Source organism: Mustela nigripes, chromosome 13, assembly GCF_022355385.1.
Source record: "Mustela nigripes isolate SB6536 chromosome 13, MUSNIG.SB6536, whole genome shotgun sequence".
Lineage (NCBI taxonomy): Eukaryota > Metazoa > Chordata > Mammalia > Carnivora > Mustelidae > Mustela > Mustela nigripes.
In genome coordinates this window covers 135463796-135533606 of record NC_081569.1, presented here as the reverse complement: position 1 = coordinate 135533606, position 69811 = coordinate 135463796, and the positions used below count along the sequence as shown (strand labels likewise).

The 69811-nt window shown below is 48.0% G+C and overlaps 4 protein-coding genes and 1 pseudogene across 4 annotated transcripts in view; 4 read left to right on the top strand and 1 right to left on the bottom strand.

The window, feature by feature from the left end:
• SERPINA12 (serpin family A member 12) overlaps positions 1–8677 on the top strand; it is a 13222-nt gene extending 4545 nt beyond the window's left edge. Inside the window, exons 2-5 of the mRNA XM_059371346.1 lie at positions 1065–1715; positions 3363–3633; positions 6538–6685; positions 8169–8677. Of these exons, the coding sequence (XP_059227329.1) occupies positions 1082–1715; positions 3363–3633; positions 6538–6685; positions 8169–8360 (1245 nt within the window). The 5' untranslated portion in view covers positions 1065–1081 and the 3' untranslated portion in view covers positions 8361–8677. The remainder of the gene's footprint in view (positions 1–1064; positions 1716–3362; positions 3634–6537; positions 6686–8168) is intronic.
• Positions 8678–21682: 13005 nt separating this feature from the next.
• Positions 21683–31259, top strand: LOC131999462 (serpin A9-like). The gene is made up of 4 exons (XM_059372161.1): positions 21683–22152; positions 27383–27656; positions 29537–29684; positions 31056–31259. The coding sequence occupies exons 1-4, from the start codon at positions 21765–21767 to the stop codon at positions 31257–31259; spliced, it is 1014 nt and encodes a 337-aa protein (XP_059228144.1). The 5' UTR covers positions 21683–21764.
• Positions 31260–39697: 8438 nt separating this feature from the next.
• On the top strand, positions 39698–47708 carry LOC132000229 (uteroferrin-associated basic protein 2-like). Its single transcript, XM_059373891.1, has 5 exons — positions 39698–39736; positions 41878–42549; positions 43419–43686; positions 45183–45330; positions 47457–47708. The coding sequence occupies exons 2-5, from the start codon at positions 41904–41906 to the stop codon at positions 47652–47654; spliced, it is 1260 nt and encodes a 419-aa protein (XP_059229874.1). The 5' UTR covers positions 39698–39736; positions 41878–41903; the 3' UTR covers positions 47655–47708.
• A 2358-nt stretch (positions 47709–50066) lies between these two features.
• SERPINA11 (serpin family A member 11) lies at positions 50067–67651 on the top strand. Its single transcript, XM_059373890.1, has 5 exons — positions 50067–50349; positions 53467–54115; positions 61240–61513; positions 65074–65221; positions 67303–67651. Exons 2-5 carry the CDS (start codon positions 53470–53472, stop codon positions 67504–67506), a joined length of 1272 nt encoding a protein of 423 aa, XP_059229873.1. The 5' UTR covers positions 50067–50349; positions 53467–53469; the 3' UTR covers positions 67507–67651.
• On the bottom strand, positions 59181–59756 carry LOC132029204 (ubiquitin-ribosomal protein eL40 fusion protein-like; annotated as a pseudogene).
• Positions 67652–69811: the final 2160 nt, after the last annotated feature.

Here is a 69811-nt window from a genome sequence, read left to right as displayed (position 1 = left end):
GAAATTGGTGTAAAAATCATTGACTGTGCCATGTCCAACTAGAGAAATGAACAGGTTTTTTAGAATATCATAATTTTGGCAGCTCTCTATACCCTTAGGGCTAGAAATGAAGGGAAAACAAAAAATGAAACTTTTGTCTCTTCCCCCCCCCCCCAAAAAAAACTCAGTCTTGTTGGGAGAGGCTGAGCTGAGAAGTGGCGAAAGGAGCAGCAATCCTAGAGCCAGAAGATTTGGCTTTTCCTCTCTATAACACTGCCTCTCTTTCTTGGAAAATGTGTAGGGAAAGAGGTTTATTAGAGACCTGGTTTCTCTCTGTACAAAGGGCTTTATTTCTACAAATTAGTCAGGATTCTTTTAGTTGTAAGGAAATAATCCAACTCAAACCAGCCAACCCCAAAAGGCAAATGTATTGATTCTTATGACTTGGAGAAACAGAAATGTGTGAGCTTCAGGTAAAGTTTGATCCAGGAATTCCAAAGAAGTCACTAAGTTTGTCTCCCTGTTTCTCTCTTTCTATCTTTCTCTCTCTTCTGTCCTTCTGTATATGGGAGCCATAACCACATTTGGTTCTAGGACTATATCATTAAGCCATACACTCCAGAGTTAAGAGTCCTGTGCATTCGCAGGGAAAGACTCTGATCTGATTCTGGTCATTCTCATTCCTTAACCAATCAGTGTGGCAGTGGATGGAGTATTCTGGTGGCCTAGCTCCAGTCACATGCCCATGCTATGGGGTATTCTTACTATGATCCAATGGGGTGGAGGGAGCAGTTGGTCAAAGGAATTGAGATGCTATTACCATAAGCCAGGGGAGAAGAGTACAAAATCAAGAGCTATCTTCTACACTCAGCCCTCTCGATAAAAGGGGGACAGCCATTTCTAATTGCCATGGTGACTACAAAGCATAAATGCTAAGATGGGTGCCAAAGAATCTAGAAATTGCTATGTATATCACATGCTTGTCACTGTATTGCTGCCTTCATCTGGTCTTCCTTGTAGGTAATATGGGGCAGTGGGGTTGTTTTGTTCTTTTCTTTGCTCACCTCAAGTCTACTACTCAACAGGACAATCTCTAAGGAAAATGAACCCCATGCTGGGCCCGGGCCTACTTTTGGCTGGCCTTCTCACTGTGGAAGGTCTTCTGAATTCTGACTTCACTCCTAAGTATCGTGGACCTGCAAGCCAGATCCAGTCATGGAAGGGAAGGAGGGCAGCCCAGGAGCTCACAAAGCGAAACACAGACTTCAGTTGCAACCTTTATAGGAAGCTGGCCTCCAATAGCCCCAACAAGAACATCTTCTTCTCCCCCTTGAGCATCTCTGCAGCCTTTTCCATGCTGTCTTTGGGTGCCCAGGACTCCACCCTGGATGAGATCAAGAGGGGCTTCAGCTTCAGGAATATGCCAGAGAGAGAACTTCATGAGGGCTTTCATTACCTCATCCACAGGATGAACCAGGGGAGCAAGGACCTCGAACTGGACCTTAAAAACACCTTGTTCATTGACCAGAAGCTGCAGCCACAGAAGCAGTTTTTGACAGAGGTCAAGAACCTGTACAATGCAGACACTGTCCCCACCAACTTCCAGAACTTGGGAGACACTCGGAAGCAGATCAATGATTATGTCAGTCAGAAAACCCAGGGGAAAATCAATAACCTGATCAAGAATATAGCCCCTGGCACTGTGATGCTTCTTACAAATTGTATTTTCTTTCGAGGTAAGGCTTGGGGCATATTGGTATGGAAAGGGAAGAATTTCTAGTAGACTTGGATTAAAGATCTGGTTGGCCATAGGCTTGTTCTGTGACCTTGAATTCATATGTAATCAATCTTTCAGAACCCTACCTGTCCCATGTAAAATGAGTGCCTTTATATATAACTCATAGGACAGTTGTTGGTAATCAAAGTAAAAATGCATGAGAAAGGAATTTGGGGAAGTCTCCATTATTCTTCATATGTGCATTTTCATATTACTGATTATCCTAACACAGCACTGGTTGTAGAGGTTGGAGTGACATTCTTTTCCCATTTCTTAAATGAGGAAATTGTAACATGGAGAGACTTAGAGTAACAAAACCAGGACTAGAACTCGCTTCTCTTGACCCATAGGCTGTGCACTTTATGTTACTCCAAGTAGATACTTAGGATGGTGATGGTGTAGATGATGATGATGTTGTTCACTTTGGTAGATGCATTGGTCTTGTCACATTCCATAGATTCCCCAAGTCTGAGGGTGTGAGACTAAAAAAGGAAATGGAAAAATATTCCCAAATCCAAGCTTTATCCCTCCCCCCACCCCCTTGCCCGACCACACACACCCACTCTCCTGCCCCATGCACACAAAAAGGTTGGCCAGCATGGGTTAGAATCAGAGGCCAACAGCCCTCAGGTCAGGCAAGATCACTGCTGGGCTGTCAGGGACATGGTCCTGAATATGGAAGTCGAGTTTTCCCCCAATCCAGCGAGACTGATGACATAGAGGAAAAGAGCAGAGGGAGGAGAACCTGGAAATTTCCAAAGTCACTGCATCACCTAGATTGTAAAAGCAATGGCAACAGTGGTGCTGTTGATGACTGGCATCCACTCAACACTCACTGTACAAGATCACTGAGCTGTGCTGCCTTTCCCACTCAGCCACAAAGCATATGAAGTACCCATCAAAATCTTCTTTCTTCAGACAAGGGCACTGAAGACCAGAGAGGTTAAGACACCCATCTAAAGTCATCCTTCTAGAACAGTGAAACCAGAGTTGAGTTCAGGGACTTGGCTCTCAAGTCCCCCTACTGGGGTCTCTGAGGTTGGCAGGTGTGAAAAGACCCAGGTCAGAGTTTATGTCCAATGGCATCATAGAGTTCTCAGGGTCAAAAAAGAAGAGTCTAAACACCCAGCTTTGAGTGTTTGCTGTTCTTTAGCAGGTTCCCAAGGGCAGCCTATTCCTTTGGTTTTCTCATTCTTACACGAGAGCAGCTACTCCAGGACTAACTTTAGAATAGAGTGTTTTTCACTCACACCAGAACCAAATAAATCCCACTAAGTATTACCCAGCCCCTTCTGCTGGAACCCAGTCCACAGGCTCACTCAGCCTCAGGAGCAGCTGGGCTTCAGGCAGTCCACGGGTCCCCTCTCAGTTTAGCAATCTTGGTTGTGTGTTCTTTGGGAGCTGACAACCAAACCCATGGCCATCTTACCAGGAGTTTCCAGGGCACGGTACAAAGAGCAAGGATTCCTGGAGACCTGCCCTCACATTCCAGAGTATCCAAATGCCCTCCTTGAATCCATGTGGACAGAGACCAGTGGTTAGCTGGACCCAGTCAGCTCTTCCCTTTCAGGACACTTATGCCACTTTGTCCTTCTTCACTCCTAAGCCAGGTGGCAGCAGGAATTTGATCCAAAAGCAACTAAAGAGGAAGACTTCATTCTGGATGGAAATGAGCGAGTGAAAGTGCCCATGATGTTTCATGGGGGCATGTATGAGACAGGCTACGATAGACAGCTGTCCTGCACCATCCTGGAAATGCCCTACCAGGGCACCATCACTGCCACCTTCATCCTTCCTGATGAGGGCAAAATGAAGAATGTGGAGGCGGCCTTGAAGAGGGACACTCTTGACAGATGGAAGAAATTAGTCACACGGAGGTACGAGGGTGTCTGGCATAGGCAACTTCTTCCTTCTTCCTGCCTTCCCTTATACTCTTTGCTTCTTCTGGCCCGGATTTATTGAGCTCTGACCCCATCACCATGTCCTATTCTGGGCTCCGTAATGAACTTGCATTTTGGTAGGAGGTAGACCAGAAAACAAGTCACAGGCATATAGTGAAGCCTTTGTTGTTAGAGGGAGACACGTGTGTCACGAAAGTGGAGTGGACAGACCAGAACCACGGAGCTCAGTGGTGGTGGCAGAGGGAGCTCCAGGAGCAGGTGGCATCAGAGCTCAGTCTTCAGGGTTGAACAGTGGTGTGTGTTGATGGAAGAGGAGTGATGGGATCCCAGACAGAGAGGAACCACAAGGATAAACACGGGCTGTCAGAGGGAGTTGTTTATTGTACACAGAATCATGTTTCAACTCTAATGTCAAAACAAAACCAGCAAAGCGTGTCCCAAATAAGTTATACAAATAATAGTTGAAGAACGAAAGTGAATCAATATTTTAAGTGAAACAGATTTAAGATGAGCCAACAAAATTCTTTTCAGGCACTTGCTTACCAGTCGATTGTCTTGAGAAGGGTCAGGGCTGGGGACTTGGCAGTGTCAGCTTGGGTAGGAGCAGTGTCAGGGTGACCTCCTCCCTCCTCTGCACTCTCTCTCTTCCACCTCGCCCTCACCCTTGTTCTCCACCCAACAAGTCTTTACTGAGAGCCTCCACCCTGGCTGACACACTGTCGGGAGCCGGGAGGGTTATAGGGGAGGTAGATCGGATGCTAGGATGGAACTGGCTGCCATGGGTACTCTGCCGTACAAAACACACCCTCAGAGGAACAGCAGAACACATCTCGGATATCTCAACTGACCCAAAAGCTCCATAAAAGAGAAATTCCATTTCTGAATGCTTCAGATAAAGTTGCTGTGCTGGGGGAATGGGGAGAAGCAGCAGGCTAAGTGGGAGGTCATCATCCCCTGATGCTCCCCGCTACAAACCCAGTCTGGTAGCTCGGCCCCGAGGGCTGCAGAGGGGCGTGGCACAGGCAACGTGAAGCCCCACTTGCTAGTCCCAGAGCTGCACCCCATGGGAAATTGGCAAGAATAACTTGGACATGAGGATGCTGAGTCCCCCGATCCAACTCTAGGACCTCAAGTCATCATAATTTGAATATTAAAGGAAATATGGCCTTATGGAGCCCACATGACATGAAGCCAGGACTTCTGGGTAAACTGGGAGTGGAGGCTCTTCCTTCACCTCCCATAACCCTCATTCCCCAAGATATTTCTGTGAACTCGGAAACTGTAGGGCAAAGGCTGGAAACCGCCAGTCTCCTTGGCAGTTCGTTTCACGGAGAAGAAATGACCCAGCTTGCCTGATGCCTTTGCCTCCTTCAGAGCTTATCAAATCTTCCCTGTGCTCCAGCATTGCTGATTCCCAAAGCTGATCTGTGCTTTCCGCCACTGGTCGCACTGCCTGCTTATACACAGATGCCCAGTTTATGCACCAATGATTATGGGATGCTTTTCATCGTACAGACCTTCTTGTCTGTCTTCCCTGCTAGAGCACGCACCCAAGGGCACAGGTTTCGCCTCTTCTGTTCACACATGCATCTAAGCATCTGATTTGTACAGAGGAGGCACTTAATTTGTTGAACGAATGAATGAGTGGAAAGGTAAGTCTGGGAGTCATTGGGCCCATGGCCGGTATTTAAAGCGACGACACTGCACGAGTTTCCTCTGGTGGGAGGAAAGACAGAAGAGAAGAGGACAGAAGGGTGAGGCTTGGACCATCACAGACAGTACAGGTACACGAGGAGATGGTTCTGAAAAGGGCGAGCAAAGGCATGGCCGGTGAAGGAGGGGAGGCCGGACTTGGGTTGGAATGCTTCAAGGTGGAAAAAGGGGGATCCTTTCTCTGAGAGCTGTCTCTTGGGTCAAGTGAGCAGAGCTCAGCCGTGACCCTGGAAAGTGGAAGGTTGAGGGCAAAGACCCAAGTGGGGTGGGCTTTGGCAGGCGTGGGAGGAAGTGGAGATCGCTGGCAGAGACAACTCCTTTCTGCTATGAAAGGAAGAAGAGGAATGGGCTGGAAGCTGGAGAGTGGGCTCGGGGCCTGCGGAGATGTGTTTGCTCCTGTTTTGTAGGGCATCAGTTAACAGAGAACCTGGTCTGTTCCTGAAAGTGATCAGGCAGACACCGTTTGTGATGGATGGTGCCGAACAGAAAGGAATGCAGGCAGGGGCGAGGTCCTGGGTAGGCAAGAAGAAACAGGGCTCAGGGCTGGGGGACAGGAACGTAGGGCCCACAGGTGTCCCAGGACTGCTGATCCCAGCCCCCAGGCAGGGAGGCCCATCGGGTCTCAACCACAGAAGATACGGAGCCACTAACTCAAGGATGGAAGGAGCAACACCTGCTGGTCAGGGACTCCTGAGTGCCCAAGTGGTTGGGGGAGATGAGATCTTTTGCTCCAGGTCACAGAGTTCATGAGAGTCAGAATGAATTTGAGCTCAGTTTTCTTGGCTTCAGCTCCCAGGCCCTTGGTGTCTCCAGCATCCAGCCTGCCGGGTCAGGGCAGGCTCAGGGCTCAGCCAAGGCCAGGACTGTCGAGGGATGACATCTCCATGTCTGCAGCCACAGGGGCCCCGAAACAGTGGGGACTTGAGAGCATTTCTGTGGGTGATGTCTTTGGGACGCGGATGCTAGGAAGAAGGGACACAGTTCAGAGAGCATAGGTGCTCTCAAGCCAGAGTTTCAGGGACAGAGTCCCTCCTTGTTGTGGGGACAAAGAGAGGGTCTGAGACCTCCAGGGCTGGGAAGACCAATGTCCCATTTATCACCTCCCCTGCAGCCTGACTGGGAGACCAAGGAGGCCCGGCCTCTCACCTGTCCTTCCCATTTCCCCAGGGTTGTAGACGTGTCCCTGCCCAGGTTCTCCATCACGGGTAACTATGACCTGAAGAGGACGCTCTCCCACCTGGGTATCACCAAAATCTTTGAGGAGCATGGGGAGCTCACCCGGATCGCCCCTCATCGGAGCCTGAAAGTGGGTGAGGTAAGCCTGCCCGGCCTGGATGCCCCCCCTCCCGACACACACACACGGAGCCTTTGCACAAGCCTGGGCCGGAGCCACTGTCCCAGCAGCTGAACCAGCCGGGTCTCGTACCCCCAGTCAGGCCAGGCACTGATCCAGCTCTGTCCCTAACCAACCTTGTCATCCTGGGACAATCATGTTGCTTCCCCAAGCCTCGTGTTTCCAGTCTTTAAAGTTGGAAATATCAAGTTCCTAGTTCTATTTTAGAGGTCAGTTCTGGGCAACAAACCAGTAATCAAGGCCTGGCACATTTTTCAGGCCAAGAGCCGGTGTAGGTCTGACCCAGGGCCTCCAAAAGGCCTCACGGCCTGGTTGGGAGTAAGCTGAAAACATGTGCATGGCCAAGAGATGAACAAGCCATGGGCCCTGTGGTTCCAAGCAAGGCAGAGCACCTGCCTGCTACAGGCAGAGAGGACCGTGGGGGGTAGGGTAGGGTCCCCAGTCTGAGCAGATATAATACAAGACACCCCGTTAACTTCACATTTCAGGTAAGTGACCAATTTCTTTAGTCCAAAATATTGCCTCGAAGAGACTTACACTGAAGATACTCATCGTTTATCTGAAACTGAAATTTGACGGTCCATCCCCACTTCATCTGGCAGCCCTACTTGTAGGTTAAAAGGGCATTGCCGGTGGGGAGATTGCAAGGAGCAGAGACAGGTGTGGGGAGTATCTTCCAGCCGGGCGAGCAGCACAGCCGGAGGGAAGAGGCAAGAGGAAGAAAGACAGAATTTTCCTCCTTTTCACTTAGACCTTCCCTAGGTCGCCAGAGCCAACTCCCCCTTTCCCGCGGGCCTTGGCTCAGTCCCATGGCTCATCTCGTTTCCGCAGTTAGGTGAGCGCATGGCTGTGATTCCGTGTGTTGACGGCGGCTGGCTGCCCACTAGTAAAATTGCTAGGATTTTGTAGAATGGAATGAAATGTGTCAGGATGAGCAGAAAAGCAGGGTGGATCTCCACGTCCCAGATGTGGGTGCCCTGAGGTGGATCTGGGGTCTCAGTCATCCCTGATGCCTACCGCCTCCCGCAACCTTGGTCCCTTCCTTGTCATCCCCCAGGAAGCTAAGAGGACTGTGCGCAGGACTGGGGGCTTCCTGGTGGGGACATCACCCTGTCCCTTCCATCTAGCTAACTTTCTGTAGACCCTTTCTGCCATTATACCTCTCAGCACTTCCCTGTCATTCACAGAAGGATAGCGGCCCCCACTCCATCCCCCCTGCTGCAGACGAGGCTCCCCCAGCCTCATGGCTCCCCTCACCCTGCCTCTGCTTGTCCTGCATCCTTCCGGCAATGCAGCAGAAGATCCAGGAGCCTGGGACGGCCAGCACCAGCCGGGTTACCACTCTGCTGGACCACCCTGGCTGAGGCCTCTCCCTCTCGGGGTCTCTCACTGTGCGTGGCCCAGAGTGGCTTGGCAACCCTGACCTCGATCCTGATTTCCGCAGGCGGTGCACAAGGCGGTGTTGAAGATGGACGAGAAGGGCACAGAGGGGGCGGCCGGCTCTGGAGCCCAGACGCTGCCCATGGAGACGCCGGTCTCCATCAAGATGAACAGGCCCTTTCTGGTGTGTATTAGGGATAGCGTCGTGTCCACCATCATCTTCTTGGGAAAGATTGTTAACCCCACTGGGCAATAAGGGGGTGTTTCAGCTGGCTGCAGGCCCCAGAGGCAGCCTGGGGCTGAAAATGTTTCATCTGCCTGAAATCGGGATCCCAGGACCTCCTAATCTCACCCCACACCTTCATGAACTCCCAAGACCACCATCTGAACAGGCAGTGCTCCTGGTTCTTTGGGTTCCTGTGCGCCCCAGCCCCACCCCTGTCCTCCCTCAGCCCCCTCCCTGCCTGGTCCAGTTTCGATGGGCTTAGATGCCCCAGCCCCACCCACTTGGCTGGCTGTGATCTTCTCTCCCCGGGGAGGAGGAAAGGGGATTTTGTGATTTAATAAACACTCCCTCAGTTCTGCTGGCTGTTGGTGGATAATTTGGGGAAGCTGTGAGACAGGGCAAGTACCTGGGCTTTAGAGTGAGAGAGACCTAGGTTCAAATCTTAGTAACAAAGTGTCTTTGGGAAAGACACGGAGCTCCTCCGAGCCTGTTTCCTGTCATGAGGACAGGGATACTCCCCCTCTGGGGCTCTGCAAAATCGAACACTGCTAGTTCCGCTTGGTGAGCCCTTAGCCTTGGGTCTTTAGTATGTGAGCTACAAAGTCATGTCCCCCACAGGGTCCCCTGGGAGTTCAGGGTTCAGCGAGGCATCCAGTTGGAGGGCAAAGCAGCGGTGGGGCTGGACTGCCATTAGAGGGATGGAGCCTGGAGTAGCAGCAGCTAGGATCATTGCCTGAATCCAGAGCCTCCCCAGGACGAATCTGGGGTTCGGACCTCTTAGCAAGTTCAGCTGAAGAGTGAACCGGGTCCCTTGCCCCTGCCCTGGAAAGCGAGTCCCTGCAGGGTCCACCCATGACCACTAGGGGGCACCTAGATAATGACGGCGGGAGCCCTCGTTTCCAGAGGTGGAATCCTTTGCTTCCCGCTGTGAATTCCTGCTGTCCCCGTGTTTGAGAGGAGGGGTCCTGACTGGCGTGGCACTACTAAGCCTGAGTCAGCACCAGCTGTCACCCTGGGTGTGCCTAGTAACTCACAGCTCACTGTGCCTTTTGTGCTCCGGTCACAGCTTCCCGGTGTGTGGCCAGAATGGACATCCATATGACCGATCTACACGCAGGGCGATGAGGTGACTGTCCTAGGGCCTCACAGTTAGACACACGCTGCAAACACTCCTCTGCTGGGTTCAGGCAGGGAAGGTTCCACATGGACTCGGAGGCCCAGCTGGTCCTTCTGAGCTCCTCTCCCAGAGACGAGAGGCCCCCCAGGCCCTTTTGGCATGTGTGTCTTGGGCATATGGCTGGTCCTGGAGACCCAGCCCCCCACGGAGGCTGGCAGAGAAGGCTAGCTACAGTGCGATAAAGACTCAGAAGGGGGAGCACAAGAGTAAGCACCCCTCTTTGAGGGGGGGGGGGTGGGACACTGCACCAGCCTTGGGGAGCCGGGATGGGGGTGGGCAGACACCTGACACACAGAAATGTTCAGTGGTCAGCTCAGGTGTGTAGCATTATCCATGGGTGACATGGGACAGTCCAGTCAGCCACCGAGTAGCTGGGGGACTTGGACATGTCATTCGACTCCTCTGAACCACATTTATTGAAAGGGGGTAGTCATACCTACGTCATGGGGCTAAGGAACCTAAGGGCTCCACAGTGTTGCATAGATGCCACGCCTGGCATGCAGCAGGCGATCCACGGAGAGCTGCTGCTACGGTCTTCTGCCATCCTCACTCACATCTCGAAGATGACCAGCTCTTTTCTAAAAGACGGTGATCCGGGCACTTGCCTGTGCTGTCCGCCCGACTGGGGATGCCCTCATCCTGCCTGATGAGCTCCTGCTCATCCTTTAATGCCCCATCAACTATGACATCTTTGTGAGATCTCCCCTACCTTTCCGGCATCTTCCAAGCGGCCCTTTAATAAAGCACTCACCTCCATGGTTCCTGGGTCTGAATTTCCCTCCCACCCCCAAGTCGGCTGCAATCGATTCTGCGTTAAACAATCATTTATGGGGCAGCAATCGTGCACTGGTTGCTGTTTCAAACAGACCTTGCTTCTGCCTTCATGACATTCAAATCTTTAATATCTAGTGGGAGAAATAGCTCTGAGTCACATCGGCACTCACAGCTGTTTCTCCCACTAGATATTAAAGATTTTAATGTCTATGAAGGCAGAAGCGAGGTCTGTTTGGATCAATCTGGCATTTCTGTTCACAAGCTCCAGGGAGCATGATGAGAGATAGCCCTGGGGGCCTTTGAGGGTACGGAATGGGGGTCTGACCCATGCTGGGGGCTTCAGTAAGGCTGAGAGAGTTCTGACTGCTGGGAGCTTATATGCTCTTGAACTGGCACTACGAATTAAACCTGCACGCCGGTATGTTTGTCCCAGCATATCTCACAATCTAAAACATGCTGGCTGGTCTTTCACAAGCTCTAGTGCTTGACTGATCTTCCCTTTAACTGACTTTATTCTAAAAATGACCACTGCACAATTTTAAATATTTTGTATGTGATTTCCTACCTTTACAGCCATATATTCATTCTGCACTTCAGAAATAAATTCTAGCCTAGGAGAGGAAAAAAAACAAAAGAGGGGAAGAACTTGGAGTAGTAGCAGAGAGAGACTCCAACATGTGCAAAGGTCCTGGGGTGGGAAATTGGCAGGGATGAGAAACTAAAATGAGATCAATGTGAACAGCAGAACAAAAAAGTTCAGGAGGAGGTGGGCAGGGAGGTTGGAGAGGTGGGCTGGGGTGTCGGGGGCCACGGGGAGAGTGCTGGCCTTGAACCAAAGAACTATGGTGAGCTGCCACTGGTATTTCATTGGAGGATGACTCAGACACACTTGTGCATTGTAAGTGTCCCTCTTGCTGCAGACAGGGGGTCCCCCAGACCCAGTTCCCAGGCCGGGCTGCAGAGAGCATGCTCAGTGTGTTTGCTGAAAAGAAAAACTACCACAGAGGTCACCCTGGCTCCAGACATGGCCAGCCCCCTCCCGGGGTTCTGCCAAGCACAGGCTCTGCATCGCCACCTCCCTGTACCTGCTCACATCACTCCCACCCGACCCTGCCCAGCTGCTCTCCCTGCTCCCCATTCTCTGCCATGCTCGCCGGCTTCTTTTGGAGTGGTAGTCCCGCTACAGTCTTCTAAGAAGCCTTCACAGGCCCCCTGTTGTGGACTGACTGACCTCACCAAAGAGTAAATGAGTACATGGATTTTGCCTTTGAAATAAGCAAGCCTTCCTATCGACCTCCCACAGGACTCGCACTGCATAGGTTTTCCCACCTGCCAATTGGTGGGGCCATTCCCCTCTACTGATGAGAAAACTGAGGCTCAGGAAAGACCACATCATTTGCCCAAGTTCCCATGGCTGGAGAGCCGCAGATTTGAGACTAAATGCAAGTGCTCTGAGCATTTTAGCTTTCATTTGTCCATCCACGCATCTAGCAAATACTGGCTGAGTGTCCGCTCTGGGTCACTGTGGGGTTGAAACCCACAAAGCTCCTTGCTCTTTGCAGAAGTTCCCAGCCAGTAGACAGAGGCATCCAATGCAGCACAGCGTTAACAAATGCAAAAGGACATTAAGCAGTGCAGGTAAGGGTGGCTGGAGGTATTGGTGGCAGTCAGATTGGCCTCGTTGAGAAGGTGACACTCACTGCTGAGACAGTAGATTTTGTGATTCTGCTCTCCACCGCCTCTGTTGTGTGATCAGTTTCTGGAGCCTTCTGGCCCCGGAGATGCCCACCCGAGTGTACTTAATGATAGGAGGATTAGCTGCAGCCAGCATCAGAACCCCAGGGCAGAATCCCTTGGATATGATCCAGCTTGACCTTCCACATAATGCAGGAAGCCTTGGTGCAGCTCCCGAGCAGGCAGCTTTCCAAACGCATGCGGGATGTCAGGAAGCTGGTTTCCCATTGGAAAACTAAAGTCATTCATGTGAGCACACTCTGGAGGCGACAAGCTGGTGCGCTGATGAGGATAATGACAGGAAGCCCTAGTTCCTGACCCTGCTTTGCCCAGATGCTGACTATGTGATTTGGGCAAACACCTTCTTCCAGGGCCTTCGCTGCCCACCTGTGCGGTGATGGGATTGCCCTGGTTGATCTCCAAAAGCCCTTGATCTTAGACCACACTTTGATGTTTGTCTTGAAAATGATAGTATCTGCTGCAAAGTTTCATCTACCTGTTCCTTTTCCATGCATTCATTTGGCCAACAAAGACTTATTAAGCATCTCCTGTGCACCCGGCAGGGGGCCAGGTGAGAGTTTAGGGACCCATGGCCGGCTTCCCCCCGTTCAGGCCCAGGTGGGTCAGGGCAGTGCTCAGACATGACAGTAGGAGTGTGAGGCCAGGGCTCCCTTCTCGGTGGGAAACACGCATTCTATGTCTGCAATTCCCCAAATTTCGTTCATTCCCAAACCACTGTTGATATTGTGGCTTTTGTGCCGTTAGGCACTCAAGAGGGATCTTTAAATCAATTTATATTGAAATAATTTGTTCAAACAAAAAAGTTAATATCACAACCATCAATAGAAAACCAGAAAACAGGCCATGGGTAGGAAATAACTAATACACACAACACAAATGACCTGGTGATTCAGCTCCACCCAGACCTGAGCCGTTTGGTTAAAGAGGGAAGAAGGCAGGCCAGACAGTGGCCATCAAGACCTTTGTTGGCTCAAGGCTCAAACTCAGGATGCCATGAAGTCTGGGGTGGTCATCTTTCATTCCAGGGTCTTTGTTGGGAGCCTCAAGTGGTGGGAGGCTGGCAGGAGGCCCTGGGGTCCAGACAGGTTCAAGTTCAAATCTGAGCTCCGCCATGTGTTGGGTTTGCGATATGAGGCAAGCCTCTTCGTTGTGCCCAATCCTGAGTTGTCCTCTCTGTGAATCAGGGATCATCCTGTTCATCTCATCGACTACTCACAGAGGACTACATGACATGATGCGTGTGAACCTGCAGAGCACTTGCTGGGCACCAGAGCACATCAGTGGTGCCCGGTGTAAAGGCATCCAGAGCGGGGAGGAAGGCACCTGAGGGGGCTTCTCTGAAAACTGCGTGCCCTCCCAGCACAGGTAACCTTTGGTCTGTGGTTTCTCTCGGTGCGATGTGAACAAAGGAATCTCAGATTCCAAGACTGGGCTGGGAAAAGGTCCCTCCAGGATGAAGATCCATTCTGGAGCAGGAAGCCCACGTCCCATAATGTTGAAATAGTGACCTCTTTGCCAAAACCAACAGAAAACAAAGGATCACCCAGACAAAATTCCTCAGGGCCGGAGGGTCTGTCTGGATCTACCCGCTTCCCCATCTCCACCCTCAGCTTGGCTCAGATCCTAGAAGTCACGTGGCCCCTGTGGGCAGGCTAAGGAATGAGCAGTGTTGCAGCAAAACAATGCAGGGTGCCCTCCCCCCCTCCCCGAGACAGGTGCTCACATCCACACTAGGCATTGTGGGGTCTCTCTCGGGGAGCTTCTGGACGACAGCTTCTGGTTAAGACGATGTGGCAAGTCCAGCCGGGATGTATCCAATGTGCTCCACAATTAGAGCAAGAATAGGTGAAATTGAAAAAATGTATATTAAATATATTAATTAAATATTAAATATTTTATATAATATATATTATATATCAATTACATTATTGTTTATTAATCAGTCATAATAATATAGTGTATTAACCATATAATTATCTTATAGCATATTTATTAATATTAATTAATTATATATAATATGCAATTATGTATTATATATGATAATAAATGTTATATATTGATTATATTAGCTAGTATATAATATTGGTTAATTATATTAATATATTTAATTAATATCAATAACAATATTCTATATTAATTAACACATTAATTAATATATTATATCAATCGTATATCATATTAATATATAATTATGTTGATTATATATTAATATATTAATACATAATAATATTTATATATATTAAAAGAGCAAAGTATAAAGATGTAGCCAGATTTAAAGAGCGGCGTGAAGATCTGTATAATCCAGAAATGGGGCAGAAGCATAGAGATGCGTTAGGCAGGCAGAACTTGCAGCCAGGAAGAGAAGAGTCCCGAGGAGCCCAGGCACGGCGGGAGAAGGTCTGTGGTGGAGGGTGGAGACGTGAGCTTGAAAGACTTCCATCTTGATGGGACCTTGGATGCACCCAGAGGACCCACTTCTGGTTGCTGCGGTGGCAGGGTCGGTCTTCGGAATTGGAAAGAAACAGGTCTTTGCTTTCGCCATGGCCTGAGGCACTCGGAGCTGGGGAATCATCTCGGGGAGCTGCTCTCTGGGGCCCCGGGCAGAAGTTGTGCAAAGAAGGAACCCCCAGCTCCCCTCGTTGTTAAGTCGGCTTGCTGTTCTCCGGAAAGTCTGACTCAGTGGCTCTAGGTGGGGCCTGGGAATGTGCATTTTAATGAGAACACAGGTTCTCCTGATAATTAGCCACGCTTGGGAAACTCCGCACTTCAGGAGGCCAACCTGTTTCACCGACCGGAGGCCTTTTTACAAAAATGCCGGGTGTGGGCCAGTCGAGCTGAGCTGGGCCCTTGGGGCCCCCTGCCTGCCTCCCACTGCCTTCCCTTTATTGTTCCTCGGTCCCCATCTCTCACGGAGGAGAGTCCCTGCCCCGGAGGAAACCACACAAGGTGCAGCCTGGGCACTGGGGGAGACGGACACGTGACGAGGTAGATCCTTGTGGTTTGCTCCAGGTGATTGCGAAGGGAGGGCCCGACCTTCCGTGGGATCTGGAAGACTCTGCGGCGTGGGAGGCCTGGAGCTGGAGTGGGCAGGGTGGAAAGCAGCTGCTGGTCAGGAGGGGAGGGAGGGAGAGCCGTCTACACAGACTGAGAATTAAGGTCTCAGGGTACAGCCCGGGGGGAAGAAATGTCAGGGCTGAATCACTTTATTGTATCGTAGTTTCCATAGAGTAAGTATTTCTGGCCATTACTTCTTCCCGACTTTGTCTCTCCCACCATTCCGTGCCCAGGACTCCAGCTACCCGTCTGCGAGACCACCTGCTTTCGGTTCGCGGATCCCTGGGCCTCTGTCATTTCTCCCATCTGTTCGCTTACGTTTGGGCACAGCTGTCCTGTTGCTGTCTTTTTAAGCTTCCCGATCTTTCCTTCTACCACGTAAATTTAATAAATTTACCCTCACAGTTGTTCTGGTCTGGATTCTACTGTGGTGACACTGAATTCTACTGTGGTGGCACCTAACATATTCACAGAACATTTTTTTTTAATCCTGTCAAGGATTTTATCCCTTCTTCCTGACAAAGTGTCCTATTTCAGATACAATGTTGTTAAGGTGTCTAGAACAGTGTAGCCTTAATGTCAAGATGTGCCTCTTGTAGGGTCTCTCCTGAATACCTTAGATGTTCCTGGAGTTCCCCTAGCTCAGCCTGGTCAGAGCCTCCCTCCCTCCCAGCTACGTGAACTCTGGGCGTTCCGCCTACATCTTTATGGCAGTTCGGGTTTTCCTGTTGCATCAGGACCATCCTTGTGGAATGTATCATTATGCATGCAGAGCCGAGCACTTAGCTTTTGCACCAAAGCGAACCCTCACTTTCCTGCCTGAGCTTTCCCAAACTCTGATCTCTGTCCCCTGGGCTCAGCCAGCACGCCAGCCTTGGCTTGGGTTTCCCAGCCTGGAGCCAGAAAGTGTCTTTGGACTGAACAGCAGGACAATCACAGGGTTCCCCTGATCTGTCTGCCTTCTCTGCCTACCATTCAATGCCTGAATTATTTCACATAATTTTTTTTTCAGGGTCTCAATTGTTTCATGTATTTTGTCCAGTTTTCTGTTTACAACTGTCCATAAGTCCAACGGCCAAAAGTGTAAGTCAACTCACGTGTTATGTGTATACACACGCCTGTATAACTAGCACCAGAATGAAGACCCAGAAAGGTCTTTCTTGCTCATTTCCCGCCAGTATCACCCCTCAGAGGTAAATTGCCCATTTAATTGACTTCAATTCACTCCTTCATCAAACACTTCAAGGGAGCCCTTTGTACTGGCCAAACAGAGGTGCACGGGGAGAACAGAGAGGCGAGTTCCCTGATTCATTTCATTTTCCGTCAAGCAAATAACTGTGAAATTATGACCTTGATAAGTATTTCGCTAAGAGGTTAATGGTACTATAAAAACATTTAAAGGGGGGATTTTTCCTGATCTGAGCACACAAAGAGAGCTTCCTTAAGGGCGTGACATGGCAGAGGACCTAAGCAGTGGAAAGGAATTAATTCGGGGGGGGGGGGAGGCTGGTGGGGGAGGGGAGTGGGGCACAACAAAGGTCACCCAGGAGCCTCGTAAAAAACGGGCAAAATAGCTGCACACAGCAGTCCAGAGCATGGCTTTGAGGTCTGTAACGAAGTTAGAAGGGCTGGCGGAGCCCTGCCAGGGCTGGTTGGATGAGATGCCGGAACCCTCTCTGGGAAATGGGAGGCTACTGGAAGAGTTGAAAATAGGTAAGTGATGTGTTGGTGTGGGGAATGAGGAAGAAGGAGGTACAAGAGTGAGTCCTGGGCTCCAATACCTAAATGAGGGCTGTGCCGCGGAGGGAGATGTGGAAAGAAGGTCTCCGCCATGACTTTGATGGGAAGACGGTGCTTGGGCAAGAGTCTGAGTTCAGTCTGGATGTTGCTGAGCTTCGGCTCATTTGTGACATTGGGAGGAAATATCAAAGACGTGGTTAGACATATGGAGTTCGGAGGAAAGGCCTGGCCTGGGAATTAGAAATAATAAGCGATGGGTATCTTGATAATGAAGCCCAGGGCATGATAAGATCTGCTGGAGGCGAGGAGAGCACCAAGCAGAGGGCGCCAAGGCTCAGGCTGGAGGGGACGCACCAGGACCCGGCACAGGAGAGGACGCACAGAGGTACTAAGGAGGAGGGATGGAGGGAGAGGAGAAAGGCAGGAGATCACAGCGTCACAGAGCCACAGGGAGGGACTGGAGAAGCCCAGTGTGGTGTCCAGGGTCAGCTGCTTCTGGGGAGGCAGTGAAGATGAACCTGGCCACAGTCACAGGCTGGCCCTCCTCTGTGGACCTGAAAGCCAGACTGCAGTGGGCCAGGGGTAAGCAGAAGTGAGACCCTGAGGACCGTGAATACACAGCTGGTAAAGATGTGAGCCCGGAGGCAGAGGATGGAGACAGGGGGCCACGGGGGTTTTCCATTGTGTTGTTGGGAGTGATTTGTTTGTCCTAGCGGGCAAGCCTTGACCATGTTTAAAAGCCAATGGCAAAGATGAAGCTGGTGGGTGCCTGGGTGGCTCAGTGGGTTAAGCCTCTGCCTTCGGCTCAGGTCATGATCTCAGGGTCCTGGGATCGAGCCCCGCATCAGGCCCTCTGCTCAGCGGGGAGCCTGCTTCTCTCTCTCTCTCATTCTCTCTCTCTCACTCTGCCTATTTGTGATCTCTGTCAAATAAATAAATAAAAATCTTTAAAAAAAAAACAAAAGATGAAGCTGAAAATCTTTCATCTTTCATCAAAAGATGAAAACAGAAGAGACAGATGTGAGAGTCCTGGGTGGGCATAAGAGATGCTCTCCCAAGTTCTGGGAGGAGTGCTGGGGAGAGGGGGATACGCTCCTTCTCTGATGGTCTTTCGTGGGAGGTGGGGGGCAAGGCGGTCTGAGGTGTGTGTGCACGCACAGATGACCTGGTGGCAGGCTGAGGAGTCCGACTTCGGGAAATGGAAGACTGAGCTATTCCCTGCAGTGAATGGGAGAGTGAGGTCGTTGGTGCTCTGCTGCCGGGCACATCAAGACCGGTGACTGGGAAGTCACCGCAGACTAGACTGCCTTCCTGAGCCACCTTCCCTCCAGCACTTGGCAGAGAAGGAGCAGACAGGTGGGTTACTCTAGGTTTGGGGCTTTGCCAGAATTGTGCGTCACTAGGCGCGTAGGGTTTTTGAATGGAATGAAGCCCTTTGGCGCTCGCGCTAGACAAGGATGCAAATGAAGACACGGCAGGGTGGGTGGGAGGAGGGCCACGCAACCTTTCCAGGAACCCGAAACAGCTGCGTGCCTGAGGATGAAGCCGGGAAGGTAAGTCAGAGCCCAGCCGAGAAGGACCTCGAAGGACAGGTGCTTGGCCGTTCCTCCGGAGGTCAGTCAGGAGCCACTGAGGAAGCTGAGTAGGTGAGTGACAGTGAGCTTTGCATCTAGAAAGTTCCCCCTGTCTGTGGTACAGATGAGTGTCCCAGCCAGGAGCCCAGTGTGGGACAGAGCAGGGGAGGCAGGATGAAATGTGGGGGGGGGGGGGGGGCAGCGGCACCCCCGGTCCAGAGGGGCCCAGACAGGGGCAGGTGCAGAGAGGACAGAGTGTCCCTCTTATCAAGAAGGGCAAAGCCCACTGGCAGGACTCACCCCCTACCCCAGCGCAGTCTTGTCACAGCACAGAGGCAGTGGGGGGCCTCCGTGGGAGAGAGAGAGGGCGGCCATGAGAGGAGTTGGGGGTGGGAAGATGACAAGTGCGGAAGGCGGTTGGATTTTAAGAGCCGAGCGAGAAAGCTTTCATCAGAGCTTTTCCTGAAGAGCACAAGCATCTGCCCCTTGAGGCCCATGGCCGTAGAGCCCTCCGAGGCCACGTCCCCAAGGCCCAGAGAGAAGCTGCAGCTCGCCTAAGGTCACATGAAGGCCACGGCCGCGAGGCGCCTGGATACTCACTAATGTACTGAGGGGCTACTGGTCCAGGCTGGTCTGCCTTGCTCAGCCCAGGACGTGGGGCATGGAGTCGGATGTCCTCTGGCAAGGCCATGTCTGCTGGTGGGGTGTGGCTCCTCTGGGAGGCACAGCTGGTGTTAGCAGGTGCCCCGACAGCCCCACTCCTACCCCCACCGGCCCCGAGAGGGATACAGGCCCCCGCCTCTCCATGGTATCTCATCGCGGGGCCCGGCGGCGGCTCCCTTCCCCTCCAGAACGGCTGGTGTTCGCTTCCCCAACTCCACCCTTCCCGCAGTCAGGAATACCGCGGGACGAGCCTGTCCCTTCCCTCTGCTTCCAAGAGAGGAACGAAAGATCACAACAGCCATGAGGGAGAAGAAGCAGCTTTGACTTCATGCCATCTGCGGGCCTGGCACCGTGCTGGGTGTCACACAAACTGTGTCCCTTCTTCCTCGGAGCCACCCTTTTCACAGATGGAGCGGGGTGTGGGGCCGGGGAGGACACAACGCAGAGGTGGTCACACGAGGCTGCCATTCTTTACCAGGATCCTGGTTATGTAGGAGAGCAGGGGTCTTGCTGAGGCTCTGATTCCTAACTGCCCGTTGAGCTCAGGCCTCCTGCTAATGACAGTCCCACCGAGGAAAATTTAAAGGTCTGATTGGCTTTACTGAGCAATCCGTGACTTGGGCAGCAAACAGAGGGCACTCCAAGGAGGTGCACGAAGTGGCGAGTTTTCACAGAAGGAGGGTTGGGCAAGGTCATTATTGGCCAACTAAAGAGACTTTTCCAGGCCAGGGGTTTTGCCCTAGAGGGAAAGGCAGGGGGGTCCTTCCACGAGGATGACCTCATCTCCCTTGGGGGGACAAGCCCCATGTGGCCGACTCCCTGGCCTGATGGAAAGATTCCTGACGACTGGTTAAGACCACATTTCTGGGGGAGGCAGAACCTGCGGCTGGATGAGGTTTTCAGCCTGGTTGGAACTCGGCGGGAGTGGCAGCAGGGTGGGCCCGTGGTTTCCTCTTTCACACGACCCACGCTAACACAGCAGGCCCCCTGCCCACCAGAGCCGTCCCACAGACCCCGTGTTCTCACACGGCATCCCGAGCACCCGCAGCCTGTCACAGAATTCATCAAACAGGAGGAACTCGGGGTTTTCGTCCCAAGTGCCTCCTTCTTTCAGTCCCTTCCACCCTGGTTGAACACCCTTCCACACAGGCCAGGGCACAAAGCGTCTCCTGCCGCCCCTACATGGGGCTGTGTGCCCGAGGCGGGTGGAGCAGGGAAGGACTCGTGTGGCTCCCAGAACAGTCCTTGGACATTCCTTTTGGACAGAAGCACTCCTCAGCATTCTCTCTGTGGGTCTTGTGGGCAGAATCAAGTCTGTACCTCCTGCCAGTGGCCCCGTCTCTGCAGCCCGCCTCACGTGCCCCTGCCTATAAGACAAAAATCGCCCAATTAGATAAACGGCCATGGGGATGATTTTGCAGTTTCGCCAAGGAATTACTCACTTGGCAAAAAGATTCTTTGTATAGTTCCTTCTGCTCTTCATCACATCTGGTGTGATCAAGTATTACTCGATTTACATAAATTGCATTTCGACCAAAAGGTTGTTGGGAGCATGGCTAGGTCCTTAGGACTGTCCCTACAGGGACCAGTGACCTCATCATGCTTGATCCTCTGAATACCTAGATACGGTACAGACCATCCCCCCAGAGCCAAAAAGAAAACCGAAGTCCAGAGAAGCTAAAACTTGCCCATTGTGAGCCTCAGAGTGAGATGTAGTCCAGCCCTGCTCCGTTCCAGAACGACCGGCATTTCCACCTGCCTCCAGCTCGCCTAGTCCAAAATGCTCCTGGTGCATCAGTCTAGCTGGACGGGGCATGCAGGGGCCAGGCACTCACAGCTAGAGCTAGCAGCCCACCAGCAACAAGACACCTGTTCTCAAGGCCCCTGAGGACGACGGTCCCAGGCCAGCCTGCTGAAGGACAGTGACACTGCCAGCAAATGCCTGTGGCTGGGAGTGGGCAGCCACGGCAAGGAAATGATCAGTTCAACACAAAAGGGACCAAGAATATCTCGAGGGATCTCTGAGGGATAAGAGGATGCCTTTCGGTCACTGCTAAGATTGGGACTTTGCAGCCTGGTTCTACTGTCTTCCTTTCTGAATGGGAAGCCTACCAAACAGAAACAGCAAAGAGCGTGGGAGCTGAGATTCGGGATTTAAGACCTGACTTTGAATCCCAGACAGAACGCAAACTAGTTGGGTGGCCTGAGGTCAGTGACACAACGTCTCTGAGGCCTGTTTGCTTGTTTGTAAGCTAAAGACAACGATACTACCTGCCTCTCGTTCATGAGAGCCAATGAGATTACAGAGTGAACTGCCCTGTTCACCGTCCAGCCTGTCCCCATTCTGTCTTGAAAGGGGAGGGGTGTTGCCAGGTCTCGGATTCGCCGGCCAGACGCTCTGCTCACCTTCCCTCGATGGTTCTTTCTTCTCTTGCAGACTTAGCTCGTTTCAAAATGGCATCGGCCTTTTATGGAGTTTTCCTTGTTGTCAGCATCTGCGCTGTAATCCGCTGTGTGCCCCCACCCGGGACCCCGGGCAAGGGATCCCTCTGCCCGTCCTCCTCAAGGAGCACGGCTGCCTCCTGGCTGTCCTCCAGCAACACCAACTTTGCCTTCCGCCTGTACCGGAGGCTGGTTTTGAAGACTCCGGACCAGAACGTCTTCTTCTCCCCACTGAGTGTCTCCGCTTCCCTGGCCATGCTATCCCTTGGGGCCCGCTCAGCCACCAAGACCCAGATCCTCCAGAGCCTGGGGTTCAACCTCACGCACGTGCCAGAGCCCGCCATGCACCAGGCCTTCCAGCACCTGCTCCAGTTGCTCAGAGCCCCCAGCGCAGACCTGGACCTGAGGATGGGGAGTGTCCTCTTCCTCAAAAAGGAGCTGAAGCTGCAGGCAAATTTCTTGGACAACATCAAGAGGCTGTATGAGTCCAAAACCTTTTCTATCGATTTCTCAAGCACCTCCACTGCCCGGGAGAAGATCAACAGCTATGTGGAGAAGGAGACCAAAGGGAAGGTGGTGGACTTAATCCAAGGCCTTGAACCTCTGACGGTCATGGTCCTGGTGAACCACATTTTCTTTAAAGGTAAGGCTCTGAGGGCTTGATTTTTATTTTAATCTTGGTTCCCCTTCACTCTCCAGTTGAATAAGCAAGCTAAACAAACCCTAGACAGCACAGTCAGGGAGTGGGAAGTCTGGATTCGGACCAGTCTTGTAACAAGCTGGCTGCGTGACTGTGGCCACATCCTAGTCCCGCTCTCCGCTTCAGTGGATTGATGACAGGGCCTCGTTCAGCTCTGACCTTGGATAGTCTGGTTATGTGTCCCGAGGGGCTGACATTGGGCTCAGTAGGCAGCCCACGGGGAAAATCTTCTGGAAATGAGCTTGTAAGGACCTCGTCTCTTGCTCCCACCAGCATCCTTGGTACCTCCAGAAGGTTTCAAGGAGGGGTGCAGAGTTCTCTGACAACCCCGCTTCAGAGGGAAATCCACAGGCCAGAGCACTTCTAGAGGTGCACAAGGGCAGACAGGCCTGGATGATTGCCATTGACAGACACCCCCCTCAGTGCGTCAGTCTAGAACGTTGCAGTTTACAAACACACTGCCGCAGCGGAGCGGACATGGGCTTTGAAGTCAGACAGCCCTGGGTCTGAATGCTCCATGTTCCCCTTACTTGCTTCATGATTCTGGCTGCCTTACTTTAAAGATCTCTCCTGTATTGAGAGCCTGATGTGTGCGAGCCTCTGTGCGACCGGGATGGATGATGACAGAGCCAACTTCGGCAGAATCGTCAGGGACACTACTGTACCATCCCCCCTCCTCCCTTTCTCTCTCCTTCCCTTCCTTTCTCCCCCTGCCATTCAACCCTCCCCCACTTCTCTTTCCCTCTATCTGCCTCTTCAGCTTCCCACCCAGGTATCCATCCATTGTGTAAGGAGGTCAGGGAAGGAAAAGGAATTAACATGCCGTGAGCCCCTTCTAATTTTCCTGTGCTTTATATATGCTGTTCCATTTAATTTAATCGTATTTTTTTTTATTGAAATATAATCCACCTACCACAAAATCTGCCAAGTTAAATTGCACAATTCAGTGGGTTTGGGTTTTGGTACATCCACAAGGTTGTACAAATACCTCCACTACGTAATTCCAGAACATTCTCATCACCTCCAAAAGAGACTCTCTATCCCTGAGACTCGCTTCATTTCTGCTCTTCCTTCACCAGAAACAAGCAATCTACTTTCTGTCTTCGTAGATTTACCTTTCCTGGACATTTTCTATAAATAGAATCATATAATACATGGAGGGTTTTGTGTGGACGTAGTTTTCAATTCCTTCTACCAAGGAGCTTGCTTGCAGGATTGTACGGCAAGAGTGCTGGTTTGGGAAGAAACCACCAGACTGTCCTTCAAAGTGCCTCTACCATCTTGCATTCCCACCAGCAGTGGGGGAGGCCCTGTGGTTTCCCATCCTCTCCTGCATTTGGTGCTGTCAGTGTTCCAGACGCGGGCCGTGTAAACGGGTGCTCCAGACGCGGGCCGTGTAAACGGGTGCGTTGTGGTTGTTTCAATTTGCATATCCCTGATGACATAGGATATGGAGCTTCTTTTCATGTTTATCTGCCATCTGCCTATCTTCTTTGGTGATCTATTTGTTCAGGGTTTTGGCCCACTTTTTAAAATCCTGTTACTTGTTTTCTTATCTAAGTTTTAAGAGTTCTTTGTACATTTTTGGATAACAGTCTTATCAGGTGCATATTTTCTCCTAGGAGGTCGTCTGGCTTTTCATTCTGTTGACATTGTCTTTCACAGAGTAGAAGTTTTAAATTTTAATGAAGTTCAGCTTATCACTGATTCCTCTCAGGGATCATGCCTTTGGTGTTCTAAAAATTGTTGCCATACCCAAAGTCATCTAGTTTTTCTCCTATATTATCTTCTAGGTGTTTTACAGTTCTGTGTTTTACCTTTAGGTCTGTGATCCATTTTGAGTTAGTTTCAGTGAAAGATAAAAAGTGTGTGTCTAGATTCCTTTGTTTTTCTTTGCATATAAATGCTGCTGTCTCAACACCATTTGTGGAAAAAGCTCTTTTCACTCCACTCCTTTGTGCCTTTACTCTTTTGTCAAAGATCAGTTGACTGTATTTACATGGGTCTATTTGTAAGCTCTCTGTTCCATTGATCTGTCCGTCTGTTGTTCACCAATACCAGACTATCTTGAGCACCATAACTTTAGAGTAAATCTTGAAGTTGGTTATTGTCAGTCCTCCAACATTGTTCTTCTCCTTCAATACTGTGTTGACTATTCTGGGTCTTTTGTTTTTTTATATAAACTTTAGTATTAGTTTATTAATATCTATAATACAATCTGCTAAGGTTTTGATTGAGATTGCATTGAATCTATAGATCAAATTGGGAAGAACTGACATTGTAACAATATTGAGTCTGGCTGTTCATGAACAAGGAATATCTTTCCATTCATTTAGTGCTTTGATTTTATTCATCAGAGTTTTATAATTTTCTTCAATAGATCTTATACATATTTTGCTAAATGTCTAAGTTGTTTTTGGATGCAAATGTAAATGGTATTGTGTTTTTAATGTCAAATTCCATTCGTTCATTGATGGCATATGGAAAAGCATCAACTTTTGCATATTAACCTTATATCTTACAACCTTGCTTTAATCACTTACGAGTTCCAGGAGTTCTTTTGTTTGTCAGCTCTTGGATTTTCTACATAGACGATCATATCATCTGTGAACAAAGACAGTTTTATGTCTGCCTTCCCAATCTGTATACTTTTTGTTTCTTTTTTTTTATCTTATTGCATTAGCTAGAACTTCCAGTAAAATACCGAAAAGGAGTGGCAAGAGGGGACATCCTTGTATTATATCTGAACTTAGTGGAAAAGCTTTGCATTTCTCACCATTAAGTCTGACGTTAGCTATAGGCTTTTTGTAGATATTTTAAAACAAATTGAGGAGGTTCTCTTTTACTTCTAGTTTACTGAGAATTTTTACTATGATGGGTGTTAGATTTTGTCAAATGCTTTTGCTTCATTTATTGATAATGATTACTTTTTCTTGCTTAGCTTCTTGATGATGGATTACATTAATTTATTTTCAAATGTCGAACCAGCCTTACAAACCTGGGATAAACCCCATTTGATTGTGGTGTATAATTATTTTTATACATTATCAAATTTGATTGCTAATATTTTTGTGGAGCATTTTTGCTTCTATGTTCATGACAGATATGGGTCTGTAGTTTTCCTTTCTTGCTATGTCTTTGTCTGATTTGGGTATTAAAATAATGCGGGCTTCATGGAACAAGTTAGGAAGTATTTTCTCTGTTTCTATCCTCTGAAAAACATTGTAAGAATTGATATAATTTCTTCCTTAAATGTTTGGTAGACTTCACCAGTGAATCCATCTGTTTTGGAATCCTGTTTTGGAAAGTTATTAATTATTGTCAATTTCTTTAATAGATATAGGCCTATTCATATGTCTATTTCTTCTTATGCATTAACAAATTGGAGTATCTCATCTAGGTTATCAAGTTGGTGGGCATAGAGTTGTTTGTAGTATTCCTTTCTTTTCCTTTTAATGTCCACAAGATCTATGGCATTGTTTCTTCTCTTATTTTTGATATTAGTAGATTGTATGGTCTATACTTTCTTTTTTATGTCTCCATTTTTTTTTGTAAGAGCTAGATTTTTAAAATTATGTAGTGCAACAACTCTGAGAATCAGATTCTCACCCTTTCAAGGACTGATTGTTTTTTCTTGTTTCAATAGTTGTTTGTTTAGTGATTTTTCTGAAATAATTGAAGTTTATACTTTGTGATGTGTGGCCACCAAAGGGTCTTCTTGTTTAGTTAAGTGGTTAACTATGTTTGGGCAGAGATTCCATATGTGTCTAAAACAAATAAATCTCTTAGTCTTTGCTGAGAGCTTTTGTGTACATAGCGGAATGTGCCATCAACACTCACCCAGCCAGTTTATAAATCTGACTCAGTCTTCACTTTCTGTTTATGCAAATCCTCAAAGTCAGCCATAAGTAGGAACTTAGAGCCTTCTCACATTTTTTCTCAAATATACATCCAGGTATATACATGCATGCAGCCTCAAAATGCCCAGGATATTGTGGAACTATCCAAATGTCCTAAGGACATCTTTGTCTTCAGCGTCTCCTTTCAGAACTTTTGATCACTCTGTGGTTCGTCCCATCTGTTATCCTCACCAGGACAACAATGAAACTAAAACACTTGCCTGTAATTGTTTCTAACAAAAATTTCCAACCCCCTGAGAAGAAGGCTTTAGCACTGAGTGAGCAGCAGTCAACCTTGGAAATGGGGGTCTTCCAGATAACTACAGAGGTCAAGCGATAAAAATGAGTCTTTGAAAGTTATTCTGTCAATGATTTGGGGAATATAGGCTGCTATTTTTCAAGGCTACTGCTGAGCTGGAGAGCAGAGGGTGGAACTGGCACAGGTTAAAATAACCATAAAGTTGACTGTTCTTGAGATTCAGCCATTTTTCTTGAATTAACTCTCCCCAGGTAGCCATAAGCCTTTGGTTAATTTCCAGAGTTCCAAAAAAGCTGATTCTGAATATCTTTGCCAATTTTTATTATTGTCCTAATGGAAGGGGAAATATACAGAGGTCCTTACTCTGTCATATTTGCAGATGCCACCCTGCTCCCAACCCATCCTGTTAACCTTCTTGATTAATCTGTTGTTTGTCCCAACTTTATCTACTGCCTCCAGAAGCTGCAAAATTTATCATCACCTGTGACTGTTTTTGACTAATTTCCTCCATGGAATAATCTTTTTTGCCTTGGTTGAACTCCAAATCAGATCAAACACAGGCAATTTTGCAAGTGTTGCCTTCCAGGGAAGCACAAGATGGGTCAAATAACAGTTCTCTGGGAATGAGTCTTTGAATGGGTTCCAGCCCTATTTTTTCCCCTTCAGTGGCTGCCAACCTGCTGGATTTCACCACAAATGCAGGCTATTATTTTTCAATGCTATTATTGAAGAGCTAGTACAAGAGGAATGGAACTAGGGCAAGTTAAAACACCACAAAGCTCAATTTCTTACCAAGATTTAGCTGCTTCCATTTAATAAACTGTCCCATAATCTGCTTAAAGAGTTTGTTTAATTTCCAGAATTCTAAAGAAGTTTATTCTGACCATTGTGGGCAGTTTTTTCATGGCTTTTACGAAGGAGAGAGTTTTCAGAGATCCTTACTTCATCATTTTTGTTGTCCTCCACTTACTATCTGTACTTAGATGTAAAGACCTCTCTTCTCCCTCCATGCTAGCCAAGTGGGAAAAGCCCTTTAACCCTGGCTCTACAAGGAAGAGCTCCCCATTCCTGGTGGGCAAGAAGACCACTGTGAAGGTCCCAATGATGCACCAGGTGGAAGAGTTTGCCTTTGGAGTGGACCCAAAAGTGGACTGCTCCGTGCTGCAGATGGACTACGGTAGACACACTACAGCCTTCTTTGTCCTCCCTGGCCAGGGCAAGATGAAGCAGCTGGAACAGGCCTTGTCAGCCAGGACACTGAGGAATTGGGGTCACTTACTCCAGAAAAGGTGGGAATCTGTGTCAGTCTCCTGGGGGCTGAGGCAAGTGGTGGGGTACCTCCAAGGACAGGGGATAGACCATGATAGCAGCCCTTGAATGCCAACTGAGCCCCAGCTGCCTGTTGGAAAGGGAACTTGGGGCTGTGGTCTCACTTGAACTTCACAATCACCTGACAGACGAAGAGTGCTATCATCCCCATCCATAGACAAGGAAGTAGAGGCTCTAGGAGGGGAGATGAATTGCCCAAGGCCATGTAGCTAATATAACCCCACAACACTATTATGTCCTTGTAGTGATTCCATCCCAGGAGAACTCACTCTACCAGCCAATATGATATTAAATTCCAAGGAATGATTCCATAAAAACAAACCAGCAAAAAAAAAAAAAAAAAGCACCAATCGTCACCTAGAAAATGAGGGTAATACTGATACTCAACCCAGAAGTTGTTGAAAAGATAAAACAAGTTACTATTTAAAAAGTGCTTAGAACAGTGCCAGAAAGATCATATGTGATCGATAATGTTAGCTAATAGTAAGATTATTATTATTTCTGTATCTATTATGGAGACCATCAAAAGACTATTAAGCATAAGATAAAAAGGAAAGTCAAAGTCTTATGTACAGTCTCTTAGCGATATTTTCTTGGCCTCGTTGGCACCATTCCCGGGTGCCCAAGATCCAGGGGGAGACAAGACAGGACAGGGTTAACCGTAGCTCAAGAAGACTAAGTTCAGTGCCCCAGGGGAAGCCCAGGCAGTATGCTGAGGAGCTTCTGAGCAAAAAGATATAGTTTTAGCTGGGATCCATGGCGGGCTTCAGGGAGATGATGACGTGAGTCAGGAGCATAGGTAGGACGTGAAGGTACAGATAGGATTGGGAAGGGCACTCCCAGTAAAGGAAACAGTGTTGGCAAAGAGGCATAGCTGGGAACCAAGGAACATTATAGGATGCTTCAGAGATTTGTGCTCTGACTGCCACCACAGCTGGACAGAGGAGGCAGCATGGAGGCAGGGGCAGGGGGCAGTGTGTGAAGAGCGACAGATGGACCAGGGAGGAGATGGCCAGGCCAGCACAGGGGACCGTAACCAGGAAGAGAGAGCTGTCCATTGTGCTAGATGCCCATCAATGAAGATGTAAGTGTCCACCCAGCACTTCTGTGCTTTCATTTCTGTGACTTACCAAGTACATGACCTTGGGAAAAGGAATAAAATAATCTTAACATCTTCAAAATGGAAATGAAGCTCATGAAAGTGCCTGGGACAGTGCCTGACACACAGTAAATGCTCAGAAAATGTGGGCTTTTCATTCTTGGTTCAGGGAGACCATTGAAGAGGAAGGAAAAAAATTATGCTGCACTCCAGGGCTGTGTTGTCCAACTACTAGCCCCATGCAGTTATTTAAATTTAAATGAATAAAAATTGGTAAAACTACGGGTTTTTCCCCGTGTGGCCAGTTGCCGACATCCTGGTCAGCACAGACAGAATCTTTCCAACCTTGCAGAAAGTTCTACTGAACTCTGCTGCTCTCAGTGTTTGGCAAGGTTTGTCTCAGGAAGGGCTAGGGGAGATGGTGGACACAATGTCCATCACTGCCTGGTGCCCCCCACTGGTCATTGCCACAGGACCCCTTGCTGGGCCCCTGTCTATGATCTGTCTTTTACCTTATTACTCTCCCCCCACTCTTCTTACTTCTCTATGAAGCCAGACCTGCTCATCCAGGGGGCTTGCCTCCGGAGCAACCTGGGTTGGATGTCTGGGATATGCTGACTACTTTAACAGCAACCAGCAAAAGCTAGAAGAAGAACAAAGTCTCCCAAAATGCCTCTGAGAAGCAGAGCTAGAGACCAAAGTGCTTGTGACCTCACATTGTCCTTCTCCCCATCTCTACAGGTGGATAGAGGTGTTCATTCCAAAATTCTCCATTTCTGCCTCCTATGACCTAGAAACCATTCTCCCAAAGATGGGCATCCGGGATGCCTTTGATAAAAATGCTGATTTTTCCGGAATTACAAAGAGAGACTTCCTGCAGCTTTCCAAAGTGAGTTAACCCATGAGAACATTTGCCTGAGCTGGAAAGGACTACGGTGACTGGTTAATTGAGCCCTCACATCTCATTGATAAGGAAACATAGACCCTGAGAGGCAAAGTGACCTCTCTATGGCAGAAGTAGGGCTGAATTTCAAGGTTTCCACGCCTGTGGCTTTATGGCCATCATCCTTCTGATACACAGGCAACTTTCATCCCTCTTCCAATTAACTTTCCTAAGATCCAGCTACTGTTCCTTGAAAATTAGACCTGTCCTAGGAAGGCAACACTTCCACCTCGAGACCTGCTACAGATGAGCAAATGCCTACCTGGCATTTGGCCTTACCTCCCTGAATCCTGGGGCCTCACACTGAAGTCACATCGGCTGCCCGGGGGCCATTTCTACCCTGTAGAAGTGCTGTATTTGGCTTGCAATGTTAAAAAGAAAAAGACAGAGCCTGTTTCTACCATGTAGGCTACTGTACCTCAAAGGAGAGATTTCTGATTGTCTTGAAAGAAATCACTGAGTCCAATTCCCACATGACAACAGTGAACCCAAACCTCTATGTAGAATCCATCAGCCAGACCTGAGCCGAGAGCACCCCTCTTAAGGAGAGGGAACCCTCCAGGGGCCCTCTGTGCCTGTCCCCGCTGCTCTTCCAAAAAGTCTGGTTCTTGTCTGCATAGGAGTTTCTGATCCCTGACCGAAAAATGTATCTTGATGATAGACTATAATGGTCAGAACTGGTCCTGGGTCACTGAAGGGGGCTTTGTCATTGGTGTCCAGGGAAAGAATACAAAGGTCCCAATGGCATATGTTGAGTGTAATGATCATTTTCCCATCCATGTACTTATGTGCACATACGAACGGCAGCAGCTATAATTGCCTGAAGTTCTCAGGTCCCCTGAGGCTTGGGAGGGCATGAGCCCCTGGTGAAGTCTCTTCCCTAGAAGACCCAGAAGGGGCCCACTATGTAATGACACCACCCTGCACCTCCTGGGCAACCTTGTAGCAATACAGTGGCACCCGTACTTTGCCTGATCTTCTTTAATTCACCCATGACCTTGTGGGAAATACACCAGGACGATGACCCTTTCAGAGATTTGGAAAATGACATCAGCAGCCCCTAAGTAACCTCCACGCCAATAAAGTGGCAGAACTGGGACACAGCCCTAAGTTTTCTGGTGTGCACTTGCAACCACTGGACTCGTAGAGATCCAGTTCACCATCTCAGCGACAGGTGCACACCCCATGCCCGGCATCGAGAGCAGTGAGCTGGAGGTCTCTGGAGGGGGCATCACCATCCCCGAGGCAGAAGCCCGAGGCTCAGTGAAGTAGCTCTGCCTCTGAGGGGGCCGCTGACATCTGTTTTTCCCTTGGCAGGCCGCCCACAAGGCTGTGCTGGATGTCAGCGAGGAGGGCACAGAAGCCGCCGCGGCCACGGCCACCAAGCTCATAGTCCGCTCGAAGGACGGCCCCTCTCACACCGTCATCCGCTTCGATCGGCCCTTCCTGCTGCTGCTGATCAACAGAGCCACAGAGGCCATTCTCTTCCTTGGGAAAGTTGAAAATCCTACGAAATTCTAGGTGGAAACCTCCTGCTGACGGAGTCCACATTGAAAACTCCCAGGAAATAAACCGTGTTGTGATGATCTCAGTATGACTTGAAGATGTGTCTCCTTCTGCTCTGAGGGTCTGCCTGACCCCAGCAGAGCTGCATCTGCTCCTGGGACGCCCCTCTGAGGGCTCACTCAGTGAAAGTCAGCAGAGATATGGGTCACAACCCCCAGTCACAAAGCCCATGCATCCCCCCATTGCTTCTCTTCTCTACAAATCCTCCTGAGTAACTAGCCTCATGGACGTTTCTGGTGGGCATATTCCTGTTCCTCGAAGCCCCCAGGAACAGTAATTTGCAGGGCAGTCACAGCATGGCAGAGTTATAGGAAAGAAGTCAATAAACCTAAAATGAGGATTTGGCCAACAACAATGTTCCCACATGCCTTGAAGGCCCAAATCTGATTGTGGTAATGGGCTAACTCCCAGTGGCCCAGCTGTCACGATATGACATCTCAGGAGCTGACTGAATTCATTCATCCTTTCCTTTCCTTTTCTCTTTTGAAGATTTTATTCATTTATTTGCCGAGAGAGAGAGAAAAAAAAGGGGGTCAGTGGAGGGAAAGGGAGAAGCAGGGTCCCCACTGAGCAGGGAACCCAACGCTGGGTTCCATCCCAGGACCCTGGGACCATGACCTGAGCCGAAGGCAGGTGCTTAGCCGACTGAGCCACCCAGGCGCCCCTCATTCATCCATTTCAACAAGAACTCACTGAGCACCTCCTTTGTGCCTAGAGTGAGTGAGTCAGACAGACAAGGTCCCTGCCCCACCCCGGGCCTAAATGGGGATGATGGACCCCTTGACAACCACACGGACTTATAAGTAAATTAATGACGAAAGCTGTGAAGACATAGAGGAGGGTGCTTACGAGTAGTGGGTGAGACAGAAGAGGGGCCCTGAGAGCGCAAAGCCTGAGTTAGCAACGAGCAGTCAGGCAGGGACAGAAAGAGGTCCGGGAGGCTGGCATGGTATAACGAAGGCCAGAGAAGTCCATGGAGGTCAGCATCATTGGTGGGTTTGGTAGGGGCTCCCCAAAACCGGGTGAGTGCCTCAGACTGGAAGACGGAAGGGCTAGCGTCTGGGTCGTGACGACCTCTCTGGGGCGGGGGGTGCCATGGCTCTCCGGCCAGGCTTCATCAGAGCTGGCTGCCATCCTGGCTCTGATGCTGTCACGCATACACACACAGCCCTCTGGGTGCCCAGCTTCCTCCCTGCTGACTCCTGGGGACCACAGCCCGGCTCCCTGACTCTGAATCCCAAAAGCCCCCATGTGGTGCAACAGAAAACAGTGGGACCGGGCAAAGACAACCCCACCATCCCTCCCTGCTCTCTGCCACACAAGCTGTCTTGGCTCTTTCTGCTTCCCCTTTCATTACCAAGGGCCTCTCCTGCAGCCTCTGCTGGAGGCCCCCAGGCCATCAGATCCAGAGATTCTTTTGCGGGGGAGGGCACTGGTGCCCTATATCACCTTAACATGCCAGGGCCCTTGCACCGGCTTTCCTGAGCCCTTCTACCCAGGAATAAAGCAAACAGAAGGGGGTTATGCTGGATAGCTGGAGAGGAGCTTCATGGGACCCCCGATCCTCCCCACCCACGCTCCCACCTTCTTTTACAAACAGGAGAACAGAGAGCAGAAGCAACTAGCCCAGGCCACAGGGGCTCCCTGGGAAGAATCAGAACCAGGACTGGAGCCCAGGTATTGGGGTCGCCAATGCTGACTTTCACCATGCTTGCCAAATACACTGTGCTCTGCCCATGGGCATGCCAGGAAAGCACTGTGCAGAGACAACCCTGGGTAGGGCCTGCACAGCATGGGTGCCCTACCACAGCACAGGTGTGAGGGACTGGGAAAAGACACTTCTGCTGGGCAGGACTATTAGCTCTGTGGCCATCAGGAACCCCCACCAGTCAGGGGTGACTGAGGGCCGCCAGCCTCCTCCCCCCTCCTCAGCCTTGCCCCACATGGGACCACGGCAGTGAAAGTCAGGCTCTGCGTTTTGCAGAGCCCGTTCAGACTTGCATTAGCAAGAAGACACGAGAATGGTCCTGAAACAGATTTTGCCAACTTGGTGAGCTCGCAGCTCTCTGGTTTTTTCCAGATCCCTAACCCTGGTCTTTGTTTTGAGACACGTGTAGGAATTGTTTTTTGTTTTGTTTTGTTTTGTTTTGTTTTAAATTTTTTCAATGTTTTTATTTTCAGAAAAACAGTATTCATTATTTTTTCACCACACCCAGTGCTCCATGCAATCCGTGCCCTCTAAAATACCCAACACCTGGTACCCCGACCTCCCACACCCCCACCACTTCAAACCCCTCAGATTGTTTTTCAGAGTCCATAGTCTCTCCTGATTCACCTCCACTTCCAATTTACCCCAATTCCCTTCTCCTCTCTAACTCCCCATATCCTCCATGCTATTTGTTATGCTCCACAAATAAGTGAAACCATATGATAATTGACTCTCTCTGCTTGACTTATTTCACTCAGCATAATCTCTTCCAGTCCCGTCCATGTTGCTACAAAAGTTGGGTATTCATCCTTTCTGATGGAGGCATAATACTCCATAGTGTCTATGGACCACATCTTCTTTATCCATTCGTCCGTTGAAGGGCATCTTGGTTCTTTCCATAGTTTGGCGACTGTGGCCATTGCTGCTATAAACATTGGGGTACAGATGGCCCTTCTTTTCACGACATCTGTATCCTTAGGGTAAATACCCAGGAGTGCAATGGCAGGGTCATAGGGAAGCTCTATTTTTAATTTCTTGAGGAATCTCCACACTGTTCTCCAAAGAGGCTGCGCCAACTTGCATTCCCACCAACAGTGTAAGAGGATTCCCCTTTCTCCACATCCTCTCCAACACATGTTGTTTCCTGTCTTGTTAATTTTGGCCATTCTAACTGGTGTAAGGTGATATCTCAATGTGGTTTTAATTTGAATCTCCTGATGGCTAATGATGATGAACATTTTTTCATGTGTCTGATAGCCATTTGTATGTCTTGATTGGAGAAGTGTCTGTTCATATCTTCTGCCCATTTTTTGATATGTTTGCCTGTTTCGTGTGTGTTGAGTTTGAGGAGTTCATTATAGATCCTGGATATCAACCTTTTGCCTGTACTGTCATTTGCAAATCGGAGATGGTCAGGTGGACACACAGAGACAACCACTTTTAAAAGAATGGTGTGACTTCTGATTCCCAAGAAGAGAAGGCACACCCGCTGTGCAGGGCCTCATGAGGCTGCACCAGGAGGCAGGAGCAAAAGGAAAGCATGAATGAGAGCCTTTCTTACTGTGGGGGGTGGGTTAGGTGGGGACAGCACCCCCTTGAGCTGGAGGGGGGACGCAGATGTTGAGGTCACTGTTGGGAGATTGGTGATAGGATTTTTTTTGCATGACGGGGGAAACACAGCCATTCTGTAGATGCCAAAATCTTCAGGCTTTCATCTGACCTGTGATTTAAAGACTCCAAATCAGGAGCTTCAGAATACTCAGGAATGATGTTTACAGAATTGCAGCAAGGTTTCCCTCAGGGCAGAAGTGACCGTGTTCTACAGGCAGATAGAGAACTTCTATCTCCAGATTCGAAGAACTTCTTTAGAACCAGGTGACAAAACCCCCTGAAAGCATCTAATGAAACAAACAAATCCTGAGTCTAGGGACCATTCACTCAAGGACAGGGGCACCCATACGAGTTCACAGCCAACCCATACATCTAACACACTGGTCATTTCATTGCTGGAAAATCACTTTTTAAAGAATCTTCTGTTAGGCTTGTGAGCGTTGACTCCTAATCTTGTATTCTAGATCAACTCGTGTTGACTCTAGTTAGCCAGAGCTTGTGGTGGCCCCCTTTGCAGTATGGGTTTCTGAGTAGAGTCTTTCAAATACTAAGTACCCCCCACGCCGACCCCACATGAATTCCTGATCTGTCAGCTTCTTAACTCACTGTCCCTTCCTTGTCAAAGGAAGTAATCGCCCCTTCCTTCACGTCTGTGCTGGAGAATTTGAAAGTGCTTCAGAGTCAGAATGTTGGCAGACCTCCCAGCCCCCACCTACTCCACCCACCCCACCCCCCACCAGGCATCTCAGTTTTCCAAGTAGGCATCTCTTCACCTGCCCAGTCTCCTGCCGGTGAACCCATGTGCAGCCTTTCAGGTGAACTGAGCTGAGTCTGAGGCTTCAGGGACTACCTGCTTCGTGGTGTTTACAGTCCAGAGAAGAAAAGAGGAAGATATTGCCAGCGTGACCCTTCAGTAGGGCCCTTCACCAAATGTCAGGACTAGCAAATGAAGCTCTTGATGTGGTCAAAAGTACTCACTTGGTCCCCCGAGTGTAGGGAAGTCACCCCAGCTGGTGTCATTGTCCCTGGGGGGAATGGTGGCCACTCCCATGCCAAGGCAGGCAGAAGATGTTCGGGGGGGGGGGGGGATGCGACATTGGGGACCCCACTCGCAGGATAGTCACAGGGCTTGGAGACAGAGGGCACAAGGGACAGAGCTCAGGAAAGAGGATTTCACAAATCTTCCCAGTCTAGAAGCCCAGCTCTGCCATCGCGTAACCACGTGACCTTCAGGGTCTCAGGGAAACCCTTTGTGCTGCTCTCTCCTCCTCAGAAAAACCTCACAGCTCCTGTGTCATGGGTTGTCCTGGGAGTAAACACAGAAAGGTGCTTAGGACAATGCCCTGTGCATTGTTCTTGCCCAGGAAATGCTAACCCTAATGTCATTGTGTTTCTTGTTATTCAGATTGGAAACCTTTCCAAAAAGAGGTGTTCCTTTCTAGCCCATTTCCCCACTCTTAGCTGGGAAGAAAATGCAGGCATTTGGGGCAGAATGCTCCCTGCCACCCACCCTGCCCCCTGAAGCATCTCTCACATGGTGTGGCCAGCATCCTCTGTCCCACGCATCTCAGAACCATCTGCAAAGGGAGGCCCCTATTTTGTTCCCTGGGGTGTATCTGATCTCTGGTACCAACATGCTCCCTGCCCATCAGCCCACCAATCCCACGCAAAACATGTTCAGAGACCCAGCTTTACAATGATACACCACGGAGCACCTGGGTGGCTCAGTGGGTTAAGCCTCTGCCTTCAGCTCAGTTCATGATCTCAGGGTCCTGGGATCGAGCCCCGCCTCGTATTTTCTGCTCAGAGGGGAGTCTCCTTCCCCCGCTCTCTCTCTCTCTGCCTGCCTCTCTGTCCACTTGTGATCTCTCTCTCTGTCAAATAAATAAATAAAATCTTAAAAAAATAAAATGACACACCACAGTGTCTGTTTATTCTTAACTGTCAAAAAGTAAATTCTCCCTGCACCAGGGCGCTTAAAATAGGATGCCGACATTGTGACTCTTGATAACTAATAAAATTACCATACAGCATAACACACTTATAAAGTCAAGAGGCAGCATTTAAAGAAGTTTTAGCATCTTACCTATAAAAGTTTGTCCACTGCCCATCTATTTTAGAGTCTATTACCAAAAAGAGATCTCTGGTCAGGGGGCTCTGGGTTAGGAGCACAGCTGTGGTGTCATATATGTGAGTGTGAGTCCCAGCTCTGCTCCCTGCCAGCTGTGTGACTGTGGCTATGTTACTGAACCTCTCTGAGCCTGGATCCACACCTCTAAAATGGAGTCAGCAATAATAGTACCATCCCAGTGGGATTGTCGTGAGAAGGTTAAGTGAGACCCTGCCAATCAGGGGTGCCACACAGAGCCCAAAACATGGCACCATTACTGGTCCACATGACCCCAGGCCCACTCTCTTTCCAATAAATCTTGCTGCCTCTGCTCATCTTTTTTTTTTTAACAGCTTTATCAAGAGAATAATTTGCATGCCATAAAATCCACCCATTGTCAGTGTATAATTCCATTTTTTAGTAAATTCAGCCTCACTCCCACTCAGTTTTAGAACACTTCCAATACCAAAACCTGTCCTCAAGCCCATTTTCAGTCTGTCCCAGCAACTTCTTTCAACCCTAGGCAACTGCTGATCTGCCTTGTCTCTAAAAATTTACCTTTCCGGAACTTTCCTAGAAATAGAATCCAACAGTGCAGTCTTCTGAGTGGCTCCTCTCTCTCACTAGAAAGCCATCAGAGTCCATATATGCATTAAAGGTTTCAGTGTTCTGCACTCCAACCTGCAAAGAAAGAGGATTCCGGTTTCTCCATGTCCTTGCCAACACTTAATATTTTCTGTCTTGTTTATTACCACCTTTCTAACGGGTGTGTAATGTTATGTCACTGTAGTTTTAATTTGCATTTCCCTGTGTTTACTGGCCATTCATATATGTCCTCTTTAGTGAAATGCCAGTTAGAGTCTTTTGCTCATTTTTAAATTGATTTTTTTGTCATTATTATTATTGATCTGCTGTGGAGTCTTTGGCAGCTAAATTCAGTATCTGGGGATACTCAAAGGCTATTTCTATTGACTTCTTTTCTCCTGAGTAGGGGTCACACTTTCTGGTTTCTTTGCATGTCTTGTGATTTTTTCTTGAGTGCTGGACATTTTAGAAAACAAGTTGTAGTAACGCTGGATTCTGAATCTTCCCTCCTGGGCGTTTTTGGTTTTCTGTGTTTATGTAGTAATTTGCCTGGATTAAATCTATAAAACATGTTTCCCCTGCAACTTCTGGCCACTGGAGTTTCTTGTTTTTACTATTTTATGTCTAAGCCTGCCTCCTAGAGGTCACCCTTGTGATTATATTTCTTTTTTTTCTTTTCTTTTTTTTTTTTTTTTTTTTGGCAGAAGTATTTTATTATTTTTTTAATTTCTTTTCAGCATAACAGTATTCATTGTTTTTGTACTACACCCAGTGCTCCATGCAGTATGTGCCCTCCCTAATACCTATCACCTTGGTCCCCCAACCCCCCAACCCCCACCCCTTCAAGACCCTCAGGTTGTTTTTCAGAGTCCATGGTCTCTCATGGTTCACCTCCCCTTCCAATTTGCCTCAACTCCCTTCTCCTCTCCATCTCCCCATGTCCTCCATGTTATTTGTTATGCTCCACAAATAAGTGAAACCATGTGATAATTGACTCTATTTCTTATTGTTCAACCCCATATTGATCAGAAATTGTGTTCAAACACCTTGAGCCAATAAAGCTTCCACTTGCCACTAATGGATTTGTATGTGGGCTGATGAGCCCATTCAAAGCTCAGGTAGTTCTCAAGTACCACCCAGATTTGTCTCTCCACTCTTCTTTCTTGCTTCTCCATGGACCAGAGATATGTGCAGCTTGTACCCGCTCCAGTCTCTGCTGTACACATGCAGAGTCTCCCCTCCACCTGGGATGTGCAGAGGACTCATCAGACACCTAGGCCTACCACACCTCTTGGGCCTCCCTGTTTAACCTCCTGTTACTTCACTGGCCTATTTATTGCCCCAAACCCAACCATAAACCATCGAAACCACTGTCCCCTCCCCAAAAAACCCCACCCCCCCTGCACACACACACACACACTGCTTACCACTGAGATCATCACTTTAATAGGCAAGACTCCAAATCAGGGGAGTTGGCTCTGCTCTGGTTTGACCACCCACCAGCAGAGCTGGATCAGGAGGAAGCCCCAGACAAAAATGTCACAGGCTCACTCTGCACCTCCTCAAAGTTTAGAACTTTTCATGAATGAATGCTTCTATGTTTGTCATAGACCTATGGTAGATTGCTAGAGTATTAGAGCACAGAAATGGTTGTTTTTGACAATTGTGTCTAGCATTTTAGTTGCTGCTAAGGAGAAATTTGTTGGTGGTTTCTCTCCATCATGCCAGAAGTCAATTCCTTCTAAATTTGGAATAACCCTATACATAGAGCCTTGACCCTCCCTGCAATTTCCAGGCAACTCCATCCCACCCCACAATCTATAATTCCCTCTTCAGATTTCAGACATTCAGGAAGATGTGTAGATTCCTGCCTATCTTTTTAAGACCTAGATGAAAGGTATCCACCCTCTCCTGATGGTCCCAGGTCATTCACTGGGTTCTTCTCTTCCCTAGCACAGCTCCTTCCTGGGAATGTATACTCTTCCTGACCAATCACATGGGCCCCACCATCTTTTTACATGTATGTTTCTCTCTCTAAACCAAGAGTTCCTTGGGGTCAGGATTTCTCTTCAAGGTGGAGGCAGGCTTTGAGCATTTTGTTAGCTCAGTACCGAGGCCAAAGCATGGTTCTTGGGAGGGGTTAAGTGGATGTGTGCCAAAACTCTGCCTGAGCAAATTCATGACCAGTAGCACAAATGGTGCCATAACCATTACTTTGCTCATTGTCTCATTGGGGACTGATGTACAAAGAACAATAACATAAATGATTCAGTTGTTGTTTGCTTTGGACAGTATTTGAACATGATCTGTTGGTCGTTAATATTAACTCAGGTTTATCCATATCACTACTCCTGCAGCAGTATAAATAAGGCACAGGCAGATACAAAGAGCTCTCAACAACAGCAGCTCCTCTGGAAGGTAAGTGACCTTTCTCTGAGAGACAGAGATGGTTCCACCTGAGTGTGTGTTTCATTGCTCCTTTTTGCCATGTTTCAGGTAGTACTTGCCTTAGGGAAGATGATGAAAAATCCAGTGTGATAAGTGTGTGTGTATTTTCTAGAACCTCCTCCATATGCTCTTTTCCCCACCCCATGAACCCCTCTCCCCCATAGCCCCTCTCAACCACCGTGCCTTCCATCCCTTACTGCCCCTTCCCCCATGCAGACCAAGTGGACGGAAGGGGCCGGGAAGGGGGGTAGCTACTGGGGGAATGATAGGGATGGGGCAGTTGGGGGCAGGAGCCATTGTTGGGGGGTTGGAGGAGACAATAAGGGCATGGGAAGGCTGCTCAGGGCCAAGAGTCTGGTTGAAAGGAATCAGGGCTTATGGAGGTTCTCTGTCACCTGAAGAAATTGTACTTGATTCCCTCAAAGCTCATGGGGAGCAAGGAAGAGGAAACGACGAATTATACTTTGGGGAACCCACCTTGACTGCAAAGTAGTTGGAAGGGTCAGTGGGGGGCAAGACTGAGAACTGAGAGATACTATTTCAGTCAGCTTGGTCTGCCATAACAAAATACCACAGACTGGGGGGCTTAGACAACAGATATTTATTTTCTCACAGCTCTGGAAGCTGGAAGACTGAGGCTGGGGTGCCAGCAGGGTTGGGTTCTGGTAAGAGTGCTCTCTCTGGTTTGCAGATGACTGTTTTCTGGCAATATCCTCATGTGACTTCATCTTTGCAGATACATGCACAGGGTCATAGGCAGGGAAGAGCCAGTACTCTGGTGCCTCTTATTACATGGGCACTAACCTATGACCATATAAAAGGGACCCTCATGACCTTGTCTGACTCTGATTCCTTCCCAGGCCCTCCCTCTAGATACCATTACATTTGGGAGTAGGAATTTTGAGAAACACAAATTTTGAGCAAATGCTATTTCTGTAGCCATGACAAGAGACGCCATGGTGCTGGATCACCAGACAACATGCAGAGGAATGGACCCTGTGCCCAGAACTATGTCAGGAACTGTACGAAAACCAGGGAGGAAGACAGGGCCCTGCTTTAAAGAGGTTGAAATGAACACAAACTCAGAGCGTGGTTCACATCTTTTCCCTTCCCTTTGGGGTGCCAGAAATCCCACCATTAGAGCACCTGTCAGATTCCAGGACTGATTTCTGGTCCCAGTCAGTCATGGGGGGCACATCTGGGGACACAGAGAGGTTTTTACCCCAACGGTGGGACGGAGCAGTAGCTGTAAGAACTGAGAGGGCCCACGGGAGACGGCCAGGATCTCCTGAGATGACCTTGTCAGGCCCTCTGTTCAGCTCATGACCCAGTCACCTGAGCACCACCCAGGCTTTCTTTCAGAATTCACACCTGACAGCCCTGAAGCCAGATCTGGCCTCCATCTGGGTTACATGGTGTTAGCAAGTGCTTTTGACAGGACTGAGTTTTCAGGCAAAAATCTAGGTTTCCAGCTTCTTCAGAAACATTAAAAAAAAAAATCTGGCACCAACACCAGCACTTCCACATGGGAACACTGCTGGAACTGAGTGGCACCTGCCTGCCTCTGGCCTGGACCTGTCCCTCCCTTTGCCACAGTCCCCAGCACTCCTTACTACATGACACTTGCTGGCCTTGTCTGGGTGTATTTCTGGCCAGATCTCTGTAGCAACTGAATCTGCACTCCCTGCTTTATCTTTCTCCCTGGTCCTTCCCTTTCCACACTTTTCAGGACTTTGTCATGAGCTTTGTATGAAGAAAGAAAAAAAAATGAACAGAAAGAAAGAGACAGAAAGAGTGTAGAGTGCTGCTCAAAATCATAGAATATCATAGTGACAAGACTTTCCAAGACCAGGCTGGGAAGCTACTTGCATTAGGATCCACCTGCAGCACAGGTCAGAGTAGAATTAGATCCCTTGTCATCAGGTCATTTATCTTTAATTTGTCTAAAGTTCCAGAATGCTTTAGCCTTTCCTCATTAGCCTTAGTTACCATCCCCCAGTTGAGGACTAAAAGTAACCCCAGCACTCAGGTAATAACGGGCCCTTTCTCAAGCCTGTTAACATCAAGAACACATTCCATGGCATGTTCATCCACCCACCTCTTCCTTCCAGTTAGAGCTCCCTGGATTTCTGCAGCAATGTCCCACAGGAAAATGCCCCTGGCTCTCTCTCTGGTCCTCATCCTCTGTGGCCTCTTTAATAGCACCTGCTGTGAAACTAAAAGGAAATCTAAATGGAATATTTACCCAGTCTCATCATGGAAAATGTCACCTGTCCACCACAACATAGAAGCAGGCAATAAGGCTTTTGCCCACAAACTGTTTGAAACTCTGCTAATGGAGCATCCCAGAAAGAATATCATCTTCTCCCCTCTGAGTATCTCCACCTCCTTGGCCATGCTTTCCCTGGGGACCAGATCCACAACACTCACCAACCTCCTCAAGGGCCTTGGATTTGACCTCAAAGTCATGAGGATGTGGGACATGCACCACGGTTTCCAGAGTATCGTCCAGATGCTGAAGCAATTGAACAGAGAGGGACACATGAAGTACAGGAACATGCTCTTTATCGATAGCAACAGGAAGATCAACACCCCGTTTCTGTGGGACACAGAGCGGATATATGATGTGAAGGCCCAGATGATTGACTTTAGAGACGTAAGAAAGACCAAGAAGCAAATCAAGCACTTTGTGGCTGCAAAAATGCACAAGAGAACCAAGGGATTCATCACCTCTCTGAACCCTCATACCTTCCTGTTTCTTATAAACTACGTTTTCTTCAAAGGTAAGGCATTTCAAGTCCATGAATTCCTGTTTGGGTAACCTTAGCCCTTGGGTTTCCTGGAAGATTCCAGTCAGAAAAAAGAAATATTTTCTGTGATTCTATCCCATGTCCCATAGACCAATAGATTCAAAACTTTTCTTTTGCTTTTATCTCCTTGTGCTATCTATCTAGCATTTCTAAGTGCTTCTGTTCCCAACCATTTTGGTCATATCATTGGCCAAATTGAAGATATTTTGGAGTAAAATGGAGTAACTCTTGATGGCTGAAGAGGATTCCGAGCAGGAGTGTGTGTGCACCCGTGTGCACGCAGGCGTATGTTCTTCTGATGAAAAGTCTCCCTCCTTGAATAAGTTAAACAATTTAAGGCAGATTTCTTTGTCATCAGACTTCTCAGAACTCCTTTTTTCCATTATCTTACTTAAATCTAATTAACTGACATACAGCAGATCATTAATTGCTGTTACAGAGTTCAGTTTATTCATCGGTTGCCTGTCAGAACTCTTAGTCCATTAAAATGTGGTGGGAATTTTCAAAGAAGGGATGTTGTGGTCATTGTTTCCTAAATTATTTCACAATGAAATCCTTTCTTGATGTTATAGCTCCAGAAGCAAGCAGTATTTTGGGAAATACCTTTTGAGGAATACAGATTTAAAGAAATCCTATGATGAATATGGTCAAAATTCATGCGTTTGTCTTTCTTTCCCTTGCATCCACCTAGAATTTTAAATATTCTGTTCACTGAAGTCCAGGTATCACTGGGAGGAGGCTGCTCCCTTCTGAAGCCCCTTACCCCTGGCATCCCCAGACATGGAGGTGCCGATGCCTTCTCCAACAGGTCACTCTGACTTTTTCCTTCCTGATTCTCCTAGGCATTTGGGAAATGGCTTTTCATACCAACTTCATGCACAAGGAGGACTTCTTTGTGGATGAGTGCACCACAGTGCGGGTGGACATGATGTGGAAGAAGGAACGCATGATTTATAGCAGATCAGAGAAGTTGTTTACTACAATGGTTAAAATGCCTTTCATTGGAAACATGTCCATAGTCCTTATGCTCCCAGATGTAGGACAGCCCAACTCTTCTGTAGAAGAAATGGTTGTTCAAAGAGCTACACTTCTGAAATCCAGTGGCATGAGGTATGCTACTCTGGAGGGACAGTCTAGATTCACATTGAAATTTTGCTCAGATCTTGCTTCCTCTGTGCAAGTCTTATTTCAGGGGAATTAAGTATTTGTTTATTTCCTGGCATATTTGTGGAACATGAAATAAGCCAAGCAGGAAAAATTATGGCCTGGCTTCCATTATCAGCTCATGCCCCTTCAACTGTCTAAATTATGGTTCTTCTTACATGTATTGAAAACCCACCCCACAAAAACTCAAGGGGGTAAAGAAAAGAATGTATTGGAAAGATGTACCTAAGGGGATAAACACAACCAGGAGTCACTAGGGATTGGACGGGGGACAGCAACATTTCTGGGAACTCCACCTCTCTGATGTCATTTGTCCTCTCTGGCTCAGCAAACCAGCTGTCGATTCCATGCCAGACACTGCTCAGGGCTGGGAATACAGTGGCTAACCACACAAGTCTCTGCCATTGCGGGATTTCCAGTCTAGTGGGAGAGGCAGTAAGTCAACTAATAAATTCAAATTGCAGTAAAACTATGGAAAAAGTAAGTAGGTGATAGAATAGAGGATCAGAAGTAGAGTATTAATTGAGGATCCTAATTAGATATGATGATCAGGGAAGGATCCTAAGAGGTAAATTTCAAGCTGAGTCCATGGTGGACAGACTTGGCTCTCTTCTACTCAAGCAAATGCTCCACTCCAGAGTGAAACCAACGTATTTCTGTTCCACTGACAGATTCCTGGAAGGGAGAATTGGATTGATCCAGCTTAGGTATGGTATCCATCATGGTCCAATCAATTGTGGACAAATTATATAATGAAAGCATGATTCCCAACAGCCCACTGATCTTGGCAAGGACTCCAGTCTTCAGGCAGTAAATGTGTAGACCGGGAAAAAAAAATTTCCAAATAGTGTTCTCACTGTGCCACGTAGGAGCACAAGCTACTGTCTGGGCAGCTTCTGATGTGGTTGAGGGCCACAGCGGAGTGTGTCTTCCATCATTTGCCACAGCCGTACTTAACACAATGTCATGTTTGAGACAGGGGGCACCTCAATAGAGGAACCCAGCTGAGTGAGTTACGATCCATTCAGAAGCTCAGCATCACATGTATTGGTTTATAAACAACATGAAGTGCTGGGAAGGGGTGGGCACTAGGCACTAGGTCTGCACCATATTTGGGGCCACTGCCCAATTAAATCCCTGCTTACAGCTGGAGGGTTGGAAGGACTCAGGGCTGGATCCCTGGCTGGACCCTCATCTTCTCTTGGTTAGGGAGACTGTGAAGGGCATAGCTTGAATAGTATTGTGTATTTTAGCCAAGTGCTTAGTCTGGAAATGCACGGCGGCGGCTTGTGCCCCAGCACCATTAACCTCTCCCCACACAAGCACCCGTGCCTCACTTAACTCTCCCTTGGAAGAGGCCTGAAAGCAAAAGCAAAGTCCCTCCCCCTGGACATAGGAGAGAGAGACGTGTTCAGCTTCCTTGGCGTTTTCACTCCTAACAGATGGGTGCACATAATTATGCCCAAGTTCAAGATCTCCTCCAAGATAAACTTGAAAAAAATGCTTCCCAAGATGGGCATCAGCAATGTGTTTGCTACAGCAGCAAACTTCTCAGGCATCACAGAAGAGAATTTCCCAGCTATATTTGAGGTGAGTAGAGCAACTTACAGAGTTTCTGTTTTATCCACAACAGCTCTGAATGAAAAACCAATTTTAAAAAGTAGTTATACAACATGGAGGCTTAAGTGGGTAGAAGAAGAATAAATGAAACAAGATGGGATTGGGAGGGAGACAAACCATAAGTGACTCTTAATCTCACAAAACAAACTGAGGGTTGCCGGGGGGAGGGGGTTTGGGAGAAGGGGGTGGGATTATGGACATTGGGGAGGGTATGTGATTTGGTGAGTGCTGTGAAGTGTGTAAGCCTGGTGATTCACAGACCTGTACCCCTGGGGATAAAAATATATGTTTATAAAAAAAAATTAAAGTCTAAAAAAAAAAAAGTAGTTATAAATCTTGGGTCCCTTGGCTTTTGAGGTTCTTTGGTCATTCAGACATTCATAAACAATGGCATCAAGCTCTTTTGGAGGCTCTCGGGGTAGTCATGAACAAGCCAAAGTCTTAGCCTCATGGATGTTCCATTCTCCTGACGGGGTCAGACAGTGAATGTGCCAATAAATGGGTGTGACCCGTGTCAGCCAGGGACACATTCTGTGAAGGCAGGAAAGTGAAGAAACTGAACTGCATGCTGGGGTACAGTGGGCTGGCTTGGGGTGGGCTGGCCAGGAAAGTTGTCGGGCTGGGTTGGCCTTCATGCAGAGACTGGGTTGGCCTTCATGCAGAGGCCTGAAGAAGAAAAGAAGAGAACAAGGGAGCACATCAAGGAGACCCATGTTCAAGGGCATCCTGAGGGGGACATGGGCTTGAAATCTTTGAGGAACCCCAAGGAGGCTCACACAGCTAGCATCGTGTTTGAGACTGAGAGAGGGGGCCGGTGATGTCCTGTTTTCTGACCTTCACTGGCCCCGGGGGCTATTCTAACTGACACGGGAAACCACCAAGGCTGACATACACTGACATGTGTCTTATAAATCCGTGCTCTGTGGTGTGGAGGAAGTGTGGCCGATAACCCAGGTAAAAGGTAAACACAGGTTGACGGGGCATTGGTGGGAGTGTTAGCAGTGGTGAGGAGAACCAACGTGACTTTTGAGGACAGAACTGGAGAGCAGGGAAGGAAGCGTGAGAGAGGCCAGCTCTGTTGCTGGAGCCTCGTCCACAATGGAGACTGCCCGAGGTAGGAAAGATGGAGGAGCAGCGGGACGGGGCAGGGGTGGGGGGTGTGGATGAGCAAGCCAGGACTGGCTCTGACAACTGGAGATGCCTGCAAGACATCCAGATGCCATGGAGTATTTGTGGGCACAGGGGGCTGCCTCTGATTACTCCACCAAGGTCACAGACCGGCTAGCTGCTTGGCGGCTGCCCTGTGACACATGCCTAGGGATCAGAATTCCTCATCACGGTACAACACTTGATAGATTATAAAGCAGTTTTTCAGAGTTCTTTCATCTGAGTCTCCCAATGACCTTGGGGAGAGGGCAGTGTCTGCTCTCTAACTGAGGGAGGAGCGAGCTGTCCCACAGAGGACACCTGAAGCAGTTTCCAGGGCCAGGTCCCCGCTGGGATACAGCTCTTCTGGAGTCACAGTTCTCCCTCCTCACAGAATCCCTGGGTCAAGCTCACACTGAGTGTGGTGTGGGGGGGTTGGGGGTAGGGGGGCTGGGGCTCAGGGATGCCACACCCCTCACGATGCTCCAGGAGGGCAGGAGCAAGGTCACCAATGCCGGGCAGGGCCTCCTGCAGATCAGAGGAGCAGACACCGGTGTTCTGGCTCAAGCACTTCCACACGAACAGAAAATGGTCCATGCTGGGATGGAGACAGGAAACACCGGCCCCTTCCCTCCCTTGTCTTCTCTCTACCACATCCTTCTTGAAAGCATTTGAGAGGCCCACACTCAGGGATGCTATGGGACCTTTTCCTAAGCCTTCAGACCACCCAGCTTCCCTCTGAGCTCTATTCCTCCTTCCTCTCATTTGAACTCCTAAACTCCTTGAACTTTCTGCATGCACTGGGGGAGACGGATCTCAGCAGTTAGTGTGAACCCCTCCCCCGAGGCATCTGGATCCAACTGCTGAGAGCCTCGGGTGGTTCTGCAGCAGTGGGAGCCAGCGTTCCCCGCACCTTGCCTGGAGCTGAGGCACGACCTGTTTCCCCCCAGGCGATACATGCAGCCACAATGGAGGTGAGCGAGGAAGGCAAGATGGACATGGTCTCCAGCAACGCCATCCCCTATCACACACATACCGCAGCTCCCTTTGTCGTGAAGTTCAACAGACCCTTCTTCCTGTTTGTGGAGGATTGGATGACTCAACGAGCAATCCTCATGGGCAAGGTCTTCAACCCCATAGCTGAGTAGAGATGGGGCTGGGCTCTGCAGAGCTGGAATTCAGCTGCTCCTGAATAAAGGGAATAAAATACACACGATTGAGTCAAAAGAAGCTGAGTCGGAGACGTGTGGGCTGAGAATGGAGGTGGGGCGGGTTCTTGCTGGTCGTCTGTCCTCGGAACAGGACAGTATAAGAAGAGGTGGGGGGCCTGCTGGGGACACTTGGCAGGTGCACCTTCTGTCCTGAAAAAGGATAGATATATGCAGGGAAGCAATTCTGAGGGGCGCGAGCAGGATGTGAGAGTCTCTTTAGCGCGGAGCTGTCTAACTGGCCCCTCTTCCTGCCCACGTGGCAGTCAGAGCCTGTTCGCTTATCTACGCAACAGGAGCCATATAACTCCACCAGGCAGCCCCTGTCAGGAAGCTGGGTGGGCAGAGGCAGGGTCCCACTACAGAGAGAGGCACCCACGAACACCTCAGTGGGCCTCTGTGTGTCTCCCCAGCTCCAAGGGGAAATAGGCTACCTAGAAAGGCAGAGACCCCCAAATATTTTGGATGCATCTGCTCTATGCAGACCCCTTATGAGAAAGTTTCTATTGGCCCTGTGGGATAAGAAGGAACATGGATAAGATAGGAAGAGCCAGGAGGATGGGCATACACAGAATGGGGCGTGAGTGAGCGTGTGTGAGTGAGTGTGTGTGCGCGTGTGCATACGTGCATGTAGGAGAAACTGGGACTCCACCTTGGAATTACACCAGCTCATCACCAGGATGAACCTATCAGGATAAAGTCTAACCTGGCCTCCCGCTCGCAGGTACCACACACTGGGGCACTGAGGTCTGTGAGGTGGCTCAGCTCCCCAGGACACTTGAGCAGCCGACTTTGCTCAGTCTACAGCACTTCTGTGGATCACTGCCCACTCTCCTTTAGCATACGGGACACCAGCTCCCTACCATTGTCCATGCTCACACTTCGGCATATGAGATATTAGGACTGAATAATACCCATGAGCACCCTTCAGCACAAGGGACACTACGCTCTCGCTGTCCTCTGTTGGATGCCATCTACTCCATGGGACATGAGGCCCTCAGTGCACCCTCTCTGTTTTTGCCATAGATCTGCTAAGACCTGAAACCCACACAGGTGGGGATCTCCAGGCCTTCCACCATCTGATTATTCTGTGGACACCACTTCCTCCACATTTTCTAGAACAATCTACCTTATTGCTCTTCTTTCAGGGGAGCGTCTTGTGCCAGGGTCTAGCATAGAATCCAAAATGGGAGATCCTAGAGTTGATTCTTCTTCCCCTAGCATGTGATAAGTGACTAAAAAGAGCCAAGTGATTTATGTGCAAGCTAGAGAGAACTGGGTTCCTATTAGATGAGGGAAAACAAAAACAAAAACTCTGACCATCTACTTCAATGGTCTTGCTTATTTGTAGCGCAAATGTGTCCTTACAAAACACGCAGAAGGTTCTCAACACGTTTTAGATCCAGGGGTAAGGTCTCAAATGTTGGTGGGAGTAGCAGACCCCATCAGTGCCTGGTCCAAACGTCCTTGGCCTTCACCTTTCCAGCCTACATTGATTGAGTCCCACCTGGAGCTCTCCACCTGGGGCTGGTGGAGAAGCTCCTGCCTCACATACCGGACAGGCCAAGGGCACCTGGAGAAGCAGACTCAGCCTCCTTGGGGGGCCTTCATGTCTGAGAAGTGCCTCCTGATTGGAGCCACTGTGCCAACCTGGACATGTTTTATTTGGCTTTATGCATATGATGAAATAATTCCACCTTCTAACAATGTTTAATTGTTTTCTCATATAAGTAAGGTACACGTTGTTTGTGAGAAATGAGAAGAATACAAAATCTACAAAGAAGAAAATAAAAGTTACCCCAAGGTGACTTTTCCCCAAAATTTCACTCACAAGAAATAATTCAATTTGTTCCAGGTTTTGTTCTAGATCTTGGCTGATTCATGGTGAACAAGAGAAAATGGTCCTTTTTATGGGGATTCAAAACAGCAGGCAAGAAAGCTTTGCTCTATGTTCTAATTTCCTTCAGTCTTTTTCTTTTTCTGTACCTAGGTGATATTTATTTAAAATATCATAAAAATATGGGAATGGTAGAGAATCCGTAAAACACTGGAGCCTTGCCACCCACTTCTCGAGCAGGTAACTTAACCTCCCAGAGCCTCAGCATCCCGTCTGTGAGGTGGGACTGACTGTGCCTCGCTCACATTCTTTCTCCGTCCAGTTTTGCTGAGAAACAATGGACACACATCACTGTATGCAACCAGGGTGAGCAGTAAGGCAGCTTGGTTCACGTGTGTTGTGAAATGGTGATCACGACAAGGTTGGGTCAGCATCTCCCGGTCTTTTCGCTTAGGGTGATGTGGAAAGAACACTGCCTAGATCACTGCCCAGATCAGATCAGTGACGGGTCCGCAGCAACCACATCGCGACGTCTGCCGTTGTCACCGGGACTGCAGTACCCTCCAGTGGAGTGGGGTCCAGAATCACCATCCCCTCGGCTTGTTGGATGGGCAAGCAGGGCAGATCCTTCCAAATAAAAAAGGTCCCTTCCTGATGGCTGCACATGGCCTTTGTCCAGTTCCAGGAACTGACCTGGCAAATATTGACCGGGCCGCCCTGATCGTCTAACAGCCTTTCCTGTAGGTAGGAGGCCACGCGGTGCTGAAGACCTGGGGTGCCCAGCCCAGGGAGCTTTCTGTGAGTAGCAAGCTTACGCCTGAAATGGAGGTGAGGGTGGGGGTGCTTCCCTCTCTCTCCCTTCTCTCCCTCTTTCTGTATCTCCTTCTCTCTCTCCTTTCTCTTTCTCTTTCTCTCTCCCTCCCTGTCTCTCTCTTTCTCTCTCTCTTTCCCCCTCCCTCTCTCTCTCTGGCTTTGGCAGCAAGGATGGGAGAACTGAGTCCCCGAAAGGACAAGTGCTGGTATACCCTGCTTCTAAGGCTCTAAGTGGGAACTTCAGGTTTTAAATAACCTTTTATGGAAAACTTTGCCAACAAAAATGTTGAGAGAGGAACTCCCAGGGCTCCTGGTGGTTAGACAAACAAACAAACAAAAACGGAATAATACAACCCAAAGCAAATGACAACGTTGCAGTAACAAATTTACCTGAGACGGGTTGTAGCAAAAGCTCGCACTTCAGGAGCCCTCGTCTAGAGTCTGAATCACGCTCCTGCCACTTAACAGGTGTTGATCTTGATCCTGAGTCCAGTTTCCCCGTAGGCACAGCAAGGGTACAAATCCCTGTGTCTTCAGGTTCTCATAGGGATTCAACTGAATGACATGAATCAGCGATCTCTCGACAAAGGCACTGGATTTGCACAAGACTGTTCTGCATTGCATGTCACCGCTCTGTTATTTCGAGAGCTTTCTCTCTCCCATCAAATTTCAGGAACACCCCCTGCCCCAGACTCTAAGCGGATCCCAAATACCATCCCCCTGTATTTGAGAACACATTCGGCTGAGAGCCTGTGAGATGGTGGATCTAATATCCTTGCACAAAATAAACAATATATGGGAATATTACCATTAACTGATGGAGTTCTTAGTTTTCCTCTCGGATCTTTCTAGAAAAGAAATAAAGACAGACATTGGGTGTAATTACACCACACAACTGTAGAGAGGGGTGGAAATTCACATCGCCTGCCTTCTACTGATCAGGGGCGTTCCACACCATACGCCCTGTAATCCTTAAGTGCTCCGGCCCTCAGAAGTTTCGCATTATCCTTTTCTTTTTGTAAATGAGGACACTGCGGGTCAGAGAGTTTCCTTTGTGCAGATCCCACAGGGAGATACCGCGACGTCTAGTTCAAACCCAAGCCCTGTGACTTTCCATCCTCTTTGGGAAACAAGCCTTCTGCAAGTCTGGGAATCACTGGGGTTTCGGAAGGGTAAACATGGTGAGTTCAGTGGGAGAAAAAGAATAAACCAGAACCAGTTTTACTACAGCTGTATTTCTGATTTTCCCCAGGAGCAGACGGATTTTTAAATCGGTCCGCTTCCCAACGTGGATGGAACCCGTCGTTAGGGGAGCCCAGCAGAGCTCTGGGAGAGGGAGGAAGGACCTGGCCTTGGGAAATGGCCCGCAGTACTTTGCTCAGCAAACTTATTTCCACATAACTGATAAGCAGGCTGTATTCGTCCCTCCCGGCAACTGGCCTGTGGGGTTTTTAGGGCCCAGGGTGCTATAAACCGTCTACAAATATGATCTCTCCCACACCACCGTGGCATCTATAACAGAGCCAGAGGTCATTGGTTTGGGCAAAAGGCGCCCATTAAGACAGAAACGTTATCAAGAGCGGCGAACAGCAACGAGAGGGTGGTCAGCTGTGGAAGAGTCAGTTCTGACGGGAGCGAGGGGACGGCGCTGTCCTTACTGGGGATAGCAAGGTGTGGGGGAGTCCCCGCGGCCATGTGACAGCACGTGCTCTGTGACGGCGTGCGAGGGCTGTGTGTGGAGATCCTGAAAGGGACAGGGGCGCCAGACTCGGGCCAGAGTGAGCAGAGATAAGCTGCGTCTACACGGCAGTACCTCCTAGAGCTGGAGCTGCCTTCCCTGCCCTGAGGAAGGGTTCTCCCACTCCCGCACCGCTTTCACTCCCTAGAGCTAGAAGGCTTCTCGGCCCCTCTCTGTGACCTAAAGTACTGGAGAGATGGGGTTCATTTCCTAACGCTGCCCCCAACAAAGCGCTACAACCTGGATAGTTTCAATGACAGAAATAGATTGTCGTGTCACCATGGAGTTCGGAAGTCAGAGATCTAGGTGCCGGGCGTGGGGCTCGTTCCTTCTGAGACTGGGCAGGAGAACCTGCCGCAGAGCTCTCCCTGAGCTGCTGGGTTTGCTGGCGATCTCTGGCATCCTTGGTTCTGGAAGCATCACCCCGATCTCTGCCTTTGTCTTCCCAGCACGTTCTTCCTGTGTGCATGTCTGGGCCCAAATGCCCCCTTAGAAGGACACCGGTCCTATTAGATTAGGGCCCATCTAACGACCTCGTCTTAAGCAAGTACACCTCAACAGCCCCATTTCCAGACAAACACTCTGAGATACGGGGGTTTGAGCTTCCACATTCGAATTTGGGGTTATGCAATTCAACCCATACCAGACCTCTTCCCTGAAACTGAGTCAATTAAGATATAGTTTTCCACCGCTGCATGTGACAAGGGGAGCTCGAGATGCCAAGTTTGATGGGGACAGAGCTGACCCATCCATCCGGGCTCCAGGCGCCCCTCATGGGCGGCCCCCATCCACCAGGTCCCTGTGTCTCCCCACCACCTCAACACTTCAGCTAATGAAAAACCAGAAGAGGAGAGGGCACTCCCCTTTCTTGGAGGATCTGACCCGGGAGCTGCACACACCCTCCTCTCCCCTCCCCCTGGTGAGAGTGATGGGAAGGGCCACACCTGGGTTCTAGCAAGGCCCAGCCTCACTCTCTGCCACGGTGCCCTGAGCCTCGGCTCTGTGGCCACTCCCAGTCCTTGAAAGTTCATGAGTGATTCCAAGAATGCCTAGAAAGAAGAAAGAAAAGAAAAAGGAAGGAAGGAAGGAAGGGGGGGGAGGAAGTGAGAGGGAGAGAGGGAGAATAAACAGTGGAATTTTGTTTTTAGAGCCCAGAGTGCTTTTCTCAACAAAATCTTGTAGACAGACGATGACTACATCAAGCAGATTGAAGGCTGCTGCTCAGCTTGTAGCCTCATCCCCTGCAGGGACCCTCATGGTAGCTGTGTGGGGTACAGTTTGGATGTGAGGTTCACCGTGCGAGCAATGGGGAGCACCAAAGTTATTTATGAAGCAGAATGACTTGTTCAACATCTTCTTTTCAGAGGATGGGTCCAGCCTGGCTGTGGCTTCTGGGAGCAGGGATCCTGTCCTCTGTCTACTGTCAGCCCTTTCCTGCCCATGGAGACAAGAGTCTGGGGGTGCCTCGGGCCCCCAGTGACCAGCTCTCCGTGCCAGAGACCCCCGCCTACCACAAGATCACACCCACCATCACCAACTTTGCCTTGCGTTTGTACAAGCAGCTGGCCGCGGAAACCTCAGGAAACATCTTCTTTTCCCCCGTGAGCATCTCTACCTCCCTGGCCCTGCTCTCTCTTGGGGCCCAGGCTGACACCCCAGCTCAGATCCTGGAGGGCCTCGGCTTCAACCTCACAGAGATCCCAGAAGCTGACATCCACCGGGGTTTCCAAAGCCTCATCCACACCCTTGACCTGCCCAGCCCCAAACTGGAGCTGAAAGTAGGCAACTCCTTGTTCCTGGACAAGCAGCAGAAACCTCGGCAGCCCTTTTTGGACACGATCAGGGAGCTGTACGGAGCATTTGCGTTTTCTGCCAACTTCACGGACTCGGCCACGACCAGGAGGCAGATCAATGAGTACGTGAGAAAGCAGACGTACGGGCAGGTGGCGGACAGCCTCCAGGAGTTCACGCAAGACACGCTCATGATTCTCCTGAATTACATCTTCTTCAAAGGTGAGGGCTGGCTCGGGCAGCAGCACTGTCACCTCCACCACCTGCAGTCATGCCCCTGGAAGCCACCTGTCTTCAAGGCTTGCAGCTGTTCCTCCCTATGTACTGACACAACCTTCCTATCAGACTACGTCCTAATTTATCAGTACTTGTTTTCTCTTGCCATGTTTCTTCTGTTCTTTTTTATCCTGATCTTCTTTTGTTCAACATTCCATCATACGCTTTTAGGAATAACCCCTTTTTTAAGAAAAAATTTACTTTTTTTATTATCTATCTTGAACACAGAAAAATATACAGAGGATAATACAAAATCCCCACCAAGAAGGGAGAAATATTAACATTTTAAAATTTGCTTCAGATTTTTATTTTTTTCAGGACTACCATATTGCAGGGATTTTAGTTCCTTTTTAACCTTTCCCTGGTCCCATTTGCCTCCTTCCGTCCCTCCCCAGAGGCAACCAGTATCCTAGGGGATGACACGCAACCCTCTCCTCCATGTGTTCCCACCATGAACACATTTAAGTATCCATGACCCTGTTTAATGCACTGCATGTGTTCTCAATTTTATGAGAATGGTATCATCTGTACAAATTATCTCGCACTAAGGTGTTACTGTTCTCACCACATCTTTTTTTTAGATTTATTTATTTATTTTAGAAAGAGAGAGTTGGGGGTGGGAAGGAGAGGGGCAGAGGGGGAGGGAGAGAATCTCAAGCAGACTTTCTGCTGAGTATGAAGCCTGACACGGGGCTCTGTCCTTGGGACCTTGGGACAACCTTGGCACCATGACCTGAGCTGAAACCAAAGTTGGACCATTAACCAGTTGAGCCACCCAGGCTCCCCGTATCTTAATTCATATACATAGCTTGTTAGCTTATTTTGGCTGTGGCATTGAGCATGTCATACTTGTGGGGCTCCTTTTTTTCTACTCATGTTATTTCTTGATTTAATAGCATGTATCTCTGTGATGATCCTAGGAAAATGAATTCTTCCACTTTTTAAACACAGGTCTGTTCCAAAGTCCTTTGTTTTCACCTGGTGTTTTTGTCTGTTCCAGGATCCACATTACATTTAGTCATCATGTCAGAGTACACCCCTCTGCACTCTGACAGTTTCTCAGACTTTCCTTGCTCTCAATGACCTTGCTGATTTTGAAGAGTACCAGCCAGACACTCTGTAGCATGTCTCTCAGTTGGGATTGTTTGCCCGTTTTTTCCTCATGAGGAAGACTGGAGTGAGGGCACGTGGGGAGGAGGGCCATGGAGAGGGAGTGCCATTTTTATCACATTAAGCCAAGGATGCATATTATCAGCATGACTTATCACTGTTGATGTTGACTTTGGCCATCTGGCTGAGGTCATGCTTGTCAGATTTCTCTGTTGCAAAGTTACCTTTTCCCCATTGATGGAGGTCACTGCATATATCCCATACTCAGAGACTGGGGTGTTATGCTCCATATCCATGAGAAGGGGGGAATCTACCTAAAGTATTTGGAATTCTTCTGTATGGGAGATTTTTTCTTTTTGCTTGCATTTATTTATTCAATCACTGACTTACATCATTATGGACTCAAGGATATTTATTTTATATTTGAGGTTGTAATCTACTGCTACTTAGCTTTGTGGCTTAAAATTTTCTTTCTTTTTTTTTTAAAGACTTTATTTTTTTTTATTTGACAGAGAGAGATCACAAGTAGGCAGAGAAAGAGAGAGAGAGGAGGAGGAAGCAGGCTCCCTGCCAAGCAGAGAGCCCAATGCAGGACTCGATCCCAGGACCCTGAGATCATGACCTGAGCCGAAGGTAGAGGCTTAACCCACTGAGCCACCCAGGCACCCTTGGCTTAAAATTTTCTAACATTGACCATGAGAAGATCCTTCCATCGGTTCCTGCATCCCTTGACATGGCCTCATCATTGCCGACTCTTTTTTTTTTTTTTCTTTTTAGAGCACTTCCTTATTTCTGGAACGACAAGACACTCCAGGTTCATCTTTTATATCTCTTGCTCCCTTGAAAACTTCTCTTTGTCTCTCTGTGCTGACATCTGGCTGATTTCTTCAGCTCCACTTCCCTTTTACTAATTCTCTCAACAGAATTAGTATCTAGTATTTCACCCATCCACTGAATTTTCAACTTCGTTGACTATATTTTCACTTTGACATCCTATTTTTCTCAAATCTACCTATCATTTTTGTCATAATGACCCACTCTTGTTAAATTTATGCCTTCCTTTTTTTAATTTATTTGTTAATTTTTTAAAAATTTTTTCAATTTTTTTATTTTCAGAAAAACAGTATTTATTATTTTTTCACCACACCCAGTGCTCCATGCAATCCGTGCCCTCTACAACACCCACCACCTGGTACCCCGACCTTCCACACCCCCACCACTTCAAACCCCTCAGATTGTTTTTCAGAGTCCATAGTCTCTCGTGATTCACCTCCCCTTCCAATTTACCCCAACTCCCTTCTCCTCTCTAACGCCCCTTGTCCTCCATGCTATTTGTTATGCTCCACAAATAAGTGAAACCATATGATAATTGACTTTCTCTGCTTGACTTATTTCACTCAGCATAATCTCTTCCAGTCCCGTCCATGTTGCTACAAAAGTTGGGTATTCGTCCTTTCTGATGGAGGCATAATACTCCATAGTGTCTATGGACCACATCTTCCTTATCCATTCATCCGTTGAAGGGCATCTTGGTTCTTTCCATAGTTTGGCGACTGTGGCCATTGCTGCTATAAACATTGGGGTACAGATGGCCCTTCTTTTCACGACATCTGTATCCTTAGGGTAAATACCCAGGAGTGCAATTGCAGGGTCATAGGGAAGCTCTATTTTTAATTTCTTGAGGAATCTCCACACTGTTCTCCAAAGAGGCTGCACCAACTTGCATTCCCACCAACAGTGTAAGAGGGTTCCCCTTTCTCCACATCCTCTCCAACACATGTTGTTTCCTGTTTTGTTAATTTTGGCCATTCTAACTGGTGTAAGGTGATATCTCAATGTGGTTTTAATTTGAATCTCCCTGAGAGCTAATGATGATGAACATTTTTTCATGTGTCTGATAGCCATTTGTATGTCTTGATGGGAGAAGTGTCTGTTAATATCTTCTTCCAATTTTTTGATATGTTTGCCTGTTTCATGTAATTTCTAAGTTGGGGAGTCCCTGAACTGAAGAATTAATGAGAACATAGACCAGTCTTAGATTGGAGAGTTCCTACACTGCATGAGTAGTAAAAACAAAAAGCCCAGAGCAAGTGACTCTTCCCCTCCACTTCTACCTGGAAATGGAGTGACCTGTCCTAACTCAACCTGGGCTGCTGGGCAGAGTTTTTTAATCCAAGCTTCCCAGATGGGGAAGGGACTGCTTTTCTTAGCTTTTGACTCTGCAGAGAGATCAGTTCTAAGTGTGGGCCTGAGTTTTATTTATGTCCCCTGAGAAGACATTAAATACCACCCCTGGGGCTGTATCTGATTCTGAAAACCTGAGAGCCAGATGACTTTGGTTCTAAATCAGAGTTACACACTCCAGCTTTGTACCCGGAAGCTTTGATTCTTATTTTTTATCTCAGAGATTATTTATTTGTTTGTTTGTTTATTTAGCCATTATTTTGTCCAGCTTCTCTGTGTGTTTATGCAGAAAAAAAAAACAGGTTTTCTGCTTTAACTAAGTCTATGACACTGATCAGAAGTCTCAAGGTCTTAAGCCTTTTTTTTTATTCTTATTTTGTCATTTTATTTTATTTTTCAGTGTTCCAGAATTCATTGTTTATGCACCACACTCACTGGTCCATGTAATACATGCCCTCCATAATACCCACTACTAGACTCACCCAATCCCCATCCTCCTCCCCTCCAAAACCCTCAGTTTGTTTCTCAGAGTCACAGTCTCTCATGGTTTGTCTTCCCCTCCGATTTTCCCCAACTCACTTCTCCTCTCCATCTCCCAATGTCCTCTGTGTTATTCCTCATGCTCTATGAGTAAGTGAAATGGTATGATAATTGACTTTCTCTGCTTGACTTATTTCAGTCAGCATAATCTCCTCCAGTCCTGTCCATGTTGATGCAAAAGTTGGGTATTCATCCTTTCTGGTGAAGGCATAATACTCCATTGTATATATGGATCATATCTTCCTTATTCATTTGTCCACTGAAGGGCATCTTCGTTCTTTCCATAGTTTCACAACTGTGGCCATTGCTGCTATGAACATTGGGGTACAGATGGCCCTTCTTTTCACTACATTTGTATATTTGGGGTAAATACCCAGTAGTGCAATTGCACTAGGGAAGCTCTATTTTTTTTTTTTCTTAAGGAATCTCCACACTGTTTTCTAAAGTGGCTGCACCAACTTGCATTCCCACCAACAGTGTAAGAGGGTTCCCCTTTCTCCACATCCTCTCCAACACATGTTGTTTACTCTCTTGTTAGTTTTGGCCATTCTAACTGGTGTAAGGTGGTATCTCAATGTGGTTTTGATTTGAATCTCCCTGATGGCTAATGATGATGAACATTTTTTCATGTCTGTTAGGCATTGTATGTCTTCTTTGGAGAAGTGTCTATTCATGTCTTCTGCCCATTTTTTGATGTGATTATCTGTTTTGTGTGTGTTGCGTTTGAGGAGTTCTTTATAGATCTTGGATATCAGCCCTTTGTCTGTAGTGTCATTTGCGAATATCTTCTTCCATTCCAGGGGCTGCCTCTTTGTTTTGTTGACTGTTTCCTTTGCTGTGAAGAAGCTTTTGATCTTGGTGAAGTCCCAAAAGTTCATTTTCACTTTTGTTTCCTTTGCCTTTGGAGACATATCTTGAAAGAAGTTGCTGTGGCCGATGTCAAAGAGGTTACTGCCTATGTTCTCCTCTAGGATTTTGATAGATTCCTGCCTCACGTCAAGGTCTTAAGTCTTAATCATTTTTAATTCTCCAGAGTCTGACACGGGGTCAAGTATATTTTATTTTTTAAATTTTTTTTTTCTAATCAACGAATAGGAAACTTATATTAAGGCTCTGGGGCCTTGGTGCTCAGGCTGGAGGCTTCCCTTTGGACAAAGGAAGAGCCAGTGGAGTGGCCTTATCTGACTTTCTTTTTGGGGCATATTTTGTTGGTATGGCCATAATTCTTCTTGGGTCAATTGATGGTGTGGAGGTGCTGGTGAGCAAAACCCTTGTGGCAGATCATAGCTACAATTGTATTTCTGGGCCAGTTGACAGAAGGGAGGCTCCATGATACCACCCCACAGGCGAAGCACCAAGTACAGGGAAGGTTCTTCCTGGATATTGGAGTCTGTGAGAGTGAGGCCATCCTCCAACAAAAATTAGTGCAGGTGAGGCGAGATGTCCTCCTTGTCTTAGATTTTGGCTTTCACACTCTCAATGGTATCACTGGGCTTGACCTCGAGGGTGATGGTCTTGCCCATCAGGGTCTTTGCAAAGATCTGCTTCTCTATCTCTGCCACAAGGCCACCAACACCACCAAACCACTTAGACACCTTGTTGAAGAAAAAGGGGGGTCGAGTATGTTTTGAATGTTTGCTGCATGAATGATTTCAAGTTAAACGTAGGTCTTGTGTTTAAGGTGTCTAGGAATGGCATTCATTAATGTTCAAAAACAACAAGACTGACTACAGTTCAGGGCCTTAGCTAGCATCTTAGAAAAATTTATGAATAAGATAATTTTCTTACCCTTGTGTAGTTCACAGTAAAAGGAAAATAGGCAAATAAGTAAAATAAGTAAAAAGGCAATTGCAACTCAATGGGAAAGTGATGCTTGCTTGAGTAGATATGGGTGCCATAGAGTTCTCAAAAGGTACACCTCTCCAGATTTGGGGAGTAAGAAAAGGTTTCCTGGAAGAGGAGACATCTAAGCTGAGACATGAAGAATGAGCTGGATTTACTCAGGCAAAGAGGTTGCGGGAAAGGTGTGGAGAAGAGGGTTCAGGTCGAAAAACCAGCATGTGCCGACATCCAAGGAAAAGAGAAACCTTTGCATTTTCAAGGAACTGAAATGAATTTAGTTGGACTAGAACATAGAACACAATAGCATAATGCCTAGGGGACAGTGCCAAGAGTTGCAATAAAAAAGTAAGGAGGAACTGTGTTGAGAATCCTGTACTTTATCTGTAGGACCCCAGGATGACCAAGATATTGGAAGCAGTAGAGTGACATGATTACATTTGTTTAAAAAAAAAAATCAGTCTGGCTACAATTTGGAAAATGGTTTGGAGGGGATGAAGGGTGGGAGAGCAGAGAAAAGTCAGGAAGTTCCTGAAGCAGTTCAAAGTAAGTAAGATGGCGGCTGTGGATGAAGGTGCCACTTTGGAGGTAGAATCAGCAATGCATGGTCAGTGAGAGGAGGTGGGCAAGAAGAACAAGATGAGCCAGCTTTCATCAGCAAGACCAGTGCTTTCAGGAGGTCAAGCCTGGAGGCTGTTGTGCATGGAGATTGTTAAGTAGAAAGAGAGAAACTATTACACACATGAACAAGGCTGTGAACAACAAATTCTCTGTTTCTGTGTCATAAAGAGCTTTTGCATTATATTTAACATTTTATTAACTGAATTCTTTCTCGTTTTTTAGTCTGAATACTGGGAAGTTCAAGGGAGGGGGTGGCTCTTGACCTTCTCTGTAGAGGGTTGCTGTTTCAAGGCAGGGCAGAGAGGGGTCAAGTCAATGTTTGCAAAGAACATGACCTGTGGAGCCAGTCAAGCCCCAGTCCCTACTCTACCATCTAATGGCTCTGCAGATTGGATATGTTTCTATAAATTCACAGGGAATAAGTTTCTCATTGTTGACATGGAGGTCATAATACTTGTTTAATATTAATGTTCATGAAAAACTAAAGAGATAATGCCTTGCACATGGAAGATAGTTAGTAAATGGAAATACCTTTTAGCTTCTTGAAAGCAAAGTTGAACTAGAATGGAACAAAATCATAGACCATTAGAGCCTAACTCTGGGGACTCACTCTAGTGGCTGAGCCAGCCCTAACTTCTGGCCCCTGATTCTGTATCCACCTCATATTTATGTATATCGAAGAGGAAGTCATGGAACCAGTGTGGCTTAGTGTATGTCTACCCAGAGTTGCTCTCCTGCAGTGTGTTCTCATAGTTTTATGGATTTTGTGTCCTAAGCCAAGTGGAAGCATCCTTTCAATCGCTACCAGACCCAGAAGCAAGAGAGCTTCTTTGTGGATGAGAGGACCTCCCTCCGCATTCCCATGATGCACCAAAAGGAAATGCACAGGTTCTTCTATGATCAAGAAATGGCTTGCACTGTCCTCCAGATAGAATACAGCGGAAACGCCCTGGCTCTGCTTATCCTACCTGACCCAGGGAAAATGGAGCAGGTGGAGGCAGCTCTGCAGCCAGAGACCCTGAGGAAATGGGATCAGTGGCTTCTGCCCAGGTAAGTGTCAGAGCAGAAGGACTCCAGCAGACTCGGTTCAAGAATCCAGACAAGGCCTTGATCAACACCAACTGTAAAAGCCTAGCCCCTAGGTCTGGCTCATCATCTTGCCCTTTAACTAAGTATGTGGGTAAGATGAGGCCATAATCACTGCTACATTGGGTTGGTAAAAGGATTGACCAAGTTCTCACATATAAACCTTTGAGATTGGTCATGATAAGTGCTCACCAGGTGTTAATAATTCTTATCCCTTCCTGAGTGTTTTTCTGGCCAACCTTCTTTCCTCTTGTTTCTCCCTTATTCCAGAATAATTTACTACCAGGAGGTAGGGAAGTATAACAAAAAAAATCAGATTAAGGATAATTATTAAGAGTAATTATGACTCCCACGCAACAGTATATATTTCTTAAAAGAGCCCCTCTTTTTTTACTTTATGTAAAAAATTATTTGACCAAAATGTAGAAAAGGTGATACTATTACATGTATTACAGTTGGAAGAATCTAAACGAAAAGTGTAGGTTTTATTCAATCGCACAATTTGCTAGTGTACCTCCGGGGTTGTATGATGCTTAATAAATAAGAGTGAGAGGTAAAGGATTTGGATAAGTTGGAAGCAGGTTTGTAGAACTGTAAACTTGAGTTGGCCCCCACAGTGCTAAGGAGTGGGGACTGTTTCAGCTCCAAGATGTTGGCCAGGAAGGCAGAAATAAAACAGCACCAAAATGTGTAGCCTTGTTGACAAAATAGTCCATATCCAATTTAATCAGGAGGTTCTTGGTCATTTATTAACTTGGTCATGAAGAAGGACTTAGAGACCTGGTTAGGTAAATCTTCAATTTGGCATTTCTTGAAGTATGGAGGAGAGATAAAGCTAGGTCAATTACTTTATCTCTGACTTGCAGTCAGAGCGCACCCCCCACCCTGCCCAATGTTTGGCTAACATTGCTCAATTATTGATGGCTAGCAGTCTTTTTGATAGGTCCTCTTTGAAAAAAAATACCCTTATTTTTATTAAAATATTTCTTAATGAAATTAAATACCAAGAAGAGTATTGTAAGAATCAAAGTGCTAGTTTTATGGGATCTCAACCCCCACCACCTTTTATCTCACCTTTCAGTTTGTGGTTTTCCTTACAATGGTTTCAACCTTTTCTGGTATGAGACTCCATTTTCTTTTCTTTTTTTTTTTTTTTTTTTGAGACTCCATTTTCTAGGTAACCCTTTCATGGGATCTATCTTATTTCAGGAGAGCTCTGATACAACATTTGGCCTTGAGTTCTAATTGCCTCTTGCTACATAATAAGCCACCCCAAAATGGAATGGCATGAAAAAAATATCTATTATCTCTCTCTGTTCAGTGGGTGGACTGGGCTCAGCCTTGTGGTTCTAATGTGAGGCTTTCCTGCACTGGGGTTGGATACTGGCTAGGGCTGGAGCATTGAAGGCTTTTCTATGGGCTGTCTCGTGCCTGATTTAGCTGGCTGCTCAGATAAGGGCTGAGCAGGTCTCTCTCTCTCTCTCCCTCTCTCTCTCTCTCTCTCCCCCTATAGCATCTCCATGAGGCTAGCTTGGGCTCCTGCACATTGGTTCAGCATAATTGATGTTGTTATATGGCAGCTCAGGGCTCCAGGAAGGAGTGTTCCAAATGATAGGAAGTGAAAGTTCCTGCTCTCTTAAGATCTGGGTTCCAAAGTGTCTCTTCTGCTATATGCTTTGGGTCAGAGTAGTCACAGGACCCCTCCCCCCACCCCCAGTTCAGAGGGAGGGTGTACAGACCAAAGCTCTTGATGGCCACTTTCATCTTAACCCACCAGCAGTTGGTAGACACCAATCAACCCTAGTACCCACAAAAGCCTTCCCTCAGCTCCCCAACCACACTGAGGGATAGGAAAATGTGTTCGTATTTGGGCAGAGATTCAAATACCAAATAAAAAAGATACAAGTCAAGGACAGAGATCAGGATAAGAGACTATTCCTGTTGTCTATGAACTTACATGGCAATGATCAGTTTCTGATTCCAGCTCCATGTTCTCTAGGTCCTTTGGGGGGAACCTGTCCCTTCCCCCAGCAGAGGAGGAACTACCACAGAATCTTCTAGATTTTTCCCTCAGGAAGGTCTGGAGTTTTTTGTTTTTTGTTTTTTTTGTTTTTTGTTTTTATTTTGTTTTTGTTTTTGTTTTTAAGTAGGCTTCATGTTCAGCATGGAGCCAATGCAGGACTTGAACTCATGACCCTGAGATCAAGATCTGAGCTAAGATCAAGAGTCAGACAGACACTTATTGGGCTGAACCACCCAGGAAACCCAGGAAGTTCTGTTTTGGCCTCTCACTTTCACCTTCAAAATAAAAAACCAACCCAAGTTATTTTTCGAAATCTCAGCTGATTTAACAGGGCACGCTGTTACTGTGTCTCGTGCCAGAGAGTTATAATATCACAGCAGCATGTTAATGGGATTTCCAACATGAAAACTTCAGACTGCCAGGCTTCCCTCTGTTGAGCTGTGAGGAAGGTTCACTTGTCCAGGGGAATCACTATCCCCACTAACTGTTCATTTTTCATTTACATGGGTTGAACACCTGCTGTGTGCAGGGCTCTCTAGCAGGCTCCTGTGCTAGACTCCGCTCAGACCCCTCCATGTCTTGGGCCTGCCCACAAGGGCTGCCTGTGCAAAATTTGCCAAGTGGGCCAAGGTAGCTTTGTTTTTTGTTCTCCATATCCTTTCCCTCCTCTTTAGCGTTTGACACCTGACCTCCCCTTGATCCCTTTGATTAGACATCTGGACACTCACATTATCCCAGAAGTTAGCTGGCAATGAATCTCTAAGCTGATTTAGGCTATCTAATCTGAACTCATCAGAGGCATAAGTTTCCAAGCAGGTTATTACCTGGCCAGACTTGCAGGGCCCCCTGCCCTGACAACTGTGAAACAATAATCAAGAAGAACAATCCCAAGAAGAAAAGGTCAGATTTTCTCAGTGTCAAATAAAACTTCACCGCAGGCAGTGCAGTGATCCGATGGCAAGGGCAATCTCAGGACAGAGAGTGGCCCACAGTCTACACACTCCATTTCTCTTCGGATCAATGGCCCAAAACTCAGACAGTAAGAGTGGACAGTTTCCGGGGGCATTGCCAGGAGCTGGATTTAGGATACAGTTGAGAAGGGGAGCCAGCAGAACCTGCCGATGAATCAGACATGGAGGTAGGAAAACATGGGCAGTATTTCCCCTGCATGGTTATTCTTTGGATCTGATCAGTTACGCCTTGTAAAATCCGTTGCCCGATGTCTGGCATGGAAGAAGTCCTCCATAAACGTCCCAGAGATGAAGACACATGGCCATGCCAGGAGTCTTCTCAGATCCAGACACAAGAGGCCTGCAAGGTGTGAAAAGAAGGGGGGTCTGGGTTTCTGGAATGTTTTGGTACAGTGGGGAGTGTTGTGGTAGGACCAGATCCCCCTCCTTCTGGGAAACACTTCTTCCCAAAGCTCAGGCTGCCCACAGACAGGGTGGGAGCAGCCCATGTAACCTGAAAGCATAGGCTCTCTGGCTGGTTCTCTCTGCAGCCTCCTGGATTTACATCTGCCAAGGTTTTCCATTTCTGGGACATATAACCTTGAAGAAATACTTCCCCACATCGGTCTCACCAACATCTTCAAGTTAGAAGCTGACTTATCAGGAATCACTGAACAGCTCAACCAAACCATCTCTCGGGTAAGGTGGTGAACATGGACGGAGGAGAGGGTCTTTTCTCCTCTGAAGTGTGCATTTGAAAGTCAAGTTTCTCTTTCTTTTTCCCATTCTGGGTCTTGATTGCAATCTATGAGGCTTCTTTTCACAAGAAGTTCCCTTTCTGTCTCTCCTCTGGATTCTTCAGAGCAGGAACACTGAGTGCTGTATAAAGTAGACATGTATTTGGGGTCATCCATGGACCCAAAATCTCTGTAGTGGGGATTAGCTTTGTCTTCATTCCTTATACTTCCTCCAGGGCAGGCAGTGAAACTCTTTCTTTGTCATAGTTATAGAGTAGTGGGGCATGAAGGCAAGATGTGTCAGCCTTGCTACAGAGACAAACATCCCCCCAAATCTCAGAGCCCGAACAGGCTTACTTCTTATTTATGTTCCATGTCCGAAGTGTGTCATGACCATGGGGCTACAGACCTACTTCCCATTGCTTCTCCCCTCCAGGATGCAGGTGAAAGGAGGAGTCCCTATCTGGGACATGACACTCGCAGGGCAATGGGTAAAAAGTAAGAGAAACTGTAGGATGGCTTTTCACATTTCTTTTCACTCTGGGTTATGCCAAGGCCAGTCACGTGTCCCTGGCTAAAGCAAACCCCATAGTCAAGATGGCCATCATTTTGGGAGGGGGGCAGTTTCTGGTCTCCTCCTGTAGGAGGCATTACCAGTTACAGGGCATGGCTGGGAATCCATGACTCTACTAGGAAAGGAGAGCTAATAGCTGGGTATAACAATGTAATTTTCCTTCCCTGCTCTATCTTTTCTGTTTTAGGATAGAGTCATTAATTGTTGTTTGAGGCTTTGCCAGGAATTTCATTTTAAAAATGTAGTTATTTATTTATTTGAGAGAGAGAGCACAGAGGGAGAGGGAGAGAGAATCCCAAGCAGATTTGGGATTGAACCCCACATCAGGTTATGTGGGGCTCCGTCTCATAACCCTGAGATCACGACCTGACCCAAAACCAAGAGCTGGTTGGAAAAACAACTGCACCACCCAAGTTCCCCTTTGCTAAGAATTTCATAAGGAAGGTTTTCTGTCTTTTGCTTGTGAAAGGCCAGCTGAGATTAGGAACGTGAACCAAGGCAATAGGGATGGGGTCCTGTGTGTGCACATGAATGCATGTGTGTGTGTGTGTGTGTGTGCGTGTGTGTATGCCCATGGTGGACAGGGTGAACAAGAAGGAGAAGAAATAACGTCACCTTTTAAAGAATTCCTTTAGCAGTGACCTTAAATGCTAGGTGTGTCTCTTCATAGAACTTTTTAGGAACGAAAAGGCTTGTCAGGCCAAAATGTTTCAACCCTTTTTTAAAGCTTCAGAATCCTTTCTTCCTAAAATGGTATGTGAAGGTGACAGTTTTAAAAAAAGGAATTCTGGAGTGGGGGTTGAGGAGGTTGGAGTAACTGGGTAACAGGTATTTTGGAGGGCACGTGATGCAATGAGCCCTGAGTGTTGTAAGCAACTGATGAGTCCCTGAACTCTACCGCTGGAACTAATAATACACTTTATGTTAATTAATTGAATTTAAATTTAAAAATTAAAATTAAAAAAGGAATTCTTACAGAAGCTGGTAGAGGGTTTGGCATATGAGACAACCCTGTTCCCTGAACTCATGTTAAAAACCACTGATTTAGGCTAAGCAGGTCATCTTAAAAGAAAAGGCCAGCAAGGGTTAAAGACGTGCGTGCAGCTCAGAGCAGGGCCTGGCGGGTGAGGCTCAGAGCAGGATCCCAGTGCCCAGGTGTTTCCAGCACGCTCCTAAAACTTGCTGTTGGGAATTTGCAACCTGATTTCTGCATGCCCTGCTCAGGCTCATCTGTGGTTTGCCAGAGAGCAAACAGCACTGTTAAGGCCATCCCCAAGGATGCAGTGGTGGCGGGGAGAAAATGCCAGGAAGAGGCTGAAGCAGTGAAGGCTGGCATTGCCTCCTAGGAAGACAGGGCCCTGGGACCTGAGGGGATGACTCCCTGCAGCTCCCTAGAACCACACATGTGGGATCTGGCCCCTGAGAGCACCCTGAGCTGACACTGGCTCTGTCCCCATCTCCTCCTCCAGGTGTCACACAAGGCGACAATGGACATGAATGTGTGGGGAACCCGGGCAGGGGCTGCCTCCGGCCTCCTCTCCCAGCCCCAGGCTCTGAATGCAACGTCGGCCCCCCAGACCCATTTCAACCGGCCTTTCCTGGTGCTCCTGTGGGAGGTGACCACGCAGAGCTTGCTTTTCCTGGGCAAAGTCGTCAACCCTGCTGCAGGGTGACCACAGTGGGAGGCCAGGTGGCAGCTTGTCTCCCACTCTCCTGAACAATCAGAAAGGCCAGCACCAGCCTGTACCATAGGCTGCAGTGAGGACCAGCTAATACATGTGCAAATATCCTAATAAATTTGACTTTGGGTTGTGTGAACATTGAGGTGCAGTGTTTACAAGGGAAGGTTGAGAATAGGTCACCTTCAGGGGAGACTGGGACTAGGGTCAGGGCTCCAAATCATGCTCTAAGAAGGGGGTGTGATAATGGACTGATGTAGCACGGGAGGTCAACTGGCCAAGGGTAAACCCAAGATCAAAGAACATGAGAGGGTTCACATGGCCAGGTGGGCACAAACTTGGTCAGTGGGATGAATTTGGGGACAGTATCCGGTTGCAATGGGGCATCTTTAGCTATTGGAGTCTGTGAACCACAAATGTGCCCCTCTGGTCTCAAGGAGGCATCTGTCCAAATCTAATGGGGAAACTCAGTGGGATGCCAACTTTGCTGCATGTATGTGTCATGTTTGTGGAAATACCCATCCCCACACCCCTACAATGACATCAGTGCCAAGACTAGAGAGTGGCTGTGGGTGGTATGTGTCTAGGAAGGAGTCATCCTGAAAGGTGCCTTTGGAAGAAACACTCATACACACCCTAAGAAGGTCAGACCTGAGTTGGATCCTCAAAACCAGGTAGGTTTTAAACAAAAGATAAGAGGGTAAGGCAGTTTGGGGGAGGGTGGAGGAGACCCTCTGTGGGCGGGGGCAGTGAGGAAAGAAAGGAAAATTAAGTTCTGATAAAAAAAAAAAAAAAAGAAAGAGAGAGAGAGAAAGAGAGAGACCCAGTTTTGCAGTAATAGAAAGTTGATGTTGGATAACAGTGGAAGGTAATGCTCAAGAGGCATTTGGAGGTCAAAGGCTTTGGAGGCCAGATAAGCAGTGTGGACGTTGCCCTGGAGACTGGAGTTAGTAGCTGTATGCCCACAAACACATATGGCTGTGGACAAAGTGTGATGGGAAAATTAACCGATAGCCGAGCATAGATAAGACAGTGTGGTGAGGCCAGGGTGAGGGGCAGCTAGGAAGGTGCCACCATGCCCTGCCCTGGCCCATCCCACATCCCTCCTCTGTCAGACCACCCGCTCCCACAACCCCTTGTTCCAGCCCGCACCCTGTGGCCTTCAGCAACCGCCATCCTACCCGCCCTGCCTATTGGTCCTATGGACACCACTTCTCTTATTTGAAGGAAAGGAACCCCCAAAAGCCCACCCCATGCCCTGGGCAACTTGGCACATGCAATATTTTTCTGTTGCTTTGGACTAGAGATTGAGTAATAAGTATGTTCAAATGTTTGAAGAGCTGCCAACACTCCAGTCGTGGAACTGGTTCCTGCAGAAGTAAGTGATGGATTTTCCTGGGGGCACGCACGTCAGAGATATTAAAGGAAGAGGTTCCAGAATCAAGCACTTTTTTTTAATTGGGTCAGGCATTCTGGAAGATTCTGAGAGAGGTAGGAACCTGACAACCTGGGTCTCATGCCATGGGGTTCACAGACTTGTAGACTTGTAGAGGAGATGGACATGGAACAATAACTTATATTAAAGTGTAGACAGCCACTGCTCTTGGGACACGTGCATTCACTGCTTCAACCCAGATTTACTGAACACCTACTATGTGCCAGGCACTGTTGTCTAGGCAGTGGAAATGGGGCAGCGAACTAAGCAAACAGCAAGCCCAGCTCATAGAGCTTACATTCCAGTGGGGGAAAACAGCCAAATGTTTGCCCCAATGCCTCGTGCTGAATGTGTGACAGGGGAGCCATCTTGCTCTGGCTGTCCACGTAAGAAAGAAAGCCCTCCCCCCAAGTTAGAGGAAGGGATGGCCAAAGCCTGCTTGAAGGGCTCCACCCTGGACCTCCGCATTACAAGACCTACACAGAAATGTTAAAAAGTAGGTGTGATAGCCCAGCCTTCTCCTGTGTGGGCAGAGAGCCAAAGATGAGAGCATGTCCTTTGACTGACATTTTAACCCATGACATCTGCACGCTTGGGCAAAGCTCCCAGTCCAAGTCCCAAATTCAGCTTGTAGGCCACCGGTTTGAAATATTATAAAACATTTAAGCTTCTAACTGTTTAAATAATACCAGGGTAGCCTGGGATGAGAAGTCCAGTGAGTCCACTTCAGTCCCAAACAGAGTAAGATGAGCAGGGTAACATGGACGCTGTCATACATTCCTGCCAATACCTTCCATCAGCTCCATGTTTGAAAGGGATGCCCCAATGTTTCTCAAATTAATTGGGATCCCTCAAATAATGGTT

Bases quoted from the DNA above. Each gene is read 5' to 3' on its own strand.
- LOC131999462 (XM_059372161.1), top strand. From the start codon at position 21,765: ATGCTATCCCTTGGGGCCCGCTCAGCCACCAAGACCCAGATCCTCCAG. The intron at 22,153-27,382 runs GTAAGGCTCTGA...CCTCCATGCTAG, and splicing joins GAACCACATTTTCTTTAAAG to CCAAGTGGGAAAAGCCCTTT. The intron at 27,657-29,536 runs GTGGGAATCTGT...CCATCTCTACAG, and splicing joins GGTCACTTACTCCAGAAAAG to GTGGATAGAGGTGTTCATTC.
- LOC132000229 (XM_059373891.1), top strand. From the start codon at position 41,904: ATGTCCCACAGGAAAATGCCCCTGGCTCTCTCTCTGGTCCTCATCCTC. The intron at 43,687-45,182 runs GTATGCTACTCT...CACTCCTAACAG, and splicing joins CTGAAATCCAGTGGCATGAG to ATGGGTGCACATAATTATGC. The intron at 45,331-47,456 runs GTGAGTAGAGCA...GTTTCCCCCCAG, and splicing joins ATTTCCCAGCTATATTTGAG to GCGATACATGCAGCCACAAT.
- SERPINA11 (XM_059373890.1), top strand. From the start codon at position 53,470: ATGGGTCCAGCCTGGCTGTGGCTTCTGGGAGCAGGGATCCTGTCCTCT. The intron at 54,116-61,239 runs GTGAGGGCTGGC...TTGTGTCCTAAG, and splicing joins GAATTACATCTTCTTCAAAG to CCAAGTGGAAGCATCCTTTC. The intron at 65,222-67,302 runs GTAAGGTGGTGA...CTCCTCCTCCAG, and splicing joins TCAACCAAACCATCTCTCGG to GTGTCACACAAGGCGACAAT.